The following is a 72,089-nucleotide window of genomic DNA, read 5'->3' on the forward strand; positions in this document are numbered from 1 at the left end:
GATGGAAGGGGGATGTGTATAGTGTAGATTTGTTTTATCGTCACTTCTTAAGGAAATACAGTGTAAAGACATGGCTCAGTGGTAGAGCAGGGGTCTCGTTACTGGGAGGTACCTGGTTCAAAACCAAGTCGATGCGCTAGTGTCCTTGGTAAGTGGTCACGCATTTATTCTCATTACCAGGTCCTTTGGTAAGTGGTAAGGCATTAATTCTCATTACCAGGTCCTTTGAAGAGGACTTAAAGCCATCGGTCTCTTGGTTGCTTGCTTTAAACACAAGCACAAACCATGGATGCATAAACATACTCTCTTAGTAGTCGGGTAACAAACAAACACTGTACGGTAGGTTGTGATAACCCACTGAGAAGAGATCGTCTTGTATTCCACTATAAAATCAACGTAGAAAAAATACACAATGTACATATGGAAATTTACCTCGGTGCAATTATTGCTGGAGACTGTGTCGTACGTGCAGAACCTGTGAAGTACATGTAACTTGGTTTTGTGATATTGGCCTGTTCATAATACTTCCATCCTTCCTTGTATATTGCATGTTCTGCCTTTCAGTTCTCACAGAGGAGCCATGAGAGTAGATAGAATACTCAGGACTTTAGGGTTAGGGTTAGGTACATGTATAGTGGTTGTCCACGGTTGCAATTTACATGTAGATTGTTTCATGTAGGAACATGAAGCATTGTATTCAGAGCAACTGCTGCCAGAGAATGTGTGATACATGTAGGAGTAAGTGTTATAGACCATTGGGTGAACCTGATATGGGATATTGGCCTCTCGATGAAACTGACACTTGATCTATCCCTCCTTGTCTGTCTAGTGTCTACACTGTATAACTTGTCCATCTGTTCTCATGAAAGAACCAGAGTAAATAATTTTAGGGTTAGGTTTAGGTCCAAGATGAAAAATATATACAGTGCGTTCCAGAAAAAACGAAACCAAGAATTATCAATGTTTTATCATAACTTAATCACAATTAAAATAAATAAATGACACATATTTGTTAAGCTTAGATCATCCTCCTTTATTTGATGCAACTCATATGATGCACATTTCATGCATGAGTGATTAAAAACAAATTGAAGAGAGGGTACCAAAAAGTCATTTGGCCGGCGGTATCTGAATATATAATGGATCTTGTATCTGTAGTGTGCATGTAGTCTCTAGAGCAATTGGTGCCAGAGTAAGAGTAAAGTAGAACCTCTGAGTGAACCTGATATGGGGTATTGGCCTCTTGATGACACTCCTTCCATCGATCCCTCCTTGTCTTTCTGCAGTGTATGCTCTGTCCATCTGTTCTCATGAAGGAACCATTAGAATAGCTGGAATTCTTTTTCACAGATCTATCGCCAACCAGGACCATGAGTCCATATGGAATAGCTAGCCATTCAATTTTGCAAGGAAATCGTTGCAGGTCAGATATATGGTGGACCATAGTGAGGAATAAATCCCCCTAAAATTCTGAGTGCTGCACCACTTCTTGTTTTCTACAGTATGTAGGCTGTACTGCAGATACTCTACCAACCCGACTCCAAAGAGTCCAAACCAGCTTCATTTTGACAAAATCTTGGTTATTCATGGTGATGTAGATAGTTTGGCATGGTACGTTGATAGTCTGAGGTTAGTTTTTCAGTTTTTCCTGAGGTATTGGTTTGAATTGGAAAATTGTACACGAAAGAAACCATCTTCTACAGTGGTGCTTATTGCTGCTCGTGGAAATTCATTCCAATCCATCCAATCCAAAAGATATTTGATATAGCGCCTTTTCCTTGCAGTTACAAAGCGCTCCACACAAGCTCCACAATGTTTGGCCCACTTAAAAACAAAAGTTAGACACTTCTCAGAGATCAGTAAAAGTATATGTAGGCTGGTAATAAAGTAATTTCTAGCAGAATAGATGTGACTTGAGTAGTTTCTTGAACTGGTCAAAAGATGAGGCCGTCTGCACAGCAGTAGGTAGCTGGTTCCACAGTTTTGTAAAAGTTTTGGTGCAATCGTGAATTATATGTAACTTAGAAATACCGGGAGTAGAATTGTACATGATACTTTTCTTTGCAATTATACATACATATGTGCCCAATGTAGTTTGTTGAATAGATTGTTTTCTGGGGGAAAAAAAAGATTGTACATGATAAAATCAACATCAAGTCATCCTTGTGTGGACCCCGTGTGGACTTCACATTGTCACACATTCAACTTAAATCAATAGTTTATCATGCTAGTTTCTGACACTTCAAATAATGCTTGCTTCGAGTATGACGTACATGAACAATGCTAGATGCATGCTGGTATATCTACCTCAACAGGTAACTTGCATCACAATACAAACATCTAATTGTAAATTTTCCCACACTGAAGTCTGAAGATTGGGTGGAAAAAAATGGTAACTGGGTCATTGAAGGTGAATAGCATTTACAGATGTATTTAGAATACATGTCAAGTGAGAGACGTGACCTTTGACCTCAAAGTTCAAGTACAACTCTGCTGGAGTTGGTAGGCTGAACAAGCTGCAAAATTACTTCAAGGTTTTATTTTAGTCAAATTCATACTGTCGGTAATCTTTGAAAAGTTGAAATTTTAATGTATCTGGAAAATATCTGACTAGTGAACTAGTGAAATAGAGTATAATTATGTAGAAATATAGGCCTAGATTGGTGTAAGCCTGTAAAGAAAGGCATTGTACATAGGGCCTAGATACATGTAGCTCTGAAAATATCCTGAAAGATCTGTGCACACAAAATAAAATGCAACAAAATCCAGTCCTGAGAATACTTGCATGTTTTATTTTAATCTGAAAAGAACTTGTGTGGTTTCATGTACATGTCTGCATTTGTATGTATTCAAAGATGCTTTTTGCTAGGTCTTCATCAATAGATATATTGTAATGATTATATTTTATTGTGTGGTCTTTTATTATTAGGCGCACCCAACACGAGCATGTGCTTTCTGGTAATCCTCGCCTTCTTTCTCACATGCCAATGTAAATCCCTGAAAACGAAATAGATATACTTCTGAATAAAAAAATTCAAAAGGGGGGGGGGGGGGGGAGGGTGGAATACCCTACATACCTGGGGTACATTCATGTAAGGAATTAATGCCCTCATTGTAATGCCTACAATTGATCAAGGTTAGGGGTTTCCCCTTTTTACAGAGCTTAGGGATTGATTTTGTTTGCTTTCTGCAATCAATAAAAGAAGCCATGCCAATAGTTTCCTTATATGGTCTTTGACTATTAAAAGGGTGTTTTCTCTCACAGTCTCTGCATTGTGCTAGTCTGGCATTCAGACTGAGTGAGTAAGTTTCCTCTGATCGAAAATGAAAATGTCTTTACGACTACCGGTACCATTAATCCTCTGGCTTTTTAAGAACTTTTACTACAGGCATTAATAGGTGGAATAGTCTACTTCTTGCTGTGCAGTTTATTGTACTTTTGTGTTCTGGCTTTGATGAAAAAAAGGAATTGGAACAGAACTTGATGAATAATTCTGTCTGATTGTTCAAGACTACGATTGAATGAATAGATCTGCTAAACAGATTTTAATGATCTGTGAGTAGCCGATGAGTAATGAGCGAAATATGAAAAAATAGGTCCCTTCGAGTGAAGAAGAATAAAACATGTACAGGTGTGTTATTACTATTGAAAGCAAGAGATTTGCTGTATTTATTTTTAAAGTTTGCCTTTGTCAAGACGATTATCAGAGCATTGGGGGGGGGGCACTTGGATTATGGATTCTTTGTGGACCTTTTAAAGGCAAATTGGTCAACTTTAGATATCTCTAGCTCTTGTTTTCCTCTCCGATTTGAGGAGGAAGAAGAATTGTTTAATAATAGCTCACTTTGAACATCCTTGACACATCACAAAGTTTGTACATGATATGCAGTAATATGCAAATATTTTTAAAGAGATATTGAATGTAGATCAGCCTGTAAGCTAAGGAAATGTCTTCCAATCAACCTTCTAAATTACAAGTCGTGTTTGCACATTGCAGAGTGTGTTACATAAAGGCCTGTCTTCATCAGCTCGAGTTGGCCAAATAACCCGCTATTTTCAGACTCTGGATATTATCTCGAAACTCGAAATTGCCTCCTCACCAGACTTATACGCTCATGACAAACTAGCTCGGACGGGCACAAATTAGCCCGCTATTTGGGAAATAGCGGGATATTTTGGATACAACCAGGAGCACACTATCCAAAGGGAGTTTGGGGAGTTTTCCTCATGGGCCACTCAGTATTTTGGCTTGAGGGTTGGTCCATTTGTGGTCCGAGGGCCGGTTGATCAAGATCATATATTGTGAGAAGGCAGGTCACATCAATACCCCCTACCACATTTCAGTCCTAGTCCGCCCCTGAAAAGGGTACATAATGATGACATGGACCCCCTAGAGCAAAAATGTACCTATTATTGGTGATAAAAACCTTGTTATTGGCCTTTATGACTGTTTTGTATGAACATGTACGTGTATGAAGGTTAGGTTAAAGTCCATGTTTGTTCTGAAGTTCTACCCCCAGCCTTGTTGTGTTTGTATTACATGTAAATGTAGCATAGCAATATGGAACTCTGAACATTCAGAGCAGATTGTTATTATAATTCTTTAAAAAAGATTGGTGATTGTTACCCTTTAAAGGTACTATGTCCCATTTGCAGCCCAAAAAATGAAAAGGTTAAATTCCAATGGCATTTGAAAGATAATACTAATTTAGAACTCCCCTTAAAAAAAAGGGGCTTGAAAATGTCTTTAAGTGGGAAAATAATGACTAATAGTTGTCAAATCGACTTAGGAGCTATAGAGCCAATAAGTAATAGTCTTGATTTTCAGACCAATGAGACCATGGTACCCCATGGTCGTATGTTTTATGCTGCGCAAAGATTCAATCAGTTTAATTTTGGCCATTACAAAAAGTGGGTTATTGATGTAGAAAAATCCTTTACAGCTCATTTTATGTACGTTATTACCAAAGAAGAAAAAAGCCAGTCAGTCACTCAATAGTGTCTGATAGTGAAGTCTAGCAAGAAAACAGTTTCCTTGCATAATTTGAATATTAGGACACTGCTAACGTTTAAATGCCAAAGATAGGACATACATGACATATTCATAATTCCTTCAAAGTTCTACACAATTTGAGGTTGGCCGCGAAAGAGACATAGTATCTTTAATGTATGGAGGTTAGGTTCTGGACTTCTGGTCCATGTTTGTTCTGAGGTTCTCTCCCAGCCTTTCTGTCTTAGGTGTTTGTTCGACATGTGTTTGTATTAAATGTGTCATAGCAATATGGAACCCTGAACATACAGAGCAAATTATTATTATGATTTTTTTTATTTTAATGGGTGAATGTTACCCTGCAAAGCCTATCTGCACTAGTTTGGCCAGGAGGGATTGGACCTCCCTGCATGGTCGCGACAGGTGGCTATCTCATCAAATCAGCTCTCAATTAACATAAGAAAAAGGGGACCATGGGGGACCAACAGTCACCGCTTAGGCACTATTTGCTATATAGAGGGCGAAAGTAGCTACAAGTAGTACAGTGGGCCTTTAATGTATGAAGGTTAGGTTCAAGTCCATGTTTGTTCTGAGGTTCTTCTACTCGATCCCAGCCTCGTTGTCTGGGGTGTGTATGCATGTGTTTGTATTGTGATCAATGTTGATTGGATTACCATGTGAACTAGCTGACTGTTGGTCTCAGACAACACTTCCTTCATTTGAACAAGTGCAGGTACTGTACTCACACAGATATGTGTGTTCATGTTGGCCTACATGTAAATATATATGTGGGACTTTGCACATTACTTATGCCGAGGTCACATCAATGCGTTGAGCCTATGCATTTCCATTTCGATGTCTTAATTCAGACATAGATGTACATTTAGCTCCGCTGTGTTTTCCATGCGTTTTAGGGGAAACAGAATGATAATGCATACAGTTTAGGCCCAAGAAAATTGTGGACTTGTTCAAATTTTTAAGTTCCGCTGCATTTCCACCTCGAACTGGCATAGATGATAGAGAGGGTATCGAAGTGACATTGAAAATTAGCATACTTAAAAATCTAGAATGCATTGTAGGGTAACATAAGCATATAATGTACAATTCATACATAGTTTGCAGATACAAACATAACAGAGGGTATGAGCTTGTAGACTATACTCAATCTTTATTGGCTAGTCTTCACTCAGTACACAATAGTTGTTGTTTATAAAGTGTCAAATAAAGTGCCTGTGCTTGTAGACTAGTTCATATTCTAAATGTATGTTTCATACTAACAAGTACAAGTCACAGTCCAGTGGTTGTACAGAGAAAGTCTGTCCGTCCGTCCGTCCGAATCCCCTATACAAGAAATCCTTAGGGTATTGTGGTAGGATGTATTAATAGCAATCTTTCAGGAAAGGCCGCTAATGGCCCGACTCGATCCGTGGTTAGGTGAGCTCTGTAGGTAGGAAGTGGACCTCCACACATCATTGAGTGATCGTCCGTCCGAACAAGCAGTTGTGTGCTCATCGCTTCCTATAGAAACTAATTTGTCGAGGGTAGATCAAGTTTATACAGCGTACGACTGGTGGTACTGCTGCAATACCTTTGTGAAGCTGTTTGGAATACCTGTACTAGGTATATTGTGGGATCTGCGGACTCCTTTTTGGATTTAGGAATATTACAATCTAATCGTGGACTTTATTATTGGGAAGTTGTAATTGCCTGGTATAAAACACAGAAACTTGGTGAGTAAATTAATTGGCATTCATAATGTAGAGTGCAGTGCAGGCTCATATGTATACCTACTTTATACTCCTTGTATTTACTTTTCATCAAATTATTAAATATTCACAATCATGTCTGCCTATACGACAGCCTGCACATATACAATTACCGTACATACTATAGAATATGAATAAGATGTACGGTATGAAGAAGCACATTGTATGATCACAAACTCTGTTTATGTACTGTATGTACAGTACATTGTAAATGTTGCACAACTTCAAGTACCAGTATAATTTCTTAGAAGTTTAATTTTGTTAACCTCCTTATCAAATACAAGCTGCCGTATTTGTATCACTACTACCGGTACATGTTCATGTAAGGGCTCAATGACTGGAGCCAAGCTCAGTGGTGGTGGTAGTGTGTAAAAGAGCTGCAATATGAATTTCCCAGAATGTAACTGCTGAATATTGTTGTGAGAATTTTTGTTTTGTTTTTAATTTGTTGTTGTATTAATTGTGCAATTTTGAATAAGAGCGAGTGCAGGTACCCAACAAATAATTGTTGATAGCGGTTCACACCAGGGGGGTATTTTCACAAAGCCTCTTTTCACTGACAAATGAGTGAAAAATCAGTGACAAATCTGCTGATAACCAATCAGAAGCAAGGATTTCACTAGCTTATAACAAAAACTCATTTAACTGTCATTTGTCACTGATGACAAGTTTGTGAAACACCCCCAGCAGTCCTTGTAAGGGGAGTTTCCAAATAGGCGTTACCAAATTGGTTGGCTGCTCAGATGATGCTATGTATCACTAATCTATTAAAAAACACAATGTAACTTGAAGGTAAAGACCAGTTTGGAAACGCCCCCCTCTCAAAGAATGAAATGGAAGCTCTTATATTACCAATCGTGAAAGAATATGTTTTGACTAATACATGATAACAATTTTGCCGGGAAACCGCCTACTAATCGATATATTTGGTAAATTAGTTTATCTATTGGGACCAAATAAATAATACGCATGTGTTGCGCACGTGTGCGTAGTCCCATATACATCTTTCTGTTTACAGTGCTTGTAACTTTACGAAGACTGGGCCAAATTTCTTATCATTTTGATGATTCCAGAACCTTGCGGTACACATCAATACTTATATGTACATGTACATGTATATGCTAGATGATCAACCTTTTCTGATCGATTCCACAACGTTTCTTTCACAATGCAATCGCATGACCAGAACTGGTCTTTATCTTTAACATTTCTAGTACAATTTACAATAGTATAAAACTTGAAATGAGTGGCAAACAACCTACTTGTATATCTACTATGTACCATTTTATTTTCTATAATTAGAAAGGAGCTTTGTACTACAGGAACCACAAGTAGTTTCTGATGAGAATTTCTTTGATTCAGGATAGATACAATGTAGATAGATAATGCACTCAACCACAGTGGCTATTCATAAGCCTTTTGCTCTTTGTTCTTTTCTAAGCGTTTCAATCAACGACTACAATATAGCAGGAAATCACACCAGGAAGAAACATACACCGTCATGTAAAGCGTTATAGAAACCTGGACGGCTCTTGTAGTCTGTTCATAATGAAGGAAATCTATATGAAACCTGTATTAAAAGAAACGTATAAAGAATCGTGTAGTGAAAGGAGTGTACATACTAGGAAACAAGATCATACAAAAGAACATTGTATCAGAAACTAATTTTAAATAGGTCAATGGACTTTACAGCTGGCCAATCATCTGCATGCATTTACATTAAGCCCCGCCCAGCTATACGATTTCTGTACGATATGACGTGCATTCAGACTAAAGCGGGAACCTGATTCTTAATTGAGTTTTTGTTTGAAACGATGCTCAAACATCCATTCTGATGTTCAAAATTTCTTTACACAACTGTTGGTTCAGACTTTAAAAAACGTAATAACTACTATAGAGTTATCTATACGATCCTTATGTAGCTATACGATGAGCTCTTGGAGTCTGAACGTAGGGTTAATGTAAAGCTTGGACGGCTCGTAGTCAGGGATAGGAAACGGGTTATGAAGGAGGAATAGACAGGATATCGCAGAACTCGTTAGCAATACAGATGACCCTCTTGACCCAATTTCCTCTTCATTTGTAGTTGTAGGTGTGTGTTCACATGGTACATGTAAGTCATGATCACTTACAGTGTCGTACCCTGTTTAAATATAAGTGTGAACATTGCTCATTTTTAGATGACCCTCTTGACCCAATTTCCTCTTCATTTGCAGGTGTGTGTTCACATGGTAAACTGTGATTGTACTAACAGTGTCGTACCCTCTTTGAATATAAGTGTGAACATTGCTTGTTTTTAGATGACCCTCTTGACCTAATTTCCTCTTTATTTGCAGGTGTGTTCACATGGTAAACTGTGATTGTACTAACAGTGTCATACCCTCTTTGAATATAAGTGTGAACATTGCTTGTTTTTAGATGACCCTCTTGACCCAATTTCCTCTTCATTTGCAGGTGTGTGTTCACATGGTAAACTGTGATTGTACTAACAGTGTCGTACCCTGTTTAATTATAAGTGTGACCATTGCTCGTTTTTAGATGACCCTCTTGACCCAATTTCCTCTTCATTGGCAGTTGTAGGTGTAGTTACCATGTGTTCACACGGTATGTCGTGATTGTACTTACAGTGTTGTACCCTGTTTAAATATACGTGTGAACATTGCTCATTTTAGATTCAAGGGGATGGGAGCTGGACTTAATTTAAATTTATTTTGATTTTATTTACTGCTATTGAAGGAAAAAAAAAACGAAATTCATAAATGACAAGAATGTAATAGAGGTGAATTACCTTGTCATTTGTGCCATGATGCTTGATAAAGCCCGCTTATAAACCTGTGCTGCATCGTCATGTTTGGTTTGATTTGAGTTATACTGCACATGGCTAAAATCACTGGAACAAACAAACTTGTTTACTTAAAGATATCACTGTTAATTGTAAGTGTAAAAATGTAGGAGGAGTGATATGTTAGTGGTAGAGCAGTTGTCTTGTTCTGGGAGGTCCTGGGTTCAAAATCAAGTTGATGAGTTTGTATATCCTTTAGTGAAGCATTAGTCCTCATTGCCGAGTCCCACGGATAGGACCTCAGCCGTAGGTCCCCATGCTTGCATACATGTATGCATACCCATAACCATATACATGTACTTGCTTTCATAGCAATCGATTGAAGAAAAAAAAAATCAATTAATCAATTAATCATCAATTATTACTGGTGAGTCGAAACCACAAGTTGATACTTTTACTATCCCATTTAATGAACTCTCAAAGCAGGTTTTAAAAAAAAAACAATTGGGAGACAGGTGCTTTAGAAATGAACTGGTTAAGGAATATGATTTTCCTGTTTCACACAACCGACACTTTGGTTGAATACACTGTAGTTTTGGTGCAAAATCTAATTTCAGTCCTGTATATCATCAGTTGGAGCAAAAAGGGTGTTACTTCATATACTTCAACACAGATTTCAGTGGTGCCCTTCTGGCTCTGATTGGGGGGGGGGTGTTTCTTAAAGCTGTGCGTCAAGTTACGCATGACTTTACGAACGTCTTCAATATGAACAGCTAAATCAGGGCTGTCAACTTGTAAGAGCACATTTTTTGTTGTTTTTGGTGTGTGTATATGGTACGGTTTGGCGGGAGGTTTTTCATAAACCGGGAGATTCTACATCGTTGGCGGGAGAGCAGGAGGAAAGCGTGTGGCAGGAGTCTCCCGCTACGAGCTTTTGAGGCGGCGGGAGAATGAGCGTGGTGGTGTAAGACTCCCTCCAAATGCGGGAGGGTTGACAGCCCTGGCTAAATGGGATTCTCAAATCCTTTTAATTGCAGGAGCTAAAGTTGAAATATGCAGATGTAGATGAACGTTATCATTATTAACAAAACATTTTAATGCAAAGTGTACTTTGGGCTACAATTTAATTGAGATTATGGGAAATACAGTCACACTTTCTTAAAACGTCAGGAAAAACTTTGAGAATCCCATTTGGCTCTTCATATTCAAATCATTTGTAAAGTCATTCGTAACTTTACGCACAGCTTTATGAAACACCCCCCAGGTGATATATTTCAGCCGTATGACCGGTAACAGGGTAGAATACAATGAACTGTCACTGAATATTTGTTTAAAAGGGGCTGGGTGAGGGAATACAATAAATGCACCTACATGGGTATTGTTTAATTGTTGATTTGTGTGAGCCATGTCAATTGCTAATAACAATTGCGCAAGGTTATATCTTTAAGAAACCGGTGGTGTGCGAATTATGTAGGGCACGAATCGGTCACGGGGAATTTTGTGTTTGATAAATGCGTGTAGAATGGTATTTTCACTTTAGGCGTTCAAAGAAATTGTGATACCAATTATCAATTGGGCATATTTCACGATGTAAGAACTTGGAAAACTTGCTTGCATGTTGTAGTGAGTGGTTTCTATGAAAAGAAGGTGGGGGAAAACTGTTTTTGAATGGTTATCATGGAACGCTGCATTTGAACAATAATTTGCCTTTCATTTTGACTGTGTGTGGTAATAAACTTTGCAGTGCATTCTATTGACTCTGATTCTCACATACTGTATGTATGTAGGCTTGGCAATAAAGGCCACACCAGAGCTAATTGAAAGAGATATTAACATTTTTTGTACATGGGGAAAAATTGGGGATAAACTAATATACATGTAGCTATTATAATGCAAGTGGGCACATGAAGTATTAGGTATTAATTTGGGACTGCACATATAGTGTATAATTGCAGGGCGGTCAGCCTAGTCAGAAATGTGTAACTTTAAAATCAAAAGCTGTTTGTTAAACTCATTCTTTTAAAGCGTATCTACACTAGTTTGGCCAGGAGGGATTAGACCTCCCTGCATGGTCACTGACAGGTGGTTATCTCATCTTATATAAGCTCTTAATTAACATGAGAAAAAGGGGACCATGGGGGACTAATGGTTACCGATTAGGCATTTTTTGCTATATAGAGGGCGCAAGTAATTATAAGTAGTGCAGTGAGGCTTTGAAAGGGACACAATCTGGCTGTATGGTAATATGTTAAAAGGTGTCTGGATACAAAAAGGGAAAGTCCTCCAGAGAATGCAGAACTTTATAACAGGTTCTGTTCTTTACAATCCAATTTTATGTGGATATGATTTTCTGATATTTGAACATTCAAACTTGATAGCTATCAAATTGCACACATGCAGTGACAAGTCAGTGATGCTGTGTTTTTACAAAAACACATGATAATAAATACTGAGTGGTATAAACTCCTATATGTACTTGTAAAATACATACCGGTACATGATATTCATAGTGTGCAAGATCCTTGTTTACATTGTAGAAGGTACGTCTACAGTTGTACATATATATGGGAATAACACTGAGAATTCATTCAGCCCTTGTCCTGTGTGCTAACAATTAGATTTCAACTTCTCTGCAGGTAGCAATTGAGATAATATTGAAATTCAGCTTTGGAACGATGGGGGGAGGGGGGGGGGCAGTTAAATATGTAAGCAAATTCATGAGGCCTGCAGGTATGATAGGACCATTTATGCAGCCCCAACACCATTTTGAAAAATCACTACTGGAAAAACACCCCTAAAAACTGTCAGTGTTGGTTTTTTCTGATTATTTGCAAAGATTAATTGTTCTTAAAAGAGAGAGATTATCAATCTATATTATATGTGGCACACAGTCTACCATCGCACCCTTGCAAAATTTCTACAAAATATTTAAAAAATGATTGTTTGATAAATCTCTCTTGTAATTCGTAAATCCCGCCTCCTGAGCTTGTTGTACAGTACATGAGACTTTGAGAGCCAGAAGGTTGTTAACTCATATCCTGTAGTGCAGGGACCCGTTTCACAAAGCCTTTTTTCGATGACAAATCTGCCGACAACCAATCAGAAGCAAGGATTTCAGTAGCTTATAACAAAAACTGTCATTTGTCACTGATGACAAGTTTTGTGAAATGGGGACCAGACTTGACACCATTTTTGCTCTCAATGGACGATTTATGAACGAGGACGAGCTTATTGACCTGGATACCTAATTGCTTTATGACTAAAGCCAGGTAAATTGATGAGCGGCCATTTTGACCCTTATGAATGGTTGTTTTGATTGCATTTCCCTGTACGAAAGGACAGCGGTTTGTAATCACCATCATGTAACATTTTGATGATCATGCCATCTATTTATAGCCTTATAGTAGTTTGCTGTCCCAATAAATGATTTGGACTTGACATTAAACCAGGTATTCTGCCCACACATAACAGCTTTCTGAATGATTTTTGATGTTTATCTTCCTCATTATGCATGAGTCACAGAAGGAAATTGATGTACATATATTAAGTAATTATTCTTAAACACTCTCTTTTTTATTTATGCAAGCCATATAAGGAGATTTGTTCAATATTTTTGCCGTAATTTTCATAATCCCAATTCCTAAAATTTGAAACCAGACCCCCTATACGAATAGTAAAATATAGTATCAAAACTCTGAGATAAACCAGTCTTTTTGGTGCCAGAAGGGCATTCACTGTGTGTTAATGTATCTGAATGAGTTAATGCCTTTCAGCTCCAAATGCAAAATACATGTATCCTATTGCATACATGTAGTTCTGATATTTTGAAATCATGTTTTGACTGTATGTGAACATGTGGAGTGTATAGTTTGAAAAGGAAACCGGGGAAACATAATGAATTTTGCAATATGAAGTACCTAGCATTTCACCCCCCCCCCCCCCCCTCCCCTCCTTGAATGTATTAAACCTAATGAATGGCAGTCAATTGAAGGAGTATATTGCTGCCGACAAGCAGAGCGCTACATCCCTTATCCCCTCAGCGGCTAGCTTCAAGCTCTGTCGGATCACAGCGTTCATGCTATTTCTTTCAATATGCCGTAAATCCCTGGACCGAGAATCGAGACACGTCCGATATTGCCAATTTTAACGCCACTTTCCTTCTCTGCCTATTACCCAGAGCGTGCAGGAAAGGCAATAATGAATATCATGTCATCTGCGTAGAGCGGGAAAGACATTAAATACATGTATGTGTTAAGAAATGGGAGTCAGTACCTCTCTAGCTCTCCACCGACTATTTTGTAATGGTACATTCTTGTTTTGGGGTATTTTGGATTGGCTATAAAAATGAAATCTCTTTTCCTTCATAGCAAGTCCCCCCCCCCCCAGTATGTATGTGAGCTTTAGTTTCCCAGTGCTCTTGTAGATGAAGTTTCCGAACCTAGATCGCTCTCTGCCCCTATGTTTCTTTTGGTTTTTTGTTACTCACTGCAAAGAGTGAATTTCAGGTACTTAAATGGAATAGATATTAGAGTTAAATGATGTTAATCAGTTGAAAGAACTATTTTTTTATTATTTTATATTTACATGGGAGTGATCAGATTTACTGCACTTTAAAAAAACATGCAAATCTTTTCAGGACTCCCCAATCATCCCCCTTCTCTCACATGGTGCAACCATAAACCTACTCTAAATCTACATGTATTATACCACGTACATGTGAATAACGTAGCTACCGGTAAATGCACACTGCCATATTGGATTATTGGTACATCAATTCCATCTATGTGCTCTGCACTTTTGCTACTTATCCATTCTACTCCTCTCTCTCTTTTTACCTTTCAATTTTTTTTCCTTTGCCCCATAGACTTTGTCCCCTTCCATCATAATTCCTCTTGACTTGAACGAAACATGAAAGCTCTTTCCTTCCCCTCCTACCGGATAGAATTTTAGATTTTGAGATGAGGTTCTTAGTATTCATGGGGCATCAGCCCTAACTCACTCCTAAGCCCGGGTATTGCATGGAAGAACATGAACCAATTTGGAGACCTAGCCATTGTCATGAATACAGAAGAGTTTGTATTATGAGAGTTCATATTGAGGATGTTCATATACTGCATGTTCACATTGCCTTTGAACTTTAATAGTATGAAAGTGCTGCTGAGCCCCTTTTGCACTGGGAATGTGTGTATGTTGGACTAATTCTCCTCAGTTGTCATGAAGACAGAAGAGTTTGTGTTACAAGAGTTCATATTGAGCATGTTCACATTTGGCATGTTCGCATTGCCTTTGAACTTTAATAGTGTGAAAGTGGTGCTTAGCCCTTTTTGCCCAAAGTTTGAATGGGAATGTGTGAATGTTATTATGTTGGACTATTTCCCCTCCGTTTAAACATAATTGAACATGCAAGGCATGAAGTAGTTTATTGGGACTGTGTACAGCTAGGTAAAATGTCAGATTCCCATTCTGCTGGTATGCAGAAAAAACTTCCTGAGTTTCTGAAAAGCTAGAAAACAAGGTTTAACCAGATTTGTATGCCAGTGTTATTGGGCTATGCATAGGCTAAATCCTCAAGAACTTTAATAGTCCTTTGTATGTGATTTAGTTGTAACACCTTCCTATCGGTTATTAGCAATTGTTAAAACCATACACATGATTTCTTATAGCCAAGATATAGCAATTGCATTAAAGCTCCTGTGATGTGATATCAACATAGATATCAATTTGTTCCCTTTTAATCTTCACATCTATGACCCCTTTCCGAAAGGCTACCTGTACTTCTGCCGAGGTTCACTCTGAAGTCATTGCTCTCCTTGTATCTAGATTGACTGTCATTGCCGAGATAAATGTTTCATGGTAGCAATAAATGTCAGTAACATGTCCGCTCCATGCTGCGTGATAGCCCGTTATTAGGTCTGTCCTCATCGGCTCGAGTATGCCAAATAACCCGCTATTCTAACTACCCTGATTGCAAATCAGCCAGTTAATTGGTGTCTACATGTACATCAGCCCACAGTTGCAAGTAACGGGATATTTGGTTGAGAAAATATCCCAAGAAACTATGGTCTTGTTTCCAAAATAACGAAATAGCAGGCTAATTTGCCCCCGTCCGAGCTAGTTTGCACCCGTCCAAGCTAGTTTGCAATAAGCGTATCAGTCTGGTGAAGATGCAATTTTGAGCTTCGGGTAATATCCGGAGTCCTAAAATAGCGGGTTATTCAGAAAACTCGAGCTGATGAAGACAGGCCTATTGAGGATTCAAACATAATTAGCCAGGTTCACATGAGTCCGCCAACTTTAAGATTAGCTTGTGGTTTGAAGGACATGCTTGTAATTTCTGAACCTAAAGTGTACTTGAAGTTTTTTACCATGAACTGATGGCTAATCCCCAAAACATCCACTTCATGTGGTACAATGTAGTTTAAAACTCTGAGCAGTCATTATTTTGCTGTTGTTTGAAGCTTGAACATTGAGCATTGTTGATAGTGGGTCATTGTTTGTGAAATTCAAGGATTTAGCACTTACAGTTCCAATTTTATGAAGATTTGCTCACGTACATGTACTGTTTGAATTTATGATGATGATGATGCTATGTGAACATAGCTATTGTGGTAATAAATGTCAGTTACATCTCTGTGTCACGCTGGGTGATAGCCGTTATTAGGTAGAGGATACAAACATAGGGAATGCCAAGAGTCCTTCCATCATGCGTAATTTACGAGAGTGGGCCAGGTCAATTGCCCGTTGCACAGATTAATAATAATTAATAATATTTGGTCCTTGTATAGCGCATATCGCATTACATAACGTCTCTATGGCTTCCAAAGAGCTTTGATTGTTATGTTGCTGGTTTATTTCTAGTCAAGGAAGTAGCAGCCTAGCAGGACATGCAGAGATTTCAGATCAAAATGAGTCCCCCTCCCATCTGGGTCCATTTATCTTTTTCTCTCTTTCATTAAATATGTTTCATTTAATGATGGAGGTTTGTTAATTGGTTAATTTTTGTAGATACTTTCCCCTCTCATAATCTCCTTCAGAGAGAAAGACGGAGAGAGGGGGGGGGGGGGTTGAGAGGGGTCCGGAGGGATGGAAGAGGGGCGCAGTAAAGGGAAAGAAAGAGAGATGGATGATTTAAACTCAAGACTAAACAAATTTGATTTGTATGAAGTGTTTTCATTGCATGGATATATAGGTACTAATATTAATCTAGGTGGAGCCAGGCCCATATGTTTGATGATATAATTGTTTTGTTACTTCACTCCATGTACAAATTACATACAGCACTTATTGCATCAAACTGTTTTTACATATCTGCTTTGAGCTACGTGTAGAAAGGCAATGTTCAGTCACCCTGTGTATGCAATGATTGGGATGAAATACCCTTTTGACTCTCAGCCGACAATATCACGTAATGAGCTTCATTTGAATTTCATCCTCATAAAACCCATTTATTGATGATTTGTAAGTAGGTCTATATTCCATTCAGGCGTAATTGGTCTTGACGTTGATTCAAATCACGTACCGGTCTGCATAATTAATTACAGCGTTTGATTCGTGATGATGGTCATTTTTTATTCAGGACCTCTGTGACCGTTGGGAATTAGGGTACGTCAGAGAGGCCATCTGTCTTGTCTTGTCTGAAGGATGGATTGGTGAAATGTGTCGCTGCTCCAGGCTTCCAGTCATGAAACATGTAGTGTGGTTAGATCTGAGATCAGGAGAGTGTTTCACAAAGGGTGCGTTTATTGACCAAATTTTTGCCTAGAATCAGGTTTCTCAAACGTCTTTCAGGCAAATTTTGAAGGTGATAAACGCAAAGCCTTTTTTAAACGCCTTTAGATATGGGCATATCTAAAGACGCAAAAAGGTGTGTTTTGAATGTGACATACAAATCGAACCTTCCCCGGCTAATTTCCGGTTCAGCGAAATAGTGCGCACCCTGTGCTATGCCCTAGTTGACCTCCGAGCAACTCTCTGCTTCCCGAGTCAAACGGCGCAAAGCAGGTGCTCAGAGACAAGGCCTTTATTTTGAATCGTGAAGAGACGCTAAACGCGACATCCCGAAAATCACATTTGTATAGTGGGGTTCGATAGTGGGGTGCGATAGTGAGGTTCTATATGTACATATCTAGTGGCAAGACCCGATAAACGCAACCAAAGACTAAGATTGACTTGAAGTTGTACTTAAATATGACAGGCCAGTTCTTGTCACTGTTTGCTCTCACCATCTACTGGCATTGGTTTCTCAAGGGACGTACAAATCAAAGCCACAAATCTACAGAATTTGTATTTTTTGTTAATTCATTATTGAAGGAACAATATCTAAAGATCATGACATTTATTTTAAAGCTTTCGTTCAAACTAATTCAAAGGCAACTATTATTTGCTTTTGATGCTCAATAATTTATTCATCAACCCATTCTATTTCAGGAAGGGGGGGGGGGGAGGGCTCTTCACCTCTAGGTTTCACATGCCTTTTGTCAGTGTCGAGAGGCAGAAAAGCACCAACCCTCTTTAAAGACAATTTTAGCACACTTCACCTTCAAGAGATGATTTATAGTACAAGTACAGTAGGCCGAGAGGAATAGAAACAAGCATTATAATGTCCTTCATGTAAAATGAATCTCTTTTATTTACATTTTAATGTGAAACTGAAGCAAGCAAGTGCACTATCCACAACTTCACATCACCTGTTTAGAGCCAGAAAGGAGTTAAATCTCTGTAATAAGTACACTTTCTTCTGGATCTTAGCAGTTAAAGGTAAAGACCAGTATTGGAAACGCCCCAATTTCAAAAAAATGAAATGGAAGCTCTTATTACCAATCATGTGAAAGAATATGTTTTGACTAATACATGATGATACAAATTTTGCCGGGAAACCGCCTACTAATTGATATATTTGGTAAATTTGTTTCTCTCATGGTCTGTGAGAGATATAGGGTAGTCCCATATACATCTTTCTGTGTATAGTGCTTGTAACTTTACGAAGAATGGGCCAAATTTCTTATCATTTTGATAATTCCAGAACCTTGCAGATGCTAGATGCTAGATGATCAACCTTTTCTGATCGATTCCACAACGTTTCTTTCACAATGCAATCGCATGACCATAACTGGTCTTTACCTTAAAGTTTGCTCACATACTTGTACTCAAATACAACAAGAAATAATTATAATACAGTCAAACCTGCTTTAGTGACCACCTGTCTATAAAGACCTCATTTTTTGTTTCCCTTGAATAAGGTTTCTCATTGAAACCTGTACTGAAAGAAACTATACTTAAAGACCACTTTCCTATAGAGACCACTTTTTATGTATACCTTGAGCAGTCTTTACAGGTTTCACTGTAGTTAATACAGAGTGAATGGCCTCACACACAGAGGCATATTGATGTGATATGCCTGTTGTAATTACAGAATGTAAACGTCTAATGATGAGACATGGAATATTGCTCGGCGGCGTGAATCACCAATGCTAACGTCCAGTTTAAAAAGACCTCGGGGAGACCTTGACGACGATTAAATATTAGTGTTTGCTTATAATCCTCTGTAGTTCTACAGTGCAATTATACTAAAAGCCTACTGGTACATTCAATAGCTATGTTCACATGGAACCATTGTTGTTTTAACTTTAAGTTGCTTATTTTAAGTTGCTTATAATCCTCTAAAGCTAACTGGTACATTCAACAGCTATGTTCACATGGGACCGTTGCTGTTTTAACTTTAAGTTTGCAAACCCTCATTTACAAACAGCGATCCACTAACATCAAGAAAGGTTCACACGGGACAGAAACAATGAATATTCTAAGGTTTAAACTACAAGGCATGCAAGTACTACAAGCTGGCATAACCTCAAAGCTAACTTTGTCTGCAATTACTTCAAGTGAAGATGCTCCCCCCCCCCCTCCCCCGTCTTTGCCGCTCGTGATGATGGCACTAGATTGTTCATGGTTTATGACTTCAAGTAAACTTCAACTGTCCTAACCAGACATGAATCCACATCATCCATTATTTTACTGCAAGATGATTTCTTAGTTTAAAACCACGACCTAAACTTATAGTTGATGGATTCTCATGTGAACCTAACTAATAATACCTTCATCAGTAATCTGCCTTAATATTTGGAGTAATCACTTATCTTTTGGTAATTATCTCAAGGGTAGCGGTATAAAAGTCATTCTGAGTCACTGGTCATGGAGAATCCTTGCGTATTGCAGGACTTTGGTTGCAATAATTTGGAAATCATAAAAATGTACTAAAAAGCAATCGCATGCTATGGATATAGGACAAGGTTTTGGTTAGTAGTACTGAACAACTCATATTTCTTATCTTTCAGTGCTATTCTACTCTGAATTTGTATTTTCATTTCTGTAACAATAGTATTTTTTCCCTTCAAGTTTAGAGGATTTTATTGGCAGTCACGAATGAGATATTATTAATTATGAATAATTTAACTGTACAAATACAATCTACATGCAGCTCTCTAAGTTGTGTTCTGTGTACATTGGCCTACATGTACATGTATGGAATTGCATTTTCTGTATGAAAACAACGTTGGTTTCATGGAATTCCTTGAGATACTTGCTTGTATCCAGAGTGCAATAGGAATAAAGTATAGGCCTACGTGTAATCGATATGTTTACATCTGTAGCAGATGGCTTACAAATGCTGTATTGGGTTTCCATGTAATGCTGGTATCAATTCTGTTTAATGCTTGATGACATTTGTAATAGCATACCTGAGTGTCTATCTACATGTATGTTGTGGTCACTCCTCTCACATCAAGCCTGTCTTCATCAGACCGAAGTTGCCAAATAACCCGCTATGTTAACTAGCCCGATCATAAATATGTATAACATGTAAATATAGTGAAAAAATAAAGAAATCCTCATGGGAGAGGCAAAGAGAAAAGAGAAAAAAAAATAGCAAGATATTTACTCAAGAAAATATCCCAAGAAATCTTGGTCTTTTTCCCAAATAACGGGCTAATTTGCGCCCGTCCGAGCTAGTTTGTGATGAGCGTATTGGTCTGGTGAAGACTCAATTTCAAGCTTCGGGAAAATATCCAGAGTATGAGAATAGCGGGTTATTTTGCAACTTCGATCTGATGAAGACACGCCTATCGAGACTGCAATAAAACTTAAGGATTTCGGAAAGCTCTGTACTTTCAGTTGAAGCTTTTTTTATTCAAAAGAAGTTAGAGTTACCATTTGACACAACCATCACAGTAATTCAAATTTGGTTTACAGTACCTGTAGAATTCTATGACAATCCTATCACTCCCCATAGATATGTATATATGTTTTCATTTTCCATAATTTTTTGTCATTCATGTTGACCTGTAGTTTGAAAAAGTTGAAACGTTTCTTAGGAGAGAATTTAGAATAATGTACACTTGTTTGTTTGTTCGTTTTACCTGACTGCCAAGAAAACATGTGCATGCTTGTACATGTAAATAAGCAACCAAGTCCTTTTGAGGGACTTGGTAATAATGACCAATGCCTTACCAAAGGGCACTATATAGCGCATCGACTTAGTCTTGAACCTGTGATCTCCAGATTACGAGACCACTGCTCTACCACTGAGCCAGGGTGCCTCCTACATGTACATTACATGTAAAGTACATTCATAAGAGGCTAAAAACAAAAGCTATACTAGGACAAAATACCTAATCTTTGGACCATGAACCTACTACTCCTTGTTTCAACCAAGATACGGGTGTCCATGTACTCTGTATGAGGAAGTGTGTTTAAGAATTTCAGTTTTCTTACAGAAGGTACTATTTAGATAACTTGAGCCTTCTATTGTCACTCATATCGCTGGAAATAAAAGGGTTGACTCCCTTATTTGAATACTCAGAAACTACTTCCTCATTTATCAAAGAAATATGTGTGTACAGTGTAAATGTTAGGCCAGTACTCATATAGCTGTTTGATAATTAATAATTATGTCTTATCTCCAAAACCTCTTCCCCTCTTCTTGAACTTTCCTTATTTTTCTTCTCTCTCTCTCTTTCTTTCCTTCTCTCTCTCCCTCTCTCTCTCTCTCTCTTTCTTTCCTTCTCTCTCTCTCTCTCTTTCCTTCTCTCTCTCTCTCTCTCTCTCTCTTTCTTTCCTTCTCTCTCTTTCCTTCCCTCTCTCTCTTTCCTTCTCTCTCTCTCTTTCCTTCTCTCTCTCTCTTTCTTTCCTTCTCTCTCTCTCTTTCTTTCCTTCTCTCTCTCTCCTTCTCTCTTTCTTCCATTCTATGTCTCCCTTTCTTTCATTCTCTGTCTCCCTCCTCTCTCTTTCCTCTTTCACCATTTCTTTCCTTCGTCCTTTAATATGTGTTATGTCATCATGTATCTGTCTTCTCCCCTCTTTTCATCTCTTTCCTTCTATGTTTCTTCACCCCGTGCTCTTCCTGCCCCCTCTTCATCTCCTTCTAGCCCCCCTCTCCCTAGCTCTCTCTCCATCTCTCTTTCTCTCTCTCCCTTCTCTCGTTCTCTCCCTCCCCCTCTCTCTCTCTCTCTCCCTCCCCCCCTCTCTCTCTCTCTCCCTTTCACCATCCTTTCCCCCTCCCCTTGTGCATCAAATCCTCCTGCTACACCTTTCGTTATATTCCTCTGTGTTTCCTTGTTCGTACAATCCTCCCCCTTCCCCCTTCACCTTTTCTATAAGATAAGTGTCTGGGTTATTAGAACATAACAGTATCGTCCAGTATTCTTTTTCATCTCTCCTTCTCTCGACTCTACGTTTCGCTATCATGATGATGCTTACCGACGTCACCGTATCACATTTACACGCCTGACATACAGCACATATGAATCATGACCAGTAATGTTTATGGATGAGTAGAGATTCTGTGTATCACCAGCGACATAAGAATCACAGGGACATTCACACTAGAGGAAATGTATACAGTGGAAACATATACCAAACTTGCGTAACGAAATGCCGTACAATGAATTCTGCTGGTCTGAAAGAGGGGGGTAGTGTAGTGCAAAATGATTTGTGGAGATTTTTCTTTTATTCTTAGATTTACTTTATCAAAGAATATTCAATTTCTAGTTTAGAAGTTAAGGCTCTTTTGAAGTTCAGAGATATTTGGAAAGCTTATTTTCTTTTGAGCATTACAACATATAAGTTGTATCATTCATGTGAGGTTAAATTAGTGACATATTATATGGCAAAAATTCCTTATTTTTTCTAGCCTCTGTATTGGAAGCTATTTGCACAGAAATTACAAAATGTCATCTACTGCATGCATGGAACTGAGGTGTTCACACTTGTACAAGCATTGCTTTTTAGTGGACCCCTCTGTTTCCAACATGTATTTGTTTACATTTGTTTTAAATGCTTATGATTGATTTGTAATGTTTTGTTGGAAACATGAATAAATTGAAATTGAAATTGAAATTGAACTTTGTCCTCTAATGGCGTAGAACCCTTCTAAAACTCTTTAAAGTTTACCCCACCATATACTCTGAAGATGATATGCATCCATCAAGAGTAATTTTATTTGTATGAGTGTTTGATATGTTATCTCCCCTCCGCCAAATGTATCACCATCCGTCACATTCCAATTGAATGACTGATAGACGCGCATCTGTTTCTCTGAGAGACCCTCGTGTCTCCTCGCTGCTTTTGTCGTCACGCCGGTCGCTTCCTAATTACTGCACATCTGACGGATTTATCATGTTGAGAACCAACCGCGGTCTGTGCGCAGCTAGCGCATTCATGCGGTGAGTGGCGGATCGATTTAGTCGTCTCTCACTCTCGCATTCTTCTTTGGTCGGTGGAGTAGCTTTTGGTTCCCTCCGTCTTTGATGAGGCTAAGATGCTGTCCCATCAAGGCTTGATGTTTGCTTGATATGGTGTCCTTAATGAGCAACTGTCTGCCGTGGAGAAGATCAAAAGAGCGACATGAATGCTGTTTCTTCTCCTATTAAGAACCAAAAGGGTGTTATCCCAGTTCTGCAACACAAGCTCTGGCATCAATTCTAATGGGGCGTTGCAAGAAAGTTGCGATTGATTGCAAGTTGCAACATTTGCAACTGATATTTGCAATCGATTGCAACTCAACTTTCTTGCAACGCCCCACTAGTCTCCTAAATTTCATAGGATTTTTGTTAGGATTAAAGTTTTAACAATTAAATTAAGTTAATTAGATCTAGCTTTTATTTTCCTTTCTCTCTCTCTCTCTCTCTTACTAATGGGGCGTTGCAAGAAAGTTGAGTTGCGATCAATTGAAAATTTGCAATTAATTGCAAGACTTGTGCTTGATTTTGTGGGATTTGCAATTGATTGCCACTTTCTTGCAACGCCCCATTAGTCTTACACTAATTGAATTCCTAAATTCAACACTGAATGGGACACTACATGTTCCCTAACCACCGCCCTACAGGTACACCTGACCCATAAGTAAAGCCATGGTGAACCACAATTCTCGAGACATTTATTTTGAATGTCATGTAAAAGACAGTAATAATAATGATAATATTCGGTTCTTGTATAGCGCATAATCACATTATATAACATCTCTATGCGCTTCCAAAGAGCTTTGAATATTGTTACCCTAGCTGTAGCTCCGGCAGCCGTTATCAGCGCACAGTTTATTTCATTTTCAAGGAATAATCCTACCAGGTACCCATTTACCTCACCTGGGTCGATTGTGGCAAATGAACATCAATGTGTAGATCAGTATTTCATTGTGTTTTTCATCCACGTTTCTCTGTGATACCAATCGTTTTTCTTCTCTTTTCTTGTCGTTTCTGCAGAAAGTTGATTGTTGTAGTCACACACCCAAGCCACACAGCATGGGCAACATTCTGAAACTGCTAGGACGGGATGAACCTCCAGATAACCCGAGAGTGTATATTGATTTTGAAGGTTAGTAGTTATACAAGTAATGTCAACAAATTTCTTTTAAAAGGATTGGGTATCTTTGCCTCAATTGTTCAAAGCGTGTTTTTAATCTGAAACTTTTTATGATTGGCATTAAATAGCACATTTGTTTTCTTCTTTATTTTTTTATTTTTTTCCAGAGGGGGGGGGGGGGGGGGGGGTATTCATTACACATATATACAGGTATGTATAAAAATGAAACAAATTTAACAAAGAATAACTGTATTTTTCCATATCTTTCTGTAGGATTTCACAAGGTCAAATACCTTACATAAATTAGAAGATAGTGTTATCCCATTATACGCGTAAATCAATCATTATAAATCATTTCCACCATCAAATTTCCTGTTGCTATAGATGATGAGCATAACAAAAAACAAATTTTATGACATTTATCCATGGGCACTTAAGTTATCAATGAACTGATGCGTTTCTACAGCACATGAAAAATTTTAATGAAGCAGTTTGCCCTTTCACTGCGTTCATAATGGATCAATAATTTTGCCTGGTTTCTATAAGTGGAGGAAACTGTGATTAATCACTGAGTTTCTATAGCATTGAATATAGCCTGTAGCCTGGAAACACAGGTGTAGGTCGAAGGAGTGCCCAAAATATGGAGGGGGTGGTAGGTCGAGGGATAATCCCCCCCCCCTCCCCCTAGCTATATAATTAACCCCTGTAGCCCTCCGTAGGCCCACCTGCTAATTTTCTTTAGGATTTCCCATCTTTTAAAGCCCATCTACACTAGGCCAGTTTGGCCAGGAGGGATTAGACTTCCCTGCAAGGTCATTGACAAGTGGTTATCCATCAAATCAGCTCTTAATTAACATAAGAAAAAGGGGACCATGGGAGACCAATGGTCACCGATTAGGCATTGTTTGCTATATAGAGGGCGCAAGTAGCCATAAGTAGTGCAGTGGGGCTTTAAACAATTTCTAATTTTTTTTTGGGGGGGTGGGGGTTGTTGTGGAAGATTCGCTTCTGTGAATTCCTATATCCTATTCACATTTAAATTTTAATGTTATTTGCAAAGATATTTTCAGTTGCTTTGAAAAAGGAAAATTATTTGACTTAGTACCCCCTTTTTTCCTTCTCTTTTGCTTGTGTTTCTTAGATGCTCAACCCACAGACGAAGAGAGGGAAGTTTTTGACAGGACGGCAGACATTCTCAAGGAGCTGGATAGTATTCTAGAAGATGTACAGAAATACAGCGGAGCAGGAGAAGAAATAAGACAGGTACATGTAGAACCTTAAAGGCCCACTGCACTACTTGTAGCTACTTGTGCCCTCTCTATATTAAACAATGGCTAATCTGTGATCGTTGGTCCCCCATGATCCTCTTTTTCTTATGTTAACTGAGAGCTGAGTTGATGAGATAACCACCTGTACAGTGACCTTGCAGGGCGGTCTAATCCCTCCTATAAACTACGGCAGATAAGCTTTAAATGCTGTAGTTTTGCCGCTGCATATCTGAACAAGGCTTAGGGTACGTTTATGCTCAGTTTTGAAGGCAGAATGAGCGATTTGAAACGCTCATCGTAATCGCAGTTCCACGGTGTACTGTTTATGCTCACTTCTCTGGCTCCTCCAGGCATCATTCTGGCTCAGAGCCAGAATCATGCCTGGAGGAGCCAGAGAAGTGCAGTGCAGAGTCTGCAGCTTGATTCGCACACCTGCACCTGCGCATGCTACGTTGACCCCTTTTAAACGCGTTTACAAATGATTGTGCGTTTATGCTTAACCAGAATTGCCGATTTCGCAGAATCGCCGATCGTAAACACATCTTTTTATGAGTTTACGATCGGCGATTATGATCGCTGTTTTTCAGTGATTCTACAAAAATGAGAAAGGACGCAAACGTGTTTTGAACTAAACACGTAACAGATGCCTCATTCTGGCCAGAAAAAGCTGAGCATAAATGTACCCTTACATGTACGTATGAGTCATGTCAAAACCAGACCTAAACATCACATTAGGATTATTCATAGACCATTGAACTCAAGCATACTGTTCAATCCAACAAGCGAACTCTTTCCTGAGCAAATGCTTAATCCCTGATGATAATCTTGAGTGTATTACCTGACTATAACTGTCTATAAACCATCCATGGGTTGACCTGACCTTGAACCCAAACTCCCACATCCCAGGCTTCCTTTTTACTTCCTGTGAGGTCGTTGGAGGTTAGATACAAGCCCAGGGCAGGAAGCCTTTAAAGGCATCGTTTAACAATGTTAAATATGAGATGCATGGCCCTACCTGTTATCAGTGTCTGTCATATGGTGCAATATTGAAGCCCTAGAATAATTGTGTTTCAAAATGATCAAGAAGTTCCTCAAAAAAGTAAAAGTCTTTGAGTGACCGTTTTTAACATACTCATTTTCCCCAAGAGACTGTAGTGTTATGAAAACTGTTAGGAAAATGCAAAATGAAATTTCGATTTGCAATCATAAATATCTTGATAATCAGTTAGGCGATCTGCTTGTAAAAGTCATGGGGTTCCTGACTGACCTAAAGATTTGTAATTATCATTGCAGTATGAGCTAAATCCAGGATTTTGTTTCAGAATCTGAGGTAAGGTTACCGGATCCCTTTAAGGTAATACAGGATCGCCAGGTATATACTCTCTGGATTTATTTCCTGAATTATGAAACCTTCAAAATGTAGAAAGCTCTCTTTTTGTATTGCAAGAAGCAATGCAGTAATACATGGACATTACTAAAGGCAAGTGATATGAAATATTAAGCAGCAAACCACTGCAGCTTTGGATCATGATTATATATTCGTACAATGTAGGAACTAAATATTCACAAGTAAATTCACCTTTGATTGACAGGTAGGGCATGTTAAAGCGAGACTGCACTACTTATAGCTACTTGCGCCCTCTATATCGAAAACAATACCTAAGCGGTACCCGTTGGTCCCCCATGATCCCCTTTTTCTTCCGTTATTGTAAACACAGAAATATTTGCGGTACTTTAATGTTAATGAAGTTCTCGCTAAAGTCGGTGTCCGTGAAAATATAAACATGACTTCTTATGCGTGTTCTGAACGAGCTGAATTTGGTGCAACACGAATTAAAGAACCAGCGAATATGTTTCGGGGTCGCTCAGCGCGAAAAATTAATCGCCGAAAATAACAGCATTTACAGTACTTGAGAGCTGACTTCATGAGATTTCCACCTGTCAGTGACCACGCAGTGAGGTCTAATCCCTCCTGGCCAAACTAGTGCAGACAGGCTCTAATACCGGAAGCATTTAAGGTAATAGCTAGGCCTTGTGTCTTGTATATACACGTGATTCACTTCCTTATTCAGTAAAAAGCAGAACAAGCTTGCTAAAAGATACCTAAGGGATCTTGGTGTATAGCCCCGTACGTATAGTGTTGTGCATGACATATCCAACTGTTGAACGACTGGAAATTAAAGATGAAGTTGAGTTCTGGTCATGCGATTGCATTGTGATAGAAACAGTGTGGAATCCACCAGAAAAGGTTGAACATCTAGCACAGGCCTTCTCAACTGGCGGCGTGCGCGCCACTTGTGGCGCTTGCGATCAGTCAGAGTGGCGCGCGGCTGTTCCAAACAAATAATACAAAATAAATATAAATGAAAAACAAAAATGAAAGAAAGAAAAAATTAAAAAATGATATTTTAAAATTAAAAAACTCAGCAAAATCAAAAAGTCACAGTCAAATTTGAGCACAACGTGTAAGCAAGCCATTTTGTTTGTTTGATTTTCACTTGATTTTGACATTTTCCGTGTTTATTGCACCAAAATAACTACATGTAAATTAACTTCCTGTGTAGATTTTAGCCAGGGATTGTATGAAATTATGATTGATGTTTTATGGAACAAAAAGGTGTTAATAATGCCATATCTGGGCCTTAAAAAAGCCTTAAAATCCACTAGCTTCTGCGGGCTTTGCCCCCTGGACCCCACCCGGTATCGGCTTGGTTGCTACGCTCCCTCGCAACACAGTCACCAAACATACAGGTTGGCACTTCAACCTCAATAAATTTTTGTTTTGGCACTTCTAATAAACTAGTTGAGAAGGCCTGATCTAGCATATAAGAATTTGTGTGTATTGCAAGGTTCTGAAATCATCAAAATGATACGAAATTTGACCAAGTCTTTGTAAAGTTACAAACACTGTACACAGAAAGATGTATATGGGACTACATGAACACATGGGGTAAAAATTCTACCCAGATTTTTACGATGTTACATGACATATTTAGAATATGAAGGCATTTGAAGAGCTATGCTTTTCAGGGAAGATTGTTGTCCAGGAGTTTACACTGATGGTTGGTTTAGTAAATATCTCACACAAAAAGTGTAAAAACAAGCAGTATTTTGCAGCTGAATGATAGTGAACGAAAAAATTCAGTGCATGGGATCCAAGTTGAGTTTAATATGTGCACAGAATTTAATGGTATCCTGAAGTTTCTGCATGTTTTGTTCCTACCTTGAACTATCTTCAAACTGTTTTTAGTACATGTACATTTCAATCCAATTTCAATGTTGAAAATACCATAAACATGAACAATTTCAATAGTACTAACTTTGAACTTCTCCTCTTGTTTCTACATAAACATTTAATTCGCACTCTCTTTCCCTCTCTCTCTCTCTCCCTCCCTCCATCCCGCACTCCAGGCCATCACATCGCCGCGGGACAACGACCTCCAGCAGCTCGCCTGGGGAGCAGTCTGCCCTCTGGTGGCCCGACTCAAGAAATACTACGAGTTCTCGATGAAGCTGGATAAGGTCAATCAGGAGCTCCTCAACGCTCTGTGCACCGGCACGGAATCCCCCGTACAGCAGCTGGAACAGAGGCAAGCCCTCGCGAAGCAGTTCGCCCAAGTCCTCCACTTCACACTAAAGTTCGATGACCTCAAGGTATGAATACACGGTTTATAAACGTTCTTGCATGATAACAATAACAACAGCAGTATACAAATAATACACAGCAGTGAGGGCATTAGTAAGAATTACCCACACAAGGTACCTTTGGAACAGTCTATAGCCGAAGGCGTTTGGACTGTTTCGAAGGTACCGAGTGTGGGTAATTTTACTAATGCCCGAACTAAATGATGTGTATTATTTGTTTTATAAGATGATGTTTTATTTATTTTATAAAATGATGTTTTATAACATGATTTTACTAATGACCGGTCATTAGTAAAATTACGTGTTAGGCAAAATAAATGCCTGGTCACGTGTACGCTCTCAACCAATCATTTGATTAGGATCTGCTTCATCATCTTATAACAGCTGATGCCGAATGAATGATGTTAATACCGGTACATAAGCCCATACATAAGCCCATACACAACACGTCTCGTTCATATTCCATTTAGCCATTTAGAAGAGTCTCTCTTGTGACAATTGCTCTGTTGACTTAAATTAGGCAAAGTACACCATGGAAACATTACATGAACAAATAAAACATGTCATTGTGGATACAATTAGGTTACCTCTGCGTGTGAAAGTCAGGGACACTTTGGGGTTGGGTTGCTGTTTTGTCTCGTTGCTTGTTTGCATAATAATAAAGTATATTACTGGTAGTCTTAACTCAAGAAGGATGGGGGTACCAGAGTGCATATGCTTGTAGGTAGTTCCATCAAAAGTTTAACCCTCTCCTGTATCGTCAAGTGACTTTCATAATTTGTATATACTGGGGGGGGGGGGGGGGGGGAGGGTGTTTCACAAAGACTAAGATCAAGTTTAAGTTGGACTCAACTATGGCCTATGGCAGGCCGTTCATTCCACTGTTTGCTCTCACCATTTACTGGCATTGGCCTCTCAAGTGACGTACAAATCATGGTCACACATCTACACAATTTTCATTTTTTGATAATTCATTATTAAATGTATCTAAGTCTATAAGCTATTTCTAATTGATAATCTACCAATTCCCAGCATGAAATTTAAATGAAAATTTATGTAATGCAGTGGACATGACCTGTACATGTCATGATAATACCGTCATTTATCCCTTTCTTTTGTATTTTTTTCTTTTCTAGATGACAAATCCATCAATTCAGAACGACTTCAGTTACTACAGACGGACATTAAGCAGGATAAAGATGGCAAATCAGGTAGGGCATTATAAATATACAGGGATGATGTGGTTGAGTGGTTTGTGCGCTTAGCTGGAGATACATAGGTCATGGGTTCAAGTCCCAGCACTACATTATTATCTTATTGCAGTTACATTGAGTTACTTTGCATCTTTTATTTGTGAATAAAGTACAAACATACTAGAATAGGTGAGTCCACACACATACGCGGATACCGATCCGATCAGGGGTGATCGGGTAATAATTTCCAATCGCCGATCAATTTTTTTTTCTCAAGTTTTTGGCTATCAAAAGGGACTAAATATCAACAAACATGGTCTACGACAACTCCAAATGACAAAATAATCCCAGCCATGAATTTTTTTTTGAGTATTTGATAGCCAAAAACTTGAAAATTTTCGTCATTAAAAAAAACAAAAGTACCTACATTATAATCCAAGATGGCGGCCCGCATGTTTTGCCTCTGCTCTTAGACCAATATTATTAATTTCAAAGTCATGAAAAGGCACTAAATATCAACAAACATGGTCTACAACAACTCCAAATGACAAAATAATCCCAGCCATGAATTTTTTATGAGCATTTGATAGCCAAAAACTTGAAAATTTTCGTCATAAAATTTTTTTTTTTTTAAATAGGCCGATTTTTTTGGTCAATCTTCCGATCCGATACCGATTAAAGGTGCGAGGGTGTCGTTCCGATCTTCCGATCCGATCAGAGCCCCAACTTACAGGATTACTTGTATAACACATATCACTAATACATAGAAAGTCTCTATGCGCTTAGAAAGGAAGGAAATATTAGAAACGAACATTTATGCCTGATACATGAAAACAATTAATTACACACAATGTAGGATTTGATATGAAATAATATCCCTATATGCTCTTTCATCAGTTAACCTCTTGAACGTCTATGTTTTAAATGGCGAATTCATGTCTACTAACAATTTAACCTTTTTGTATACCAGTATATTTTCTATTTGTGTGAGGAATCCACTCTGTATAATTTATTCAATACTCTGCAATGCATGTATCTACTGATTCTCGTCACCGTTTTTTTATGAATTTGCGTTTGTTTGCTTTTGTTTTCAGCCTGATCCTAATAGGGTAGCAGTGAACAATGAGATGGCCAATAAGATATCTTTATTCTACGCCCATGCCACGCCTATGCTCAAGACCATTGTAGATTCCACCATCAAGTTTGTCTCAGCGGTAGGTATTCTTTTCCTTCTATATTTAAAGATGAACTTGAGTACTGGTAATGATAGAAATTAAATTCCCACATATTCCAACAAAACTTACACTGAATGTTCAAGATTACAAATAAATAACATGATTTTGGTCGAAAATGTATAGGGGCTGAGTATTACGAGCATAGAAAGATAAGGAATGGAAACATCAGTCCCGGAAAGAAAAACAAACACCCTTACCCACAAAATCAACAATAAATACTTTTCAAACGGTCAAATTAAAAACACACCTTTTCATTCAAGTGTACGATGTGGTTTTAAAGCCCCTCTAAAGTGTTGGGAGCCCCAAGTTCACCAACAATTTGATGGCAATAACATAACATTACGAACCAGAGTAAAATAACACCGAGTTCCTATAGGAAATCCATTTATTCAGATGGTCATATCTGGTTTTCGATATTTGGACATTATTTTTTATGCTCTTTCTGAAAATGAAGTTCAAATTGAGAAATTCTAAAAATATTATTTTGATGACGTCACACTTCACCACTTTATTCCTATGGGTATAACATTTACTGTTCATACCATGTTTACAAACAGAGTGTGTTGCTCAAGGTGAGTCATTTGACACATCGTCTATTAGGTCCATACTTCATTACGCTTCCTGCATGTATGTTGCTAGAATGTCAACAGAAGGGGCTTTCTCCCCCCCCCCCCCCCCCCTCACCACACACCCAATCAAGTCATTAGTCACTTGGACTGGTGCCTGTTCCTATCTCCCCTCACCTAGCAGCACTCATTAGCTGGGCTATCCCTCCAAAGAACTGATTGGGCACCACGCCAGGTGTCTATAAATAGCTGAAACATAGCTTGTGTTGGTGTTGCGGAGGGGCCCTTAGACTTGTAAGAAGTGATAAAGTGCATAGCAATCAACCCTTCGACTTAGTGCATTGATCCGATACTGATAGCTATGCTTCATAATAATGTGGCTTTGTTATGGTTCATTGAATGTCTTTGTTATGTATGGTTCATTGAATGTGTTTTTTGATAACATATATCTTTTGAAAGCGAGGTATTTGTTGGGATTTGTTTTGCCTCATACTTCAAGCAAAATTCTTGTATTAAGGGTAAGGCATCAGGTGGGGTGGGAGGGTCTTAGTGACTGAAAGTAATCCACTTTAACTAAGCTACTGAGTATGGAGAGGGTGTGGGAAAGGGGTTTCTCTCATCATGCTCCCCCCCCCTCCCCTTTTCCTTTTCTTTCTATCCCTCTTCTTTAAAAAAAATGTCCTTCTATTGCCATGCGATCAGAGGGGGCACACACATATACATACATTATTGTAGTAATGAAAAGAAAGCAAAATTAAACAATTTCAAGTATTTTTGTTTTTGTTTATTCATTTCAAATCCACCGTGTTTATGAAAGTTCTCTTTCATCTCTTTTGTTTTCACTTTCAGAATAAAGAGGTCTGGTGCGAGAAGACTACAGATGTCCTCAGTACAATGGCTCAGATATGCAGAGTAATGATCGACAACCCGTAAGTACAGTGAACCCTGCTTCAGCGACCACCTGTATACAAAGACCACCACTTTATTTAAAATAAAAAAAATTGTTTCCCTGTGACAGGTGTTTCTCATTGACACATGTATTATAGAAACTTGTACGTAAAGAACACCTGTCTTTGAAGACCACTTTTCATGTTTCCCTCGAGCGGTCTTTATATACAGGTATCACTGTTATATTCATTCACCATCCTTATTTTTAATTCCGATTCCAATTTTTAATTCATCCTGTGTACCTGGCTATCCTAGAAATCAAAGAAAACTTGAACGAAATTAGTCCTCGTTTCCAGTGAGTGAATTTGAGAAAAACCACTCAAATATGAAAAGATTAAGAAATTGCTGCGTGATAGAAATGTTAATATTATTATTATGGTTAGAAATGTTGTATTGATAAATCATATATTGCAGTATTATAGAGAGATTCTAAATTTTAAATGCCAGTTAACATGATAATAATGATAGTAATATTGAACCCTGTACCTCGTGGTTCACTCTACTTATCCACTGGACCGCAACACCTCTATTACATCCACACCTGTATTCCTTTTGCAAATTGGTCCCCTTATAAGAACTTAGAAGAGAATGTTGCCTATTTTTAAGCTTATGTTTTGCTATGTGTCCTCTGCAGGGACTTTGTGGCTCGCTTCCAAGAAAGGAACACCGTTCTCTTCTGCCTGCGGGTCATGGTGGCCCTCATTATCCTCTACGATCACGTTCATCCTGTCGGAGCGTTTGACAAGAGCGCCCCCATCAATGTAAGTTTTTTTAGTTTTCTCTGACTTCGTCCAGATCAGGGGGGGTGTTTCACAAAGATCCTTAAAGTTAAACTTAACTCAAGTTGGGCTCATAAGTTATGGAGAGCCATTTGTAGGCTTTAAGTTAAATATATTCAAAAGCGAAAATTCAAGTATTTTAGACTTTTTATAAATTCCACATCAAAAACATGAAATCTCCTTAATAACAGAAAATCTGAATGTTTTGAATCAACATTTTATGTCTTTTAAAATAACTTTTACAAAATATTTTCATAGATGCTAATGGCTTTCCATAATTGTTAAGTCCAACTTAGCGATAAGTTCAACTTAGGATCTTTGTGAAACACCCCCCCAGAATTTTTGAAGAATAATTTTGTTTAAATTCTAAATTTTCAAGAGTGCTCCAACTCCCCCCCCCCCCCCCCCCCCCCCCCCCCCCCCCCCCCCCCCCCCCCCCCCCCCACCCCCCCCCCCCCCCCCCCCCCCCCCCCCACCCTTATCACTGTAAGTTTCAAGAGCCTACAGTTAAGCCGAATTTCAGCCTCTTGAGGCAAAAATTTGTTTATTGGCAATTATTTATTAGGTCAAACTTTATTTCATTGGAACTGATCGATTCAGAATTTGATCTAACGTGCCGTAGTGCATATACTTTATATGTATCTTCCGAAAACACAGGCAAAAAAATATCAATTGATGGATTGTATACCTCCAGCAAGCTATTTTCAAATGTACTGGTATAGAATAAGCTATTTATGTAGATCCATTGAGGGATTATTTATACACAGGTGTGCCGTAGTCTAGGTAAACAAGCGAGTTATTTCATAGACTGGTTTACATGTATATTGTCTCCCTTTTCTTTGGAAAAAGTTCGAAAAGTAACAAATGAAGGACCAGATAAATGAGTTGAGTAGATGACAAGGCGTATGAATGTTATAGTTATTCTGAGATGAAGTTTTGAGGAGGAAGCTTTTGTTGATGCACGTTAATACATGCTTTGATTTTTCTCTGTTCAGGTCAAAAGCTGTGTAAAAGTACTGAAAGATCAGGAACCAACAGAAGTTGAGCACTTACTCAATGCGCTGAGGTGAGAGGATAGATTATTGAGAAGAAAAAGGAAAAAAAGAAGAAAACAAATTGTTTAAAAAAAATATTAAAAACATATAATAAAAAAAAATATATAAATTTTTTTTTTTTTAAATATTTAAAAAATTAAAAAAAATTAAAATTAAAAAAAAATTTAAAAAAAAATCGCATTTTGAATGACGTATTACTCTACATAGTGTTTTGTCATTCTATCACACATTGTTTCCTTTAGTTAGAGTGATTGAAAACTAAATTTGAACTTTATTTTGTGATAATATTGTTTTTCCGTCAGACACGAGTTTTCACTCGGCCTGAACCTAAGTGTAATGTAGTCCATTTGTAGTATGTGTTCTTTATTGGGCCTATTGTGACATTGATAACTCACAAAAGATGTGTTTTGATAGTTGAACTGTGCTTAAAGTTTTTGTGGAGAAAAAGACAACAACCAGGAAATGTTGTTGAATCATAGTGACAACGCCCCAGTTAAATGGCTGTTAGCAGACACGTACAAGTTGATTTTGCCTTATTTCAGACCACAATCCTTGAAGAACCCTGCAATTTTATTTAACTATTTAAAAGCGGGACTGCACTACTTGTAGCTTCTTGCACCGTCTATATAGCAAACAATGCCTATTAAAGTTGATTCCCCATGGTCCCCTTTTTCTCATGTTAATTGAGAGCTGATTTGATGAGATGACTTCCTGTCAGTGACCCCGCAGGGAGGTCTATCCCTCCTGGCCAAACTAGTGCAGACAGGCTTTAAGACCATTCAGCATCTCCATAGGGCCTTAAAAAAGAGATGTTGTATTGCCCTTTGCGACTGACCCTAAAATCTTGATCTACAGTTTGGCTTTTTAAAAAAGTTTTTTTTTCTACCGTTTTTTAGGAAAAAAATGTATTTAAGCATTCAAAACTGAGAAATATCAGCCCAAAGAGGGAGTATTAAAAAAAAAGTAAAAAAAGTATTAAAAAGAAAGAAAGATTTCCGACCGACTGACAGACAGACCGACCCATGTTTTGGCACCTAAAGGGCCATTCAATATCTTTTTTTTAAAAGGCCTATTCCGTAGGTTGTTCCATCCTGGAGCAGACATCGATCCCTAGTTTTCCCCATGGCATCTCAATCAAGTAAAATAAAAAAATTGAGTCACAATGTTTATGTTTTCAAGTCAGATTGTGTTGCAATTTCCTTTACACTTTAGTAGTAGTTTGGGTCATTAAAGAGAAGGTTGAGTTCTGGGAAGAGGTGAAAAATAATTTGTGTGGAAGAACATTAGATAAAAACTGTTCCCTGAAAAGCATGGCTCTTCAAATGCCTTAATATTCTAAATATGGCATGTAACAGCATAACAATCGGGACAGATATTTATGCCACATGTTTGTGTAGTCCAATATACATCTCTCTGTGTGCAGTGCTTGAAACTTTGCCAAGACTGGGCCAAATTTCTTATCATTTTGATGATTCCAGAACCTTGCAGTACACACCAGTACTTATATGCTAGATGATCAACCTTTACTGATCAATTCCACACCGTTTCTTTCACACTGCAATCTCATGACCAGAACTCAACTTTATCTTTAAATGTGCAGTGACAGGTAATCATTGTGAAATCAAAATGTCCACCTCCGTGATCTAAAGCTCGCAGATCCATGTGAGAAACCTACCTGATTAATCATGGTTGGTTTATATCCTTTTCCCTAGGTACAACTCAAAGCACCTCAACGACCAGGACACACCAAATGGAATCAGAAAAGTGCTGCTTGTATCATAGGCGACACCGCTCTCCCCAGCATCGCCTTCGACATCGTCCTCGACATCGTCCTCGACGGCGTCATCGTCACGGTTTCTATTTTGTACAAAGCCCATTCATTCCTTTTTAGTATCCTCTGTATATATGTCTTTTTTGGAGTGGAGAGGAGAGGGAAAAAATGGAAAGGGAGAAGAAAAATTGGTATTAGAGAGTGAAATCTCAGGAAAAAATATTTAAAACTTAGAACAGCATCCAAATAGTGAAAGCGGGGCAAGGTTCGGGATAAATTGTTTCTCATTTGACGCACGATTCTGTATTATATCCTTTGTTAAACCCTGTAAAGATTGGTAACGCAGTGTGCCGTAATTGTTTTGAGCTTGCAGTTGCAGTGCTGTGATACAAACTCTCAAATAACGACAAAGTGATCCTTTTTTAATGGAAAGGGTCATGATAAAATAGTCTTTCTGATTTTTCCTATTTCTACCCTTAAAGGTATCCTTAGAAATCCTGCATTTCTATGAATTGGATACACCCATGTATTGACAAACAAATGTTTGAGTCCGGGGGGGGGGGGGGGGGGGGGGGGGGGGGGGGGGGGGGGGGGGTGTTTCACAAACCTTGTCATCAGTGACAAATGACAGTTTCTTTTATAAGCTACTTAAATCCTTGCTTCTGATTGGTTGTCAACAGATTTGTCACTGAATTTTGTCATTTGTCATTGAAAAAAGGCTTTGTGAAACGGGTCCCTAATGCTTGTTCAATACTATTTATTCTTACCTTCCAAATCAAATCAAACACCCTCTGTGGTGCAGAAACTCTTCAAATTGCAGCTAGAGTCTAAATACAGACTCGGTCAAATTTTATGGACAAAATCTGTAGATACCTCTCTTCTCTTCTCCCTATTTTTTGATGTGTACAGATGTAGTAAATTATAGTACAGGCATAAGGCTCGATTGTTACTGAGCTTTTGGAATGCAGTGATAGGTTAAGAATGTAATGTTTCTGAGGTAAGAAAGTAAGAACTGATGATTTACAATGTACATTATGTCTTCTAGAGAAGGGTGTTTGTTTTGGTTATGAAAGCAAGAGCGGGGCAAATTTTCGGCGTCGCAGGAGCTTGAATTATGAAGACTAATACCAGACTCAAACCGACTCCAGACCAACCAATTTTTGGCCATTATGTTATTGTTTGTTTCGGTCTCTTGTCGGTCTGGGGGCCGTTTCACAAAACTTGTCATCAGTGACAAACGACAGTCTTTGTTATAAGCTACTGAAATCCTTGCTTCTGATTGGTTATCAACAGATTTGTCACTGATTTTGGTCATTTGTCATTGAAAAAAGGCTTTGTGAAACGGGTCCCAGGTGTCCATCTTGCTGGTTTGGCAAAAGTATCATAATCACAGTTATTTGGGGGAGAAACAAATCATAAGAATTGAACAATATGATATATCAAACTGATTCCTTCAGTGATATCAACTCTGTCGTTAAAGAAAAGAATTCCAATCTCCTGTTGTATAGAAATGTCCCTTGAAAATTGCTGAAATTCGGTGGATTCACAAGCTACCGACACCAGTGTTTAGTCGATTTCACAAGTCGACAAACATATCAGCTGTGGCTTTGTGATATACCCTAGGAGATGAGGGGATTTAAGCAAAATGTTGGTTGGGAAGGCTTAGATAGCTTATTCAGGGTGAATTTTGGGCTGATTCCAAAAGTATCAGTCATGTTGACCCTAATCACAGTGTTTTGATGATTTGGGCTCACTGCAGTCTAAAGATTTGCTCTTGCTGGTTTGAAGGGATAAAGTCAGATATCGGTGACAGAAGTGGAAACGGTTTTCACAAGAAAATGGAATAAGAAGAAAAAATGTGCGCATGCAATATGGTGTGCACATACCAAGAACTACATTTGTGTAGGTATATGTCATTACTATTTGAAATCATGTACAGTATTTGCAAATAGATATAAAAAAAAATATATTTTACAGGAAAAAAAAATGTGGGAAATATTTGTTACTCAGTCTACAATAAAAAATGTATATTAGAGATTTGTTTAGAAAGAAAGAAGAATTTATTCAAAGTTGAATAATCATCTATTTAATATGAAATTGCCTCATTTTTCCCATAGTGGATTTGTACTCGATGCACTGAACATGCAGGTCAAAAATGATTTTCTATTCTAGTTAGATGAACTTTATTTGATGTTTTTGTCAACGGATTGCATGATCTGTTGAAGCACTATGTCGATGTATCTTTTTTTTGTTACTTCTTATCGTGCATATTTATGTGGTAGAGATGTGGAAATGAACTGAGCAGAGATTTGTCAAAGCGCATAACATGTCATGTGGTAAATTGAAAGTTCCCCTTTGAAGAAATATCTTAATTATGTCGTGTAATGATTATATCATTTTGTGTTTCATCTTGTCATCATAAATGCTTAAGATATCACTGTTCGATAATTGTGCGAAGAAAGCAGCTGTCACTTATTTAATCCGCGATGGATATATTATCATGGGCTTGGCAGGCAGGCAGGCAGAAACACTAACTTCTGTCTAATTTATTTCCAAACATTTTTAGTTACGGTGCTGCTGAAGTAATAACAAATTTTGAGATACAGACTAATATTCACTATGCAGATGTAGTCAAAGAATGGTCATAAATTTTCAAAATATTTTTTTTAAACATTAGATCGTTGTTGGTGCATCCATTCGCGCCCTTCTGCTGGGTATATGACAATATCTGAATCACTCCTAATTGCTCTTTGTTTAATCTTAGCATTTCCTGAAATTGATATAGAAGCAGAAATCTATTTTGTTTTTTTGTTTCATTGTAAACATGTAGTCAAAACACAGTGTCAAAATATGCACAGCTAGTACGTAATTTATTATAATTCACTTGTTACTCGTCACTATTTTTATATCCTGTTTTCCCTACTTTAAAAAAAAACTTAAAGCAATCATGGAAAGGTCAATTGGCTCTAGTATGAAGTCATAAGTCACTGACTAAAGAATAAACACACTTTCTGATCATACTAAACATAGCAATGATTATGCCATAACAAGAGAGATAATCATATGAAACTTGAGTTTCCAAACTGTTTTTGAGGGGTTCAGATTGTTAACCCCTTTGCACCAAAATATTAGATCACTCCAAATTATGAAATTTCTGGGAACTGCCATTCGGTATAGTAATTTACAACTATGATTTCCATGTTTGTTTATTTGTTTTTAGTCACCAATAAATTCAGCCTTTAAGAATACATTTTATGATTGTTATATATATATATCTAAGGGATTATGTTATTTTGGTTAAATTATCTTTTATACAAACGGCATAGACAAATTAAGATTAGCCAAACCAAAAAAATGTTATGGTACCATGCACTAAAGGCTGAATGTGAAATGCAAAGCAAGTTAATTTTTAACCTCATTTTTACTTTTTTTGATATGTTTTTTCTAGTTAATTTTAAAAAAAGGTAGATACTGTATTAAATTTCGAGTTGTTTCCATACATGTTTCAGGCTTTATTTCCGGATAAACCTGGCAGGAATTAATTCCTTGAAATGCTAGAGCGCCACGATGGCAGCCATGCTAAAGCTGGGGTAATAATGTGGAGCGCCAGGAGTGTCAAGTCTGACAGACATAAGCGCTATACAACAAGCCTCTATTATTATTATTAAACAATATATCATATACTTTAAAACATGTTTAGTGACCACCTGTCCATTAAAACTTAGACCGCGGACTAACTTTCTTCATCAAACCTAATTTTCTACAAAGGCCTAAACTCAGCATTGGGTTCGAATTTGAGTAGAATACTGGTCCATGTGTATACATGTGAAAGCCGCTTTTCCCATCTCCTTTGAGTGGTCTTTATAGCCTGGGCAGGTTTCATATACAGTCAAACCTGTCTGCGGTATAGGGACCGCCCAAGGGAAACAAAAGAAAGTTGTCTTTGTAGACAGGTTCCTTTAGTACATGTTTCAATGAGAAACCATTTTCAAGGGAAACAAAAAATGCGGTCTTTGTGGACAGGTGGTCACTAAAGCAGGTTTGACTTTATAAATAAACAGAAACATTACCAGGAGGAGGACATCTGAAATATAGGTGTCTGTTTCATGAAATATTGCAATAGATTAGGCAGACGCCATTTTGATAGCTAATTCAACCCTATTTGAATCTAACAAATACCATACCTTGCCACGAATAAGACCACTCTATTTAAATTATGTTAACCCTTTGGGGGCCATGGATATCAAATCCGCTCTCCAAATACTTAATGATTTGCTTTGTGTTCTGTTTGATGCAAATAGCTTGTTCGTTTGGGGTTACTCATTTTTTCTGAAGGTTCATAATTCCAAAACACAGATTTCCCAACCTAAAACTTGAATGAGGTTAATTTTTGTGGAAGTTTGTTATTCCGAAAATGAAATGGGGTTCATAAATCTGAAGTTTTTAGTTCTGAAAAAAAAAAAAGTTCATAATTCCGAAAATGAAATACATGAAGGTTCATAATTTAAAAAAAAATGACATTGGGTTCATTATTCCAGAGGTTTGTAAGTCCGAAAACGATACAGGGTTCTATTTTATTTTCGGATTAATGAATCTACGGAATAATGATCCTTCTGAAATACAAACCCTCATAGATAAAACAAGAACCTTCAGAATCATGAACCTTCAGAAACATAGCATGTAACCTTTTTAAAATCTAGAGGCACTGAAGGGGTTAAGAAATTAGCATCTCTTTGTGAATGTTTTCTTGCATGTATGAGTTGGCAGTCAGTTGCAAGTAAGTATTGAATCATGAAATAAAGAAATAGTTCTTCCAAATAAAGATGACAATGATAAGTTATTTTGTTTCGTAAGATGAGTGCGTTTGTCTGCTTGTTTCTTTCTATTCTCTGCAACTCTACCGATTCCGATTGGTCAGCTAACAGAAGGTAGTCTGTGCCTCTTATTTGATTAGTTTTGGACCTCTAGAAAACTGTGTATGAAAATCAGAATTATACATACATATATATATATATATATATCGTCTGTTAGGAGCCAGAAGGGCGTTAAGCTGTGTTATTAATATTTGGTAAGAGTTAGCCCCATCTCGCTTAAAAACGGATAATAATCAGTGAAATGTTGATACCCATTTAAAATAATCTTACTGAAAGCCATAAGGGTATTAACTTGTATATTATTCTTTTTTAGTTAACACTTTTCCTGCTCTCAACATACAAAACCTGTAATAAATGTCTAGACCTCAACATTATTTTTCCAAAGGATAATAAGTCTGAAGGTTTTTTTTTCTTCGAGGGTTTGTATTTCTGAAAAGGATGGCAGGGTTTTACAATACAAATTATCGACCACTCTTTTGCTGAGAGTGGCTTATACTACCTTCTGCTAGTATTTTGTTTTGCATTGAATTGAATGGAATACCCAAAGTGTGTATTTTTAACGAGTTTTCTGTTTTTATTAGAATCCTATATATATATGCACTTCAATGAGATCATTAGACTCTATATTGAAGAAACAAAATATGCGTCAAATGATAGAGAGAACAAAACAGTGGTGGGGGGGGGGTGGTCTTTGAGCAGGGGACAGATTTAACTTTTTACTTCTTTGAAATGGTTCTTCCAGATGATTCAGACTAATATATTTTTATCAATAAGATTATTTGTGTGTGTCACTATCTGAAAACGGTTGTACACTATGATCAGATCTTCACTTCAAACTGACGTTTTATTCTGATATATTTTCATTACTATACAAAGTGCGATAGATAATTCATGTGTGGAGTATTTTGAAATTGATGATATTTTTGTTCTCTATTGGCTAGCAAATATTGTATTTTGAAGAAGAATTTAAGAAGAAGAAAAAAAGACTAGTGAAAATGGAGATGATGTATACTGGATGGACATTGTTAAACCCGTTAGAGGGTTTTGAAATAACGAGAATAAAGAAAGATTGGCAGAAGAGGAGATTGTTTAGTGTCTTGATGTTAATTTGGATATCTTATGTTGGAAGGAGGGATAGAATGAATTATCAAAGGAGTGAGAGGGAATTAATATAGTAGTAGAAATAAGACTGACAGAAGGATGCTTGTTTGGAAACGCCCCCTCTCAAAAAATGAATTGGAAGCTCCGATTACCAATCATGTGAAAGAATGTTTTTTGACTAATGAGTGATGATAAAAATTTTGCCGGGAAACCGCTTACTAATTGATATATTTGGTAAATGATCATATCGATCCGACCTGGATAGATATCGCGAATGCACTTCAACATTGAACATTTGGGCATAATACTTCTGCTTTTTTTGTGCAAATTTAGGTTAAAGTATTGCCATCTAAACCTCTAAAGGCAATATTTAAACAATATTGAATGGATATTTTACACAAAAAAAACCCTTGAACCGCAATTTTAATCTCTAGATGTATTATGATGTCGCGCAGATCATATTTTTTTGTGGGAGGAAGTTGAAATAGAAGATGCATGTATAATTATAAGATCGCTTTGCAGCAATAGTTTAGAGGGAGATTTTAGAAGGAGAGTTTACAGGGAGAGTTTAGAAGGAGAGTTTACAGGGAGATTTTAGAAGGAGAGTTTAGAGGGAGAGTTTAGGAGGAGAGTTTAGATGGAGGGTTTAGGAGAGTTAAGAGGGAGATTTTAGAAGGAGGGTTTAGAGGCAGAATTTAGAGGGAGATTTTAGAAAGATTTTAGAGGGAGAGTTTAGAGGGAGAGTTTAGAAGGAGAGTTTAGTGGGAGATTTTAGAAGGAGAGTTTAGAAGGAGATTTTAGAAGGAGAGTTTAGAGGGAGAGTTTAGAAGGAGATTTTAGAAGGAGAGTTTAGAGGGAGAGTTTGGAAGGAGAGTTTAGAAGGAGAGTTTAGAGGGAGAGTTTAGAGGGAGAGTTTAGAAGGAGAGTTTAGAAGGAGAGTTAAGAGGGAGATTTTAGAAGGAGAGTTTAGAGGGAGATTTTAGAAGGAGAGTTTAGAGGGAGAGTTTAGAGGGAGAGTTTAGAAGGAGAGTAAAGAGGGAGATTTTAGAGGGAGAGTTTAGAGGGAGAGTTTAGAAGGAGAGTTAAGAGGGAGATTTTAGAAGGAGAGTTTAGAGGGAGGGTTTAGGACAGTTTAGAAGGAGAGTTTAGAGGGAGATTTTAGAGGGAGAGTTTAGAAGGAGAGTTAAGAGGGAGACTTTAGAAGGAGAGTTTAGAGGGAGATTTTAGAGGGAGATTTTAGAGGGAGAGTTTAGAAGGAGAGTTTAGAGGAAGATTTTAGAGGGAGAGTTTAGAGGGAGAGTTTATAGTTCAGAGGGAGAGTTTAGAGGGAGAGTTTACAGGAAGATTTTAGAAGGAGAGTTTAGAGGGAGAGTTTAGAAGGAGAGTTTAGAGGGAGATTTTGGGAGAGTTTACAGGGAGATTTTAGAAGGAGAGTTTAGAGGGAGAGTTTAGAAGGAGAGTGAATGTAGAGGAAGGATGGCAGACGAATTTAAAGTCTTGAAATTAATTTCGTTTTGGATGAAGGCTAGAATGAAAACAAATCAAAGGAGTTGATATGTGAAGTGTGCGTGTGTGTTTTTTTTTTAGAAGAGCAGAAAGGACATTTACATAATAGGTTTGAGTTAATGTTTGGGTGTTATTTTTGTTTTAAATGTATATACAGTCAAACCTGCTTTAGTGACCACCAGTTGTATACAAAGACCACCTATCTTTACAGAGACCACACTTTTTGTTTCCCTTGAAAATGGTTTCGTATTGAAACATGTACTAAAGAAACCTATTTACAAGACCCCTTTTCGTGTATCCCTTGGGCGGTCGCTATAGACAGGTTTGACTGTATAATTAAAAAATTACAGATCACATCGTGTTTAAAGAGAATTTAGAAAGAGTATAAAGGAATAAGGTCTTGATATTAAATTCTCTTTTTATGTCAAGATGAAGGATGGAATAAAAGACTTTAAAATTATGGATGAGTGGATAACTTAATTTAAGAAGAGAGTAGAAGTAAACATTGGAAAAGAATGTTAGAAGGATGAATGAAACGAAATATTAAAGAATACGGTCAGTGGAAAGTAAAGTAGAAGGAATATTTTCACAATAATTTGCTTTGAAAACCCTCGATCTTCTTTCCTTTTTCCATTGTGTTTGAAGGGAATGAAATGACGAATCAAATAATTATCCTACTTTAATTCTCATTCCCCCTTCTAGATACGATGATTGTCATAGTGATGACAAAACAAAATAAAATAAAATAATCCTCATCATTTTTCTAGGTAGCCATAGTCATTCTCATGGCTACGATAATTCTCGTTCTCATACAACTTGGGATAACCAGAGCCATCTATACACATTTAGATGGCTCTGGTGATAAGTTTGGTCTAGCGCCAGCTTTTGTCGTAAAATTGCACAATGCGACCGTTTCGCAATAGTTATGTGATGGATATGTCTTTGACTACGTTCTTTTGTATACGTTTTCTTTGCTTGACATCACTCAACTAAAAAGTAATTGATATTGATCCGCCTTTCAATCTCTTGGTCTAATTATTTTCATGAAATTCTTCCGATGGTGAGGAGAAAAAAGCGGAAGAAACAACACTTACAAATTTGATGACACCTAAACCTTGGAATAATTGATTTCTACTCAGATGTTTGGATAATCCATGTACTTCTGTTACATCGCCGAACCAACTCCAACCCGACTCAAAACAGTCCGAATTTTTTGCTATAGCGGGTATAAATGTATTTTTGTTCGGCCTGTAGTCAGGCTAGGGTCGGTCTCGTTGCTATGACAGGTCGAGGTATAATTAGTTATGCCACCTTCTTAAAACGCGAATATTGATTGTTCGAAAATAATTCAGACCTCATCATCATTATCCGCTACTAATCTAATTTGTTAAATCCCCTGCGAGTTTGTTTTGTAAAGCTGTCTGGCTGAGTCGTTTTCGGTCAGAGATAACTAAAAACGTATTAGACTTTCTCTCTCTGTAATTAGGGCAGAGTGAGCATTGGAATGAAGAAAAAAAACGGAACCATTATATAATGGCTGTTAGGAGAAAATAATTATTTGCCTTTTGTTTCTCTCTTTAAATTTCACTTGATTTTCACCTCTTTTTGTTTTTTCTTTTCTTTCAAAAACTCACAAACTGCGGTTCTTGAACTCGAATATTAACTTTCTAGCGTTTACAAACGGCTCTTGATTTTGGTGATGATCATCGTTAGCCTGCAAGCTTTTCCATTTCTATTCTTCTTTTCACAATCGCAAAGAACTTTCAAAAATTCAACTTTAGGGCAATTTCAATACCCTATTTACCTATTATTCTATAGAAAGTATGGTCCTATTACGTAATATGTCACTGCCATGTTTGCACAGGACAGGTGTCAAAGCCGCAAACTGTTGACATTGCATAAAGTTTATTTTTTCCCGAATGTCTTTACGATCTGGTTTTTGATTTAAAATCTCATTAATGTAATCAACCTGTTTCTTCACTCCTTATCGACAAAAGTTTCATAATATTATATGAGATATATTAGCAAAGATAACTTCGTAGTACATGACTTACGCAATGATTATCATTTTGCTTGATTATAGAGTTAGGCAAAATTGGGCCATTAACCGTCTAAAATCTATGAGAATGAGGGAGGGGGGCAAAAATGCACCCCTTTGATCTCTAACTTTGGTAATTAGTAGTAATCCCCCAATAGATCTCTCTTAGACTTATAGTCTTATTCATTTCCAATTCTGTCTTTTCACGTTCTGCTCAGCCTTTTATCGTACATTCTCAGGAGCGTTTCTAGTCCAGATCCGGCGCTTCCAATTTAAATTTATCGAATAACGTCAGGAATGAGTATGGATCAGACAGTATTGTTTAAGAATCCCATTTAAAGCCGAAATATGACCTCGTAGATTAATCGGATGTTCGGCCTAGTCGAAGGAAGGTCTTTAAACTTTCATTATCATGATTAATTATGGGAAGGCGGAGTGATGATATAGTAATGATAATGATGTGTTTGGATAAGCTTCGTTATGCTTGGATAATTAGAGTAAAGAAAGGGATACAGAAGGCAGAGGGGAAAAAAATATTAGATGAAAGATTTTTAAATAGTGAAGTGGGAAAGATACAATACTACAACGTGGTTATACGTTTTTAATTGTGAATGAAGCAAGTTATTCTGTAGGGGGATGGGGTGACTGAATTCTCTCATTTTTAAATAAAAAATAATGGTCCGTTTTCACTCAAATTTTCAGATTATCTTTAATTGTACATCTAGCATTGAAGTCACTACCTTAGCCCCACTATCTCTCATCTTAACAATGTTACCAAGGCCCTTTAAACAACAAATTATAACCGACCCCAAAATCATAAACTCTACGGTCGGCTTTTTTTTAAATATTTTTTTTTAAACCGCTTTTTTCATGTTTTTTTTTCATGATTAAAAAAATAAGTATTAAAGCATTCAAAACAGGAAATTTATTAGCCCAAAGAGGGAAAATGAGCAACAACAAAAACAAAAATAAGGGGAAAAAAGAACATCAACCGACCGACCCAGGTCCTGGCACCGAAAGGGCAATACAACATCTCTTTTTTGTTAGGCCAAGCATACAAACACAAAAATTGTATACATCCGACCTTGGTGCATTCTATCAATAGATAAAGTTGGTAATACCAATAAGACATTATATTACAATTATTGACCCGTCTATAAGATTGTGCTTTATCGATGCAAGAGGTCACTGGTCGATAACAGAGGTAAATGGGGTCAGATGGGGTCAGCGAATGTCTGGCCGTTGGGGGCATTGTTCCCGGGTTGGGTCGAAGTTGATCGAAAGATTTGAAAGGGGGTTTTGCCTTGGTCGGGATTTGGGGTAACGATTGTGGGTGAATTTGGGGTTGGGAGGGGGTGGAGGCGGTCAAGGGGTCAGATTGGAGGGGTACAGTTTGGGTTTATAGGGTTATTAGGAACGATTTGAAGCTATGAGGGAAGGTGAGATTGGAGAGATAGATTGATGAAGAATGGAATACGGATGATGGGGATATGAAGGAAATAGGAAGGAAAAACTGGTGAAGGGGGGAAAGTGGAGTAGGAGAAAGATGATGATGAATGTAAAAGGAAGGGTGAGATTGCTAGGGTGCAGTTTTGTTGATTGGGGTATTAGGAAATTGCGAATGGGAGAAGTGAGGTGGGAGATATGGTAGAGAGGAAGAAGAATGGGAGAAGAAAGATGGTGATGAGAAGTGGAGAAGGTAGCTAGACGAGGCGGGAAAAGATGAGTAGAAGATGATAGGGGTAGAAAAGGAAGGAGGGGAGAGAAGGGAGCAATAAGAAGAACAAGAAGAAGAACAAGACAAATAGAAGCAGAAGAAGAAGGAACAAAGAGAGAATAATAAGAAGACGAATGAGGAAGAGGAAAAAGAAGATGAGAAAGGGGAGGAGGAGAAGAGATAGAAGAAAAAAGAAGAAGGAAAGGAAGAGGAGAAGAAGGGAGTGGAGATTATAGGGTAAGAAATAGTAAGAATAAGAGTAATGTCTCGGGTAGAGTGGGAGGTCAATGGTATAGGAAGAGAGAGAGAGAGAGAGAGAGAAGAAATTAAGAGGGAGGGAAGTGAGAGGAGAACAGAGGAGGAGAATTGAGAGGGAAGAACGAAGAGATGGAAGGAGAATGTAAGTTATCAGAGAATAAATTGTAGGTGCCGAAAGGAGGAAGAGAAGAACGAGGAGGAGGGAAAGGACAGCAGTGAAGAAGAGAAGAAAAACAGATTTAAAAAAGGAAAAATATGAGAAGAAGACGATAAAGGGAATAGGGGATGACAGTAGACGAAAGGACGGTGGATATGAAGAATCTGAGATAGTTATGGGTGATGCACGAATAGGAGAAAAGACAACCATGCGAGCAAGATTTTTAAAACGAATCTAATAATAACGAAAAAGTTTACGAGGCGAAGTCAAAAGGCAATGGTCTTGAATAACCATTACAAGAGTACAGATAAATATTAAAGTTTGTACATTTCGTTGAATGAGTGACGATTTTTACAGCATAATTCTTTCTTTTCCTTCTTAAAAAAAAAATAGAACTGGGGAGGAATCATATACAATTAGTATACCTTTCATCTATTTCAATGATTAGCCACCTTATCTGACTCAATATCTTTTAAACATCTTTTCACTATACTGACTTTTTTTAATTAGTTTTTTTAATGAAATAATGCGAAAAGTCCAAAAATGTTATACGTCAGTTTGCAAAATAAACGAGAGAACACCCGAGAAAAAAGGGGGTAACTGAAATCTGAAAGTAACGATTCTTTGGGTTTACTTCATAATATAATTATACTTCAACTTTTAAATTACCTTTATGCACAAAACAAAACGCCTATAACGAAAGACTCTCAAAAGGTATATGCGTTTGAACAAGTCATTGAAAAAATATATATTGTCCCCGCTGTTTTTGTTTGCAAATCTTTTTCGATTCAAAAGAATTTGTTAATAGATTGTTTTCACTTCTGTTTTTATAATGAATTATATGGAACTTTGGCGAGTTTTGTATCTAGGTTGATATCGGCTGTCAAAGATCAAATGATCGATCGTTTGCAATCAATGATGAAATGCTCTTTAAAACCAATCAGCAGTGAGTTTGAAAGCTTGGCTTGGCTCGGACAAATAAAAATCGAAATCATCGCGCGTTTCTTCTATTGTACGTCTTCATTCATAATTTAATTGGCTAGTAAGAAATCTTTAAGTGCCCCGGCGTCTGGAGTTTATTAGAGTTTAAACTCAGGTCAAGAAAGGAGATTGCACAATGATTGGGGAGGGGGAGGGGTTATAAAGGATGATCTAGATTTTTCGATGACCGATGGGGCGACCCCAAAGTTATCCCACAAGAGATATTCATATAATTCCCAACAGTTTGCATGTTTGCCCCCTCCCCCAAAAAAGGTGAGAACAAAAAGTTAATGAATAAAAAGTAGTTCCGTTTTCAGCTGTAAAACTGTGTTTCACATTTCAGGGGAAAATCTAATGTCGAAATAAAAAGTCAGTTACCGCATAATTTGCAAAATAGCACAATGATAAGAATAAACAAAAAGCATAACAAAAGAAGAGTGTATTCTAATCATTTGGTATTCATGTCCTAAACGACTACCGTAATGACCTTATTCACTCAAAATTCATTTTAACATGGACACCTAAAGCTCAAGCTTTCCTGAATAGATGGACCATTACGGTCACGATAAAGAATTTAAGAAACTATTTCTTTACTTTATTGTGGATGGTGGTAGAATTATAATAGTGTTGTTAAGCTTCTAAGGCATAGAGTGTCGTTCAGAGCAATAATCACATGTATGGCTGCAAATACAGTACAATAGGGAGCAGTCTAATTGACGACTTCAAAATGCATCATCCGTCCTGAGAGGATCAACTTATTACGCCAGGAAAATAAGAAAATGAAGGAGAAGAAAGCCCAAATAGCAATTTGGATTATACAAGCAAGCAACGTGATAAAATGATCAACAGTTTATGCACCGTTTAGGGTTGGGAATGAACGTTATTAACACCCAAAGGTTCTTGTATTGTTATTTGAAACAATTTTGTTTTTCGTACGCGGTTTTTAAAATAAATAATTTAAATGACAAATTGGAAAATGGGACAGAAAATTCGTTCTGTTTTGCTCAGGGCAGGGTGGCTCATTCACGACGTAAGACTTGTTAGGTAAAGAACGTACGCATGCTTTCTTTTGAAGTTATTTATTTTCGTACGTGTGGTATTTGGTGTGTATGACAATTGGACAAGGGAGAGAGACTTTATTCTTTTTGCTCTGGGCAAAGTGATTAATTCAATAAGATCTGTTGGTTTAAAAAAAAGAAAAGAAATGTAAGCGTGTTGTCTTTTTAAATTACAAGTATTTAGTTTTCGCATGTGTGGTATTTGATGTAAATAACGATTGGACAAGGAACAGATAGTTTGATGTTTTCTTTAGGCAGTTTAGCTAATTTCACCGCATGTTAGCTAAAGAAAGGATTTTTTTTAAAAGGTTTGTATATTAGATATACATTTTATAAAGGGTCGTTTATACTTTTAAATTCAATACTTTGTCAGTTCAGTCGTTGACCCCGATTTAAACAGTTTAAAAAGACATAGATATAGATGGCAGACTATTTCAATAAAGAAAAAGAAAATGAGGGAGAGAGAGAGTAAGGGGGGGGGAGGGAAATTGAGACCAGGAAAGCACAAACGAGAATTATTTTTGTTCTTTTAATCAGAAAGAATATAAAGATAAAGAAAAATGGATGAAGTAAGATTAAGGACTTGTTAAAAAAAGGGGGGATAAAAAAAAATGACATGATGGAGAAAAAGAAGAAGCCACAGCAGAAGAAGAAGAAGAAGAAGAAGAAGAAGAAGAAGAAGAAGAAAAAGAAGAAGTAGATGAAGTAAATGAAAAAGTAAGAGGAAGAGGAGGAGGAGAAAAAGAAGAAGAAGAAGGAAAAGATAAAGAAGAAGAAAAGAAAAGAAAAAGAAGAAAAAGAAGATGATGAAGAAGAAGTAGAAGAAGAAACAGATAATATTAGTAAGCGAACACAAATGGGCAACAGTCGTAGCATATCATACTATGATATTCAAAAGAATACAAGACTGAACTACGTTTTGAAAGTAATTTATTTGCAACGAATATGCCAGGTAAAATGAAAACGAATGTGAATAAAAAGAAATCAATAAAATGGATATTAATTGTGTGATGACGAAGGCGAGCGAACCGAAGTGATAAGTGAAAGAGCGCCATCTTTTGGCCAACATGTTAACATTTTATTTTTTCTTTCCTCGTTTTTGTTATGTCTATATTTTTGTGGAAGCAGGTCAAAGTTCTCAACCAGGCACAAAGATCTCTGTAAGAAAAATGTCTCTCAGATATAACAAGGATTTAGAAATTCGAAACAAAAAGAATATATCATGAACATTAAAGATATTATGTCCCTTTTGCAGCCAACATCAAATTCTGTAGAACTTTGCAGGAATTATGAATATGTCATGCATGTCCTATCTGTGAAATTTAAACGTTAGCAGTGTCCTAATATTCAAATTATGCAAGGAAACCTGTTTACTTGCTATACTTCACAGTCATACACTATTGAGTGACTGACTGGCTCTTTTTCTTCTTTGGTAATAATATACATAAAATGAACTGTAAAGGGTAAATTAGCATTTGTCTACATCAATAACCCACTCCTTGTAATGGCCAAAATTAAACTGATTGAATCTTTGCGCGGCATAAAACATACGACCATTCGGTACAATGGTCTGAAAAATCAGACTATTACTTACTAGCTCAATAGCTCCTAAGTCGATTCGTCAAGAAATAGTGGTTATTTTCTCACTTTAAGACATTTTCAAGCCCCCTTTTTTGAGGGAAGTTCTTAATTAGTATTATCTTTCAAATGCTGTTGGAATTTAACCTTTTAATTTTTTTGGCCTGCAAATGGGACATAGTACTTTTAAGCACTCACTATTATCTGAGAAAATATAGACTTTTCGTCAACTTGATGCCATTGAAATAACACAGCTCAGTGGATGACGAAAAATATATTTTTTTGATTCAACATTCAGAATATTGGTCTAGCGCCATCTATAGACCAAAGTTGCCCTCGACTGTTGTCAGTAGTCGTAAATTTCTCAAAAAGTTTCCTTTTCAACACTTGCTCTCATATCTTTCTACTAGTTTCCCTCTCATATCTTTCTACTAGTTTCCCTTTATTAATACATTTTAAAAAAAAAGTATGTGTAAATTGTACACTGAATGCGCATGATAGAAGTAAACTTGTTTTTAAGATTACATTTATGTTGTTTGATTCGTGACAAAAATGCTAGTACCCAAATAGTTGGATAGAATTTCATTCAACCGCAAAGCTACTGCTTAATCGATCAAAAAACCGCTATATGTCGTGCGGCGTATCTGCTGGTGGATCCATTGTTTGTAAAACAAATCAAACTAATATCAAAGAATATAATCCCTTACCCTCATAATCATATAACCGCATATGGCTGGCTATTTAAGTTTATTAATCTTCAAGAACGGAACAAGGCTTGAGATTCCGTGTAAGTGTGAATATGAGAGTTTTCTAGCTGGAATCGAGGTGTTTTTAGCGCACTTGTTAATTTTGCTGGTAGGCTTGGCCCCCGTGCCGAGCTAGCAGCGATGCGGGTTGGACATCGTGTAGCCTTGGGTCGGCTTCGCTTCATCTGTTTTTTCGATTGTAACTTGATTTTCCCGGTAATCTGATGATGGTTATTTGTATTGACCACCGAGGATAATAAACAATGAAAACTTACATCAGGAGGGCAATCAAAGTTCATACCACCTTTTTTTTCGAGTCTTGCTTGCGGTCGAATAAAAGCGAATATATTTGACTTCGTCTAGAAGTATCTGATAAAATTTAAAAATAGAGGAACAGATATATAGCAAAAGGAAATATTTTCACTTTAAGGGCATAATTATAAGGAAAACTTATCTTTCAAGAAAAATAAATTGATTTGATTTATCTAATTCCTTTGCAAAACAAAAAATATACATTTGTAATATATAATGCAGATGATATATACAATGATTTAGAACATTTTGATAAATCGTATCATTTATATATAGAAATATTGCAAAAACTAAATAATTATGATAACCGATCTTTTTTTTCCTAACTGTGTACATTAAAACGAATACATTAATGTTCATTAAAGCCCGAACGGAGATCTGAGTCAAAAGGTGTATAAATTTGTGTTTAATCTACCGCAAGTCACGTTTTATTCTGAACCAATTTTTCCTCAAACTATCTATCTTTTAAAAAATTTGAACATGAAAATGTTCTATTTTCAACCTGTATTTCTTCTTAACAACAGTCTAAATTGTAATACACCTGTATAATGAAATATACCGTACACCTGCCAATGTAAGGTGTCGCTTTCATTTCTTGTTCAAAGCAAATTCCCAGGGTGTCGATGCTCGTACATTTCAATCGATAACTGTGTGAAATGCGCATAATGTTTGACGGTTCAACAATGGGCGAGAGGAACAACATGAATTCCTCAAATGTTTGCGGAGAGTGGTCATACCAAGGTAGTTAGTTTCGTTTCGAAAAATCGACATGGCATTAGCGGTGGTTTGGAATGCGGTCATTGCCATGAATGTATTCGTATTGGAGGCCTGTACCATCTTAGTAGGTCCATGCCTATGCTGTAGATTCAGACAGTTTTCAAAATGTACAAACTGTTTTATTTAAAAAAAACACCATTTCAAGCAATTGTTTTAAATAGGAACATTCTTGATATATTAAGATAAATCCCTAATTAAGACGTGCAATGGAAAGGATATGGATTGTCCTATAGTAAAAGGCATTCAAATTGAATGGATGTTTTTTACGGTTGCAGTCTGAGCATGAGCAGATAAAAGTCATTGCAGAACAATTTTTGAAATACACGAAAACGAAATACTGGATACGTGCTCATGAAAGTTATGGGCAGAATGTAGGTTGTAAACATTATCCGTTGCTATGTCAGGCAAAATCTAGGAAAGCTGTAGGGTCGACAATCGCAATTTCAAAAGTCGGGCATGTATACATTTTTCAGAAAAAACGTCCTTTTGCTCTTTATTAAAATCATAACCTCAAAATCCTTCTGGGTATAGACTACAGAGGGTTTTCACAAGCAGCTATATTGGAGAACAAAACAATAGAAAAACTCGTGCACCAGACCATGAAAACATTAACTTTTCATAGTCTGATGCACAGGTTTTTATCGTTTGTCCTCCAATACGGCTGCTTGTGGCAACCCTCTATTGGAGCTAAAAAAAAACAACTAACCCATAACAGGTGAATGTAATAGTCGTTGGGGGGGGGGGGGAACATCCGCAAATGTTAATACCCTGCCAATAATTGTCCCTGCTGACGAAACACAAGTTTGACCGATTTCGACCCGACATAGCAACAACTATTGTATGCAACGTGCAGTAGTAGCAATGCATGATTAACCGCTGGTAACCTTTGGAATTTCTGGGAAGGACCAAATATAATTTTGTTCACTGAAATGTTGCTGATATTCAGCAAAGTGTCGATAGAGTATAATGCAGCTTCGAAGAAAGAAAAATAAATTGACAGAGTATACAATAAATTCATGTGCGTTATTTTTAGTGAGAAACATTTGAATATTTTCTTGAACGTCCCCTTTTCTTTATTATTAATTTTCTGAATCGTAATCATTTAAAAAGGCACCGCGTTAATGACTTATAATTATGATCAGGAACAGCAAAACATCATAAGAATTGTATAAATACTAGACATGCAAATGCATGTCTACCCGTTCTAAAGTTAATCTCCAAAGAGTGTTTATTTTCTGAGGTATCTGAAATATTCATAGCTTAGAATCCCTCAGATGATCTTGGTTTACAATCTTTTCGTCCTCAAAACCATCCAATCTACGTTCCCAAGGCAACAGAGTATCTGATATCGGCGTTGATTTCATTCATAAATTCACACCCGCAATCTCCCACTTAATCTCAGCTTGGCGCGTGTCTTACAGTTCGTCGTTCAATACATCCATTCATATTTTTGCCCCTTCCGTATTTTCGATCTCATACATGAATTATAATCCATCCCCGCCCCTTTTGAAACAAAACCCCTCCCCCTCCAGGCGAGACTCGATGTGACGTCACACGCGAGTCACCCACGCGACCGACACGCGGAAATAGTTCCGGCACGTGTAACTGACATCCATCACCTGTATGCAAATGAGCTACGCGGAAAAGACAACCCCAAAGTCTATAACCTCTGCATCATCACAACATCAGAATTGTGAGAGGGTGTTCTTGGCTATTATTTTTTTTCTTGAGCACCGAGACTTTATTGAAAATCAGCGCTTAATCCGTCTGACTTTTCGCAAATCTATTGATTTCGTCACCAAGTGCAGATTCGAAGGGTGTCTCAAAGCGCAACTACGGAGCAAGAGATGCATTTTAAGCTTTCAACAACGGCTGCTAAAAGGACAACGTTTTAAACGTTCTTGATTTTTTTTTTCTTGAGCACCTAGACTTTATTAAAAATCAGCGCTTAATTCGTCTGACTTTTCGCAAATCTAATATTGATTTCGTCACAGTGCAGATTCGAAGGGTCTCTTAAAAATCAACTACGGAGAGAAGGAAGCATTTTAGGCTTTCGATAATGACTGCTAAAAGGACAACGTTTTAAACGTTGAGCATGTCGGAAAAGCGATGATAGCTTACGAAACAGACGATAACATTGCCCCCTCATCAGTTTTCAATCATGATTGATTTATTTCTACCAAGATATTCTTGGTAACGATCACTTATAAAACTATAAATACGCCGAACATTTATCACTTCTTGAAGCCCGTATCCGGGAAATAAGAAGTAGTTTGTATTCTCTTCAAAATGTCTTCATAATTTACTTTCACAATTACGATATCATCCTTATCAATTTTAGAAATAATCAAACTCGTAACACTAGAGTAATTAATCCATCCACTGATCTCTTATATGAAACAAGAAAGATAACGTAGTAATTTCTTAGAATGAAAAATATATATATAGGTCCTCTTTTTTAGCACGGTCTCAACTTACAAGTGAAGTGGAATTCAAAAGACTTCACGACTCTATTCGTATTAGTATTTATATACATGATAATAATACAATCTGTATAAACAGCCATCCATACCAAACATATGACGACCCCATTTAACGTTCATATTTCACTCATTTGTCATAATATTAAGACACTAACAAAGAGATCTTTCGATTACATGGAAATTGAAAGTAGCATACACGCTGAGCATTTGTTTCGATTTATAAAGCCCGCCTTTGAAATTGAAGTTGGTTTCGAGTTGTATTTGCGTGAAGTAAATGAAATCTACAATGATGCGTTTTTGTTATTTTTCATTTTGAGGCGAAAGTAATAAATCACCGATGCATCTAAATGATTTCCTCTTTGTAATTAATCATCTAGAAATTATGAGTTAATCAAGGGTGTGGTTATTAGGAGCTTGCCATGATTAATGATAAAAACATTTTAGTGGAAATTAAGTAAACAGTATTTCGATAATGGCATCTGTGATAGTGCAATGCCATGCAAAAGAAAAAGGTTGTTGCTGCTGCTGCTACAACAACAACAACAACAACAACTACTACTACTACTACTTCTAAGCTTACTACTACTACTACTTCTACTACTACTACCACCACAACCACAACTACTACTACTACTACTACTTCTACTACTACTACTACTACTACTACTACTACTACTTCTACTACTACTACTTCTACTACTATTACTATTACTACTAGTCAACTGTTACTATACTAACTACTATACTACTACTGCTACTACTACTTCTACTACCACTACTATTTCTAGTACTGCTACAAATAATATTACTGCTGCTGCTGCTGCTGCTACTACTACTACTACTACTACCACTACTACTACTACTACTACTACTACTCATATTGCTATTACTACTAGTCAACTGCTACTACTAATAATACTACTAATAATACTTCTACTATACTACTATGATAAGTGTTTTATTGCTATTACATGTTTACCCCCTGATTTTGTCTTTGTCAATTAAGTCATGTACTAAACCACTAATTGTTCTAACGCCCTTGGTTTGTGTATATATTTTGTATGTTGAAGATATTTTGTGTCTAGCTGTTCCAAGGAGGAAATAAATTATAAAGCAGTTCACTAACGATTTCAGATTCGAAGCAACTCATTTATTACTACTCTCTCCTTTTTCAATGACAGTCAAAACACATAATATTTATCCGAAAAGTCGGTCATAGGCTACGGTACTTTATCGATCGTTTGCTAAATTAGACCACGTTCGATCTATTTCTGTAGCGGTATAATTAATTAATTACTAACATGCCAGAAATTGAATTAGGGGCCTACTACTGGTAACCGTCTCGAGATAACATCTTTGTTTTGCAAACACAAAATGATCATGATAGCGTATATAATGTTACAAGCGTTTCTTATTCTTCGTTTCAATGGCTTGGTATCGGGACACGATAAGGTTTTTTATATTTGTGTATAGGCCTTGGTAAACTTGGATAATCATTAACGGCTTCATGAATAAATGATGATTGCAATACGGCTACAATTCGAAGCTTAATGATGTATCTGACTATTCCCTCGTAGTGGAAATAATCGCGAAAACCTTGGTGTAGTATTTAAGATTGTATTGTGGACTTACGTCGTGTATTTACAACGCGGTATATTGAAAGCGTCTCCCCTCCTTCTTTCTTTGTCGATTTGTAACCATTATGTTTTCCCCACCCATATTATCTCGAATTCGCAAGACTCCACATGTTCACTGGATTACTGTATTTTCATCTTCATATCCTTTAGTGTTTTTTGTTGAGTTATAAAGAAATGAAAACAAATAATAATAATTTTGTCGCCCATATTCCAAGCGATGTCTTTTTTTCGCATCCGTCAATGTAATTTACCGCCTACATCTCTCCTCCACTCCCCCTCATTCTCTCCCTCTCTCTATCTATCTCTTTCTTTCTCTCTCTCTCTCTCTCTGTCCCCTCTCTCTATCTCTCTCCCACCCCATCCACTCTCTCCAACCACTTTCTTCATTTCTCTCACTTTCCCTCTACCCCCCTTTCCCTCTGTCTTCGTTTCTATGTTTATTTCTGTTTCTCTACCCACCCTCACTATCCCTATCTCTTCCTTTCATCTTCAACTTCTTCCTTTTTTTTTCTTTTTTTTTCTTCTTCTTCTTCTTCTTCTTCTTCTTCTTCTTCTTCTTCTCTTCTTCTTCTTCTTCTTCTTCTTCTTCTTTCCTCTTCATGTTTCCCCTCTCTTCCTCCCTCTCCCTCTCCCTCCCCTTCTCCCTCTCTCTCCCCTTTCTCCCTCCGTGCCCAAGTAATGTGCAGCGAACACAAAGAATCAAAATCGACATACGGCGAATGTGCCCATGCACACAGTGAATTGCCACAAAAGGAAATGTTCGCTGGTTACATACGCCACAATAATGTCCCTCGCATACTTCCTCTTTACAGTGCGTCGATTTATTCAGGGAAAGCGGAGAGAGAGGATGACTAACAAAGAGGCACCTTTTGCAAGAACAATTACAAGTGTACATGTACTGGTAGTAGACAGAGCAGTGAAGAGAAAGGGAGGGGTCGTTTCGGATAAAAGAAATGTCATTTATTCAATATACAGATGAGTGCCCCCGCCCATTTCATTTTGAACTCGAGATGATTGAAAAGCGCAATCCTCTGTTTTACGGGTTATCGAACAATTTTGAATAGTCATGATGCGGATACCATCAATTTTATGAAAACACATTTTGAAAATAATCAAATACCACCATATTTCACCGAATACCCCATTCTGGTCAATGGAAATCCTTTGTCTATGAATTAATAAGAAGACCCACACAAATAGGCCCACCTTGATTGCTGAAAACAGGAGCCATTATGAATGATATTGTTTTGAGCCATGATTTCCTGCATGATCTTTTTGAGAGGGAGGGGTGGGTATACTTGACATTTTCGATGGAGTGATATACTTTGATCACGATGTCTTAACCTCTTAAATCAGAATATCGACATCATGGTCACGATCTTCCACCATTGTAAAATAACAGCAGCAGCAGCAGTAATAGTAGTAATGGTATAGTGGAAGTAGAAGTAGTAGTAGTAGTAGTAGTAGTAGTAGTAATAGTAGTAGAAGTGTAGTAGAAGTAGTCATAGATGTAGAAGAAGCATTATCAATATCTCCACAACCTGGGACATCCCAGTCGACCAATAGCCCAAAAGACCGACAGCCCACGAGACCGAAAGCGAACGAGACCAACAGAGCACGAGACCGATAGCTCGCGGACTGTCAGGGTTGTAGGCCTTCTGACAACTTATTTTGAGAAGGTTCGCGAGACCGACATCGTCGATCTCGTGAGCTGTCAATCTGGTTGGTTATATCCCTTCCTCCCGCCCACTAAAATGTCGACCTCCCCAAATCATTACTGATTCCCACGACTTTTTTTGTTTCCTTTCCTTTCTTTTACTTTCCTTTTTTTTTCTTCGTAGAAAACCTTAAATCGAAATACCATTTATAATTTTCTATTACCCAACTCTTGATTTTAAAAGGGAAGAAAAAGGCTTGTTACTTTTAATCTGTACCCACGCAGACTATCCCCAGATGCTGATCGAGATAATTAAAATCCCCAAATCCGATTATTCAACTGAATAAAAGTTGCAACGATTCTGAAATCGGATTAAAAAAATAATTAATCTACAATTAATCTACAACACTGTATAGAGTTATTGTGATGTGAATGAAATACAACTATCAAGTCGTTAAAATACTGCAAAAAAGAACACTGGTCTAACAGTAACCTGTTAATGCACGTTCCAATATAAGTATAGGCCTATATACATGCCACTGGTGAAGAAAGTAAATCTTTTTACAGCTTAATAACTAAGTGGGCGAAATGCGATTACTGAAAAAGAGTTGATAAAAACACCCCGCTCCCAACAAAAACAGATCATAGAAAAGAAGACAGATGCTCTTAATCCTTTTCTTTTTACCTCTCATGTCTTATGTAAACGTTTCATTTCAAGAAGTCTTCTCTCTCTCTCTCTCTCTTTGAGTTTATGTCGAATCTCGTTTTCGGACCCATTTTTATAGTCCACATTTTTTTCTTTCCATGATTGATGGAATCATTAACAAAAGTCGTTTTTAATTAACTCTAATTTTGTATATGCAGGCCTATACTATCATTATCATCATCATCATCATCATCATCATCATCGCCATCGTCATAATCTTCATCATCATCAACAACATCATTTGGAGAAGGCGCGATGGCTCAGTGGTGGAGCAGTGGTCTCGTTAGCGGTAGATCCCGGGTTCGAGTCCAAGTCGAATCATGAGTGCCTTGTGGTAAGGCATTAATCCCCATTAGCAAATCCCTCGGAGAGGACTAAAAGCCGTCGATCCCCTGGTTGCTTTTGTAGTCAAGTTAAACAAACAAAATTGTCGTCATCATTGTAGTTGATTTTTTTACCTTCGTCGACATCATTTGCCGTCGCTATGGCATTAGCATCAACAGGGGTTGCATTATTACACCATCATCTTAAATACCGGCATCAACGCCGTCATTATCATCATCATCATCATCATCATCATCATCATCATCATCATCATAATCACCAGCATTACCATTATCATCATCATCATCATCATCATCACCATCATTACCATTATCATCATCATCATCATCATCACCATCATTACCATTATCATCATCATCATCATCACCATCATTACCATTATCATCATTATCATCTTCACCATCATTACCATTATCATCATCATCATCATCATCATCATCATCATCATCACAATCATCACCATTATCATCTTTATCATGATCATCATTATTGAGTGATTTCATCGTTATTTAGTACTAAATCCTCATAAATAGACTCATTATTAACACCATCACCATCGTCAGTCAAGTTCACCATCGTGACCTACATGTAGCACGGTATGACAACGTACCCATTCTCTTCCCCCCGTCTTCTTTCGTCCTATTACGTCGAGAGTTTTAACGCTACAATGACGTCATTCCGCCAAACAATGCGCCACGTACGCACATGAGCTGATCAGAAATTGACATTTGAAAGTGTTACAAATACCGCTATAAATACCGTGCAAAAAACATGTATGTATCCTTAACTTGTTCTCCAACGTGGTAATCGGTCTTGTATTTAACTACCCAACGCCACGATTTATAACATGAGCATAAAGCCAGGCTGAAGCATCTTTTATGCAGTGCTTCGGGGGAGGAGGAGGAATTTAAAATTAAGATAGAGGCGCGCGTGTTTCGAGTGAGAAACCGTCATGAATTCAAATTATAGTCATTCGCATCGCCCTAAACCTACGCATCTGTGACATTTATGTTCAGTAGTAGTGCACATTTAAGTAGTGTTCTGCCTTAGCCGGCATAATGATGGCATAAATCTCTTTAGTATGGAAAACAACGCACGCCTTGTCAAGATTTAAGTTGCGAAGCTCCGGAGTAATACGGTTAATCAATTTAATGGAATTGAATTCTGAATAACACCCATTTCCTTCTCAGAAGTTGTTCATGGTTTAAGAAAAATGTGTACATTAACGAATGCGACGGAAATGATTATAAACAAGAAAATATAAATTGGTTCAGACAGTTTTCTTTTATAGGGGTGTGTGCTATGTTTTCATCTAAGGTAGATCGCTTAGCCATAGGCGAAGGAGGCGGTGTGGGGAAGGGCGTGGGGGGGGGGGGGGTGTGGAGCCTCTAGGATTTTGGAGTTTGAGTCATATGAATATTCGGGCTATCATCACCTAATATTTTGGTAGCTATGCGATCTATTCGTAGAGGTTTTTTTTTTTATTATCTCATTTAGTAAATTTTATGAAAAAATTACATTTTCATTTACTGATTTAAGGGTAAGAAGCATCAGCCCCTGGGGAAATTTTGCCCGGATGATTATAATTGTGACAGTGTCATTATTCTTAATTTGCCTGACATGACATTGTGTACAGTACGTGTATCCGCGAAGCAGAATTCGGAAAAAGAACAAATTTGATTTTGATTTAAATTGGTTTCTACACTGTATATTTTTCAAACACGCCTTTCTCTATTCTTAGTGCACTCGATACTTTTAGTACAGTATCTAAGAAGAAAATATATTGAGATAAGTCAAAGAAAACTATGTTAATATATCTGTGTACTGAAAATTACACTGTAGCATTTGAATGAATTAATGTCAACACTCGAAATAATGGGGCGCCAAGGATTTGCTTAAAAAACAATCTGAGTGCTACTCTATTTCAGTAGCCATGACGTCCCCAAGTTAATAACGTTAATGATTTATAATAATTTCAGCTAAAAATGGAACCGAATCTCTGTCTTAAATTTGGTTTGATGTTAAATCTCAGGCGAATAGTTGAAACTCAATGCGAAGGGGAAAAGAATGAATCCGTTTTTTGGGCCGTCTTTTGTGGGGACGCCTTTTACTCATGTTTCGTGGAAAATGAGATGTTCAGCAAATATTTGCCCGCCATTCTAATCATGATGGTGGGGATATATGGCGGGAAAAGCGATGGCGTATGGTAGTGTTGAATCACAAATAGAGAACTCCATGTTAGAAATTTGCACTCGAAAGAAAGTGGGACGGAGATTGTAAGAGAGTGAATGCTAGCTTCCACCCCTTTCATAATATTTGTCATTGTTTTTTTTCATCGCTAGTGTTGCTAAAAATTACTATTTCGATACTTAACCATCACAGTAAAATGTTCCTACGCAACTGCGAATATTTCGTACTTATACGAATCTTTTTTCATATTTCATTCATTACTTTATCGGTATTGTTGTGACAACACGTATGGGGTTCCATGTAGAATATGCCATTTCAAAGATCCTCCACTTAGTAAATTAATATGAGCCCAAATATAAAATACTTTGTAAATACAAGCGCTGCTAAACTTTTTGTAAAACATCCATGGAGTGCCTAATGGAGCTAATATTGTGCATGGGTGCATGGGCACATGAAAGTGGTACCATTTGATATGTTTTTTAATAGGTAAAACATACTTTATACAATAAATATATGCATACATATCTTTGGCCGCCATGTTAGGCATGCAAATTTGGTTTCCCAAAATAAAAATACAGTTGCCTCTGGAAACGGTACTTGTTTAGCTTCTTAGGGGATGTTTTCATTTCTGTGCAAGACTTGTAAAATACATGATCTGTGATAACATTACATAACCAATATGTATGTTGTTCTGTAAATGTTTTAGATTAATTGACATTGGGCAGTCCAAAGGCCCTGTAAACGTCTTGAAAATTGTTTTATCGGTATAATAAATAATTTACATTGAGCGTTTACGATACACGCTACGCATATGAATATTGGATTATAATTGCATTCTTAATTCAAACGGTCAATATCAAATGGTCTTAACGATATGAAAACCTTCTCGTAACCAATCTTAAAGTAGCAATTAAATCGGAAAATACAAGAAAAATGCAGCTGTCACTGTTAGAGAGACATATTGTGTATACAAATTCCCACAAGACAAGATATCAAAATATATGAAATTGTAATCATGGAAGAAGAAAATCGGATTAACAGAACCTTTATGAGCTTCGAAAGAAAAAGGAAACGATCGCATTGCGAATCAAAATTGGATTCTATAGCGCGTTGGACGGAGCGTATGTGTGTGTTTAAACGAAGCTTTCGCCAAATATTTGCATACTTGTATCCGTGTCGCGGTCTTGCGTTGGTCGAGAGATCGATCAGCCTGGGAAAAGCGCTTTTTGTTTGTTTCAAAATCAAGCGGTGTATTATACTCTTATCTGCTTCTTCGGGGATATATTATAGGGTGAGAAAACTGGGAAGTTGAGCCGTGATTCATATAATTGTCGTCAGCCGGCCTTATTGTATCATTGTGTATGATATTAATATATCATCGTCTGCCGAGAGTCGAAGGAGTGATAATTCATTTTTCTCTCATCATTTAAAGCTAACCTCTTTTCTCCTGGCAGACAATAGATCACACGCTTTTCGAGATACTGAATACGAGGTAAACTAGATGTTTTACTGGTAAACAATATATCGACACCTAAACGTGGTTGCGAATCGAACTACTTGAATGAAGAGATAAAAGCACCATCTAATAAAAAGGAACTTCACTGAATCCTAAACTATGTCATGTTATTTAATGGCTTATATTAAGCAAATATTGTTATGTTATTGATGCAATATTCTTTTTCCTTTTGTTTTTAATATGATATTCTTGATAATGAATACCAATTGGCCTTAATTTTTCAGATACTTGATAAATAAGGGGCGGACATCCCATCAAATAGATTGGCAGTAGGCAGAATGCGAGCCCCTATTTTTCCTGAGGCGCCATTAAGGAGGGGGGGGGGCGTTCAGAGACTTCATCCTATGATAGGATTGCTCCCCAGGGAGTGGAAAATGTACATACCTTGTGTTGCGGGTAAGCCTGCCAAATCCGATGACCGAGGTATGTGCTGCCCCTAGAAACAGTATTATGCGCATTATAAATGTGAGCTATTATTATTATAATAGAGTCATCATTTCAACTCTAATTTTTACCACCTTATCTCTATTCTTCAGCATTCTATTTTTTAAAGTCATTATGTTATCGTTATTACCATATCAGTGCGTAGGAGAAAATAAAAAGGCCTTTTACAAATTTTATCCACTTGAAGAACTTTTAACGTTTATGGCGGCTGTCCAGACAAACCTATAGGTTTTTTTTTATACAGCAACCAAATTCCCTTTTTTTTTTACTGTCAATATTTTACTATTTTAATAATAATAATAATAATAATGTATAAGTAGTATTTCTTTTATATTACCTGTATGTTGATGTTACTGTTTTTTATTATGGAATTGAATAAATGCTGAATGCTGAAAATGCTGAACGCTTATCAATTTAATCTGCAATTGTCACATTAGGCGCTGCACAAAATGGGTTCGAGAAAATGTCTCATTATGACGAAGGCAATCGACAATTATTGCAATGGAATGTGACTAATGTAATTAGAAAAAGAAAGCTCTGCTATTCAAACGTATACAAACTTGATATTGAGTGACTCATGTGTGAATGCTAATTTCTAATGTCAACAGTGGACATTCACTGCCGCAGCTGAATAAAATGAAGATATTTTAAGATTTTACGTCATACTGTGTCATTACGCGCGCGAACGAGCGCCGGTGCGAGCGGGCGCTCCTTCGCGATCATTAATGTGGCGTGAGCTGCTGGCCTTGCACGCTGAGTGAGTGCAGTGAGTTGTCATTAACATTCATGCACCGAAGGTGAATGTGATTTCTTTTGTCATCGTTTACGGGATGAAGTCATCCTCATATACGGATGGCTTTGAGTCATCATTGCTGATGGCGAATGGGTGGATGGGGGAGGGGGTGGGGGGAGCATAACTGCCCTGTGCCCCTTTTTAAACCCAACCTGGTTTTCCGTGAATTTGTAAAGGTGCACTAGCCCAGTAGTGGAGCAGTGGTCTCGTAAGCGGTAGGTCCCGGGTTCGATACCAAGGTGAAGCATTAGTACCCTTTGGTAAGGCATTCGTCCTCACTACCAAGTCCATCGGAGAGGACTTAAAGCCGTCGTTCCCCCTTTTGCTTACTTACAAACATAAACATTCTTTCTCAGCTGTCATGTACAAGAAACCATCATCATCCGTTAATACACACTCAAAACAATGTACTTCCATTCATGTTTATATTCAAACAGGACAGGCACCACAATAATGTTTGTTTGTTTGTTTTATTTCCGAAAATCATCATAAAAACAATAACAGAATATAAAAAACCAAAGACTTATCTAACAATAATAGAATGATAAAACGGTTGGATAGTCCATTTCAGATTCATTAACCTATAATGGCTCTGTTCTTCCATGACTGTAGTTCATGTAGAAAACTTTCTGTTTCGCTTGTATGAGAGACGGAATTGTACCCCCCCCCCCCCTTTGACAGATTCCTGGATCCTCCCCTGATGATGACGGGCTGATGATGAGGAGGAGATACCCCGAGACGTCTGGGTAAGGTGCTTCATCCGGGATGACTCATTGTGATTGAGAATGGTAATGGGATTCCCTAGCAACGGGAGAACATCACCTCTTTGTTTGTCTCGGATGCTCTTTCTCTCACTTCACTGTCTCTCTCTGTCTCTCTCTCTCTGTCTGTCTCTCCTCTCTTTCTCTCTCTCTCTCTCTCTCTCTCTCTGTCTGTCCCTGTATAAATCTCGCTATCAGTATTATTATTAGGCATTTAGCTACGCTATTCATAGTACACTATATTACAGCGCTTACCATAATATGCAATCTAACAAACAACAAATCATAACACAACTTTGAACAAACAAAATAATAGCGAATTAAGTAGGAAATAAGAACGTTTTAAGGAGTTTTTTCTCTAGTGCTCTCTTTCTCTCTGTGTATCTGTTTGTATCTGTCTCTCTTTATCTCTCTCTCTCTCTCTCTCTCTCTATTTCTCCCTCTTTCGCTTTCTTTCTTTCTTTCTTTCTCCCTCTCTCTCTGTTTATCAGAATCTCTCAGAGAGCCACCCCTCTCTTCCCTATTTCTCTTTCTATATATTTCCCTCTCTCTCTCTCTCTCTCTCTCTCTCTCTCTCGCTCTCGTTTCGTACACTTTATCTTAAATGATCTGAAATGCAAGCGCAGAGAATGCGTATATTGTACAAATTGAATTACGTATATCATTAGTGTATGGAAATGAATTAAATGCATTAATTTGACATCCATATACATTTATTTGACCTTTCCTATATTGTAATAGTGGAATGAATAAACTCGCTTTTTAGTACAAAATAAGCATATTGAATATCATCGGCTTGCTAGTATAGTTGCCATTTTTATTTATCACCACGACATCCATTGTGGGTATATTGAGGATTATATGCGAATTGACAAAGTTAAATTGATAGATATAATAATAATATTTAATTTTTATGTATAGCGCTTATTACAAATGTCTCTAAGCGCTTTAGAAATATATTATTACCCCGGTCATTGGATTCAGTACATTCAAGGTCACAGCTAAAAGCTCAAACATCTTGAATTTACAAAAGAAAATGAAAGATATAAACTAAATGCCAATAGAATGATGTGAAGTATAAACAAAAACAATATTCAGATTCTCAGTCCTGAAAGTGATATGATAAAAGGATTAAAAAGAAGGAGAAGAAGAAGAAGAATATAAAAAAGAAGGAGAAAAAATAGGAGGAGGGAAAAAAGGAAAAAAGAGGGAAACAAGGTATAGAGAGTAAAATAAAAAGATATAATGGAGCAATCTATATCTCACATCTTCTTGGAAGCTCTTGACAGAGGTTGTTAATTTCAATGTTTGTAATATACGCCGAGGAATACCAGTTCTCTCTCTTGAAGAGATCTTGTTAAGGCGAGAGGAGAATAAATTCAAGAGTCTGCCATTGTTTGCCGAAAGTCTGATCACCTTTTCGACGTGTAAACGAGAATTTGTCTGTGAGTCTATTTAGCGCGTGTTTGCGTACTTGTGCTAAAAGTGTTTCAAGTGTTTCACCGCTATGGTGTGATGTCTGTGTGGGTGTGTAGTGCCTATTTGACTGTGCAATTGTGGGTGAGATTGGAATTGTAGAAAGGTAGAGATTGGCAGCGGCGGATTTTCAGGAGGGGGGTGGGGGGGGGGCACAACCGGCCCGTGCCCTTAGAAAATCTCCTTTATAACCCAAACCTCAATGCGAAAATACACGCATTCAGTTTTTTCAAGGAAGGGACTACTACGACTCGATCACCTCGACTGATTGATCTAAAGAACCAGGCTAGGCGTAAATAGTCAAATTATTTTGACTAAACACCAACAAATAATACCACCAACAACGACAACGGAACAACGCAAGTACACGTAGCATTGTTTTTCCCCTATCTGATTCTGTGCCCCTTTCAAATAATTAGGCCCCACAGGTACCTAAAAATGTGAAAGCTTTTTTTCCCTTATCATAGATTTTTAAGTTATTTGTACCTGTAAAACAACTTGGTAACCTAACATGCCGTGCTACAAGAGAGGAAAAAAAGCGCTTCTAGACTGTGAAATAAATAGATCAAAAATGTAAAGGTATACAGCATTCAACAGGAAAAAAAAACAAATGGAAAAAATGATATTCTATTCTGTTTCCTCTATCTGGTCAGCAGAGATTCTTTTTTTCCTCTAATAATATTATGTCTTGTTTAAAAAAAAAAAAGCTAGACGCGCCCGGCCATATTGTCCAGCGGCACGCGGAAAAACAAAACTCACCGCAAAGCAATATTGAATCCCTTTCATTCATTACTTTTTTCTTCTTTACAGCAATACGAAATGAAATAATTCTACAGCCCCCTCTTAACCTCGACAATAAGAACAAATCACTTAATATCATCTATGTAAACAAAACCCGGACCCTGTCTGGGTTTCAAGCTTCGGCAATCAACCGGGATGGCGTGGGGATCGAGCAGGAGGAACTGACTGGTATCCAGTAAATGCTGGTAGGTGGGATGGAGAGAGAGAGAGAGAGAGAGAGAGAGAGAGAGAGAGAGAGAGAGAGAGAGATGGAGGATCGATAGAAAAAGGAAAAGATACGACTGAAGATAAGGGAAAGCAAAAGAATGAACGGAAGAGAAAGACTAGAATAGGACGATAAACAGGTTTAAACAAAAGAACCCAAAGGATTGAGAGAGAAATCGAAGTTAAGCGGATACACAGATGATGAACGAAATACATAAAAGCTTAAATCGAAACACATATCAATGAACAACAAAATGAGATTTTAAAAAGGAGTAAAAATACAAGTGAATAAAAATGAAAATTGGAAAACATACAAACGATGGTAAGTATAATACAGATAGGTCGAAATGCATATATATAAATTGCATGAATAGGGAGATTTTTTATAGAAATAGGAAAACTCGGATAAAGAAAAGATATAATTATACATGATAAAGTATTATGTAAATAAGAAAACATTGGTAAGATAAATTGAGAAAATATAGCAAGAGAAAGAGTTATATATAGAGAGAGAGAGAGAGAGAGAAAGAGAGAGAGAGAGCAAGGAGAAGTGGGTGTGCGTGTGTGTGTGAGAGAAGGGTGGGTGCGCGTGCTTGCTTGCGTGAAAGAAAAAATAGAGAGGGGGAGAGAGACGAGGAGAGAAAATATCGCTTTGTCTGATACAACAAACGAATCAGCTGTCTGTGTATTGTTTGAATTAAGGTTGATTAGTTTCGGAGAGCGTTCAAGTTCAGTTTAATTGCTAGGGACGCAGCGGTGGCTTTCTTCGGGTCATTGTATGAGGACACAAGGTCACGCAAGACCAATACGAAGGCCTGTCATATACCAACACACCTCATAATATGATTACCATTCATTAATATTGGCGTTGGTGTTATTAAAATGAGAATGCGTTTTGTTATAATTTATCAATACCGTTTTGAAGAATTTCTTTGTACGTGTACACTTTCTTTGTTTATTTTTGGTACAATGTAAAGTACTTGAGACATTTATGGTTATTAAATCTCATGAATATTTAATATTTGACATTATCATGATTGTATTGTCGGTATAGTACCTTCATTGCGCCAAGGAGACTCTTTACTATAGGTACATGTTACTTTTTGATAATAATAGTCCATATAATTAATGCCAGAAGTATTTTGGTCATGTCATCGTAGTGTTATCAATATCAATATATTGTGATAATTTTTATTATGAATTTAAAATATCAACATCATAATAAACAAGTGATAGTAGTAAGAATGGTGTATCGAAGCAAAGGTATATTGAGGCAATGAAAAGGGCAAGTACTTGTGTTGATTCTGATTAAACTTCAAAATTATCCTAGTATAAATAGCTGATTATGATAACGACATGCAGAGACTCACAATTATTATTCTCTTATCCACATCCGGTGAATTGCCATAATTAATTCACTGTTTTATTATGTGGCAAATATTTAATTTTCCCGGAACACAATATTCATGAATCTCATTCCCTTTATAAACATACTTAAGGGGGAATGAATTGGTGACTTTGTTAGAAACAAACCTAGCAACACACCAATTATTGTTAAACTCTCGCAATCGCAGTAAGAATAATAGTCTAGACTTAATTGTTTATTGATTTTGCCAAGTAATTAGTAGGAAGATAAGCCTATAATGATAATTGGACTTTTCAAACTTTACGTCTTGAGATCTATTTTCTCTCGCTTCAAGACCCACTCGTCAGTGAAAGTTGAAATGACATTATTGGATTAATTGCGAACATGCATGTTTGGGGTTCTTTGTTTGGGAGGAAAGCGAGGTCGTACTCATTGAGGTTATCAAATGGATAGTGACTACTAATGATGGTATGGTAAATGTTGAGCAATAATTAAAGGACGCCCGGGATTATGGGGTATTTTAATTATTTGGTTCAGATGTTCGCCAGACGTTTTTTGTAGAGGTGGAGAGAAAGAGAGAGAGAGAGAGAGAGAGAGAGAGAGAGAGAGTGTGTGTGTGTGTGTGTGTGTGTGTGTGTGATAGAGAGAGAGAGAGGGAGTGAGGAAGAGAGAGAAATAGAGAGAGAGAGAGAAATAGGAGAGAGAGTCGGGAGGGTGTGTGTGTGTGTGTGTGTGTGTGGGAGAGAGTGAGAGAGAGAGGGGGAGAGACAGAATGTGTGCGCGCGTGTGTGTGTATGTGTGTGTGTGTGTGAGAGAGAGAGAGAGAGAGAGATTGGGATGGAGAGATAGAGCATGAATGTAGAGAGAGAGAGAGAGAGAGAGAGACAGCGAGAGACACTAAAAGGAGAAATGATAACAGAAATAATTCATAAAAAGATTCAATGTTTATATTGTAAATTACAATATTTTGCAAAAGTGTATATCGCCTATTTGTAAATCGGTACATAATATTTTATCGACCATGTGGAAAAAAGAAGAAGTCGATACTCAAGATGCTAAAGTTAGGAGATAAAAGCAAGAAGTACAATAACCGATAACCAAGGAACAAACGCGATACAGCATGTTGAACAAAAGGATGAAAAGTGTAGGAGAAGAGAAAGAAGACTTAACAGTTCGGCGAATCCAAAATGGGAGAATCGAATGAATCCATTTCTGCGAATATAAACACAGACTCTGTTCAGAAAGATGAGACGACGTTTAATGCGCGCCAAGAGCTGAGCAATCAAGCATCCCTTAATGAGAATCACTCCTTTTGGATGAGTAATAGCATCTGATTAATAAATCTTGTTGTGTCCGGGTCCTTCCCGCCAAAACAGACAGCCCCGAAAGTGTCCCGCTGCGAGCTCGCCGTCTGCCCATCTCGTATGCAAATGAGCCAGACGATTGTTAGACGAGGAGCGTGTTGATCTCCGATAGACAATCGAAGGCTTGTGATCGTCGTCTGCTGAACGTTGTCGCGTCGTTGGGGAGTATGCGTCCGTTTGTTGTGCGTAGGGCTTCTCAGAATTTCAGAGGGAAAGAGAGGGGGGGGGGGGGTAGTGTAAGCCTTCTTGATTTTGAGGGAGGGAACGGGTAGGAAATTCGTATTTCACTACATGAGAGGATGGACATGATTGGGGGGGGGGCGTGGGGAACTGAAAGTAAAGTTTATCATAATAGTGACGAGAGGGATCATTTCATTCAGCTGTTATTAAAGAC

General features: G+C 37.4%; 1 protein-coding gene across 1 annotated transcript; it reads left to right on the top strand.

The window, feature by feature from the left end:
- Positions 1-6,337: 6,337 nt before the first annotated feature.
- Positions 6,338-37,096, top strand: LOC593978 (protein FAM49B). The gene is made up of 10 exons (XM_011684513.2): positions 6,338-6,721; positions 24,290-24,401; positions 25,531-25,652; positions 29,069-29,311; positions 30,439-30,513; positions 31,590-31,709; positions 33,146-33,225; positions 33,879-34,005; positions 35,019-35,089; positions 36,791-37,096. The coding sequence occupies exons 2-10, from the start codon at positions 24,329-24,331 to the stop codon at positions 36,858-36,860; spliced, it is 981 nt and encodes a 326-aa protein (XP_011682815.1). The 5' UTR covers positions 6,338-6,721; positions 24,290-24,328; the 3' UTR covers positions 36,861-37,096.
- The last annotated feature ends 34,993 nt before the right edge of the window (positions 37,097-72,089 follow it).

The sequence above is a fragment of the Strongylocentrotus purpuratus genome, unplaced genomic scaffold, assembly GCF_000002235.5.
Source record: "Strongylocentrotus purpuratus isolate Spur 01 unplaced genomic scaffold, Spur_5.0 spur5_contig_823, whole genome shotgun sequence".
Lineage (NCBI taxonomy): Eukaryota > Metazoa > Echinodermata > Echinoidea > Camarodonta > Strongylocentrotidae > Strongylocentrotus > Strongylocentrotus purpuratus.

What these genes read in the sequence shown, in the direction of transcription:
- LOC593978 (XM_011684513.2), top strand. Translation starts at nt 24,329, where the DNA reads ATGGGCAACATTCTGAAACTGCTAGGACGGGATGAACCTCCAGATAAC. An exon ending in CCATCAAGTTTGTCTCAGCG is followed by an intron (nt 31,710 to 33,145) that starts GTAGGTATTCTT and finishes TTTCACTTTCAG; the next exon opens with AATAAAGAGGTCTGGTGCGA. An exon ending in CACTTACTCAATGCGCTGAG is followed by an intron (nt 35,090 to 36,790) that starts GTGAGAGGATAG and finishes CCTTTTCCCTAG; the next exon opens with GTACAACTCAAAGCACCTCA.